Genomic DNA, 68,212 nt, shown 5'->3' on the forward strand with positions numbered 1-68,212 from the left:
TCTCAAAGCATAAACTGTTTTTTTTAGAATTTATAACATGTAAAACAAAATTAATTATGCTAATTAAACAACTATAATTACATGGTCATTACACTAATTAATTATAATCTAACATAATCATCTAATTAGGCATCTCAAAACCTAATTATGCTAATATGCGTAAACTAACTTAACGCTAAAACACAAGATTGTGACAAAATAACCTAGATAAATATTTTAAAGATTCAATTAAGGGTTCCTACACTCGTAGATCTGATATATAAATATGGCAAAACCCAAAAAACTAAGAGGTTTCGCAAACTCCGCAATAAATTGTCTATTTAGCAATTCACCAAATGCTTAGTGTGTGCACGCACTACCAAGAGAAAACAACAAACTAAGTTTTGTTGAGTTGCTCTCCCGCCGACGAAGAGTGTTGCAACACTTCACGCAAACTGAGGTGGTGTCAAAAAATATTCCCACACAAATCATTACGTAATGAAGATTGGGTAGGGCAATTTTCTCTAAAATTGACCCAAACAACTCAATAATGGCAACTAAGGCTGGTCGGCTGTGGTTGAGGGTCCTCCACAGCCTGCACGCACTCCAAGAACATGTTGTTGCACAATTTTCAAGGAGCTCAATTCCCAAGATAGAGTTCATTTTTTTCTTGTAAAAGTCGATCCAAAAAGAAAGAATAGATGAAGATGGAGTTGATGATATCAATGATGATGTTGGTGAAGAAGATGCCGTCAATATGCTGGAAATGTGCACAAAACCCAAAAAACTCCATTTTAGAGAACCTAGCTAGGAGAAAAATGCTAAAAAAGAAGAGAAATATATGAAGAAGGAGGATATGAGGGAGAAGAGACTTACCTAAGGCGTTGATAGAGACTGTGGGTGGTGCCAATCCTAAAAAAAAGCATGCAAAAATCCCAATGTTGGTCGGCTAGGGTGAAGGAAGAAGAGAGATGAGTTTTCTCTCAAAACAACGGAAGGAAAAGGGGTATCGACCTTTGGGAATTGAAAAGAAGAGAGAAAAGGGGGGTCACGTGCCCTAGTGCTATCTCTAAGACTCTCATGTGCCCCTTCCAAACCGGATCCATTTCGGGTCTGGTTTGGATCTAAATCGCTCCAAAATCTCTAAATTGATTCTATAACGATAAAATTTCAAAAAATAAAATTTTACAATATGGTATACATATATTTATCACTTCAAACTCAGAAATAAAACTAAAAATATATTTTTCTTTAACTATTAAAAATCCCTAAGAACCCTAATTTGGGTTGACCCATTTGGGTTCAAACCCATGTGGACTATGGGTCCATATTAAAAATCCATTTCTTTTACTAAACCAAACTCTAAATTTTTCTAGAACCAAACAATTTATTCTAACTCTAAATAATTTATTATTTTAGAAATTATATAATCAATAATTATATTATATTTAAAATATCTTACTTAAATTATTTTTGACAAAAATACCCTTTTGATAAAAATTCATCTATAAGCTACTTAATTATATCTAGTTAAGTTCAAAACACTTTAAAAATACCTTATTAGTCTTAGACACACTTAAATATTTATATTTAAGTATAATTAAGTATTTTTAATAGTTAATTGCCTAAAATAATTCTACAAATACCAATTATATCCTTATTGGCCAGAAATGAGTAGTTAAGCATGTAATACATCGATAAATAAAATTCAAAAGTCAAACACATTTCTAACTTGATGATAAAGATATTAACTTTATTTATTTATAATTCACAAAATTTATAAGTTTTACATATACCTTTTTTGCAAACAAAATGTACTAGATTATATACTCTTATAGTTTCCTTGTTCATATTGTCATTTTTTTATATTGACATAAAGAAATCACCCCCAACATCAAAGATCTAGCCACACTGGCTCTGCCTGCCATACTTACGGTCATTGTCTTGGTTGTATAAAACTCTGTGAGCTTATCCCTTGCCCCCAAGGAGCCACCACGGATCATATTGCCATTTGACTTATTCTTTTGTGTTTGTATGGCTAACTAGTAGAGTTCTTTAGTGCATGTCACCAGGGTTTGTAGTAAGGCATGGACTTTTATATTTATCATGTAATTTTCAAATGTTCATGCTAACTTCTTATTATTAATATATCTACCAAACTTTTCCCATTTTTCAAATACCTCCCAAACTTTTACCCATGTTTAAACAAATAATCCAATGAGCTAACTAACATTAAACTTATGTTGAAATGACTAATCTAAAGTCTTTCTTTCCCACTCACGTAAAAAATCACTTAACCAATAAGAACCTTGTTGAACCTACTCAAATATGGCCTAGAAGATTTCTTTATTGCTGGATATCTTTCTTGTTGGAAGTGTTATGCAAACTACAATGAAAATGAAGCAAACCACAAGATAAAGAAAAGAAAAGAAAAAAACATGAGAAGACACAAGATTTACGAGGTTCAACACTCAAGCCTACGTCCACAAGGAAGGAGGAGCAAGACATCTACTAGCAAATATAAGAAAATAAAAAGGCGAAATAAAGGGCTCTCAAAATCCTAATCCTCAATACACATAGAACTCTCATATCTCAACTCTCAAAAGAAAATAACTACAAATATAATGAAGGGCATAAAACTCTAGCTAATATAAAAGAGAAACATTACAAAATTTGATAGGTCCATACCATTCTTAGACTTCTGGTCTTAGGCTTTATGACCAGATCCATTCGCTACCACCACAAACCCCCCATTAAAAATTCCATTGTACGATCACTAAAATATTTTTAGATCAGGTCATGAAACAAAATGAATCAAGAATTCAAGACACCTATAAGAGGAAGTTATCTAAAAATAATAAAAAAGGTTTATGAATGTAAAATAGGCACCTTGAAGAGCACGGGCATTCAAATCTAGGCAAATGATCCTAGCAGAACTCTCAAAAAGGAACAATACACAAAGATGATTTCTTTACAATGATAGTTTATGGTGTTGAAGGAATGTCTGGATTTTTAGTCTAAAAATGCATGAAAATGAGAAAAAATGAAATGATATGAATCTTGCAACTAATCAAAACTGACCAAAGGTGAAGAAGTCAAAGATGTTGCCTAGCAAGTAGACCATGCTTGATCACATCTATAGGTCAAATTTGTGAAACAAAAAATGATAGTATTGTCCTTACAAAATGACATGTTTCTCAAAATACCTAGCAATTTGACAAAACCCTTTGTATATCCAAAATTGTTGCTTTTTTGACATTTTTAGGATATTTTTTCCCTTCACACATGTGAACCTACTGAGGTTGTTACGATATATAGCTACACTGTAGGAAGTTCACAACCATTTAATAAAAAAGAGATTTTGCGAACATTCACAAATACAAATTGTGATCCTCACTTAAGTAAATACTCATCGAGAAACTCCATAAATGTGTGACATTCACAAATACCAAATGTGTGTGAATCTCATTTTATAACAGATACCATATGTGACCATATTCACAAATATGGTTTCAGTTTTGCATATTCTGATGTGTGAATATCATCCAATTGATAATGTTAACTCTTTAATTGCGAATGCGGTACATATTTGTGAATGTGGGGACCTTCGTGCTTTATTTTCACATTAATCTAAAAAATCTTGAAGATAAATATCCGCAAATATGTAACCATATTTGCAAATATGGCTTCAGGTTTGCATATTTTGATATGTGAATGTCATCTAATTGATAAGGTTAACTCTTCAATTGTGAATGTGGTTACATATTTGCTTATGTGGTGACCTTTGCACTTTATTTTCATGTAGATCTTAAAAATATCAAAGATGGATACTCACAAATATATGACCACATCCGTAAATATGGTTTTAGGTTCATACATTCTAATGTGTGAATGCCATCCAATTGATAATGTTAACTCCTTAATTGTGAATGTGGTCACATATTTGCGGATGTGGAGACCTTTGTGCTTTATTTTTATGCGAATCTCAAAAATTTCAAAGATGGATATCCGTAAATATGTGACCACATTCACAAATATGGTTTCAGGTTCACACATTCTAATGTGTGAATGTCATCTAATTGATAAGGTTAACTCTTTAGTTGTGAATGTAGTCACATATATACGGATGATGGGAACATTTGTGCATTATTTTCATGTGGATTTCGCAACTCTAATAGATGAATATCTGTAAATATGTGACCACATTCACAAATATAGTTTCAAGTTTGCATATTCTGATGCGTAAATGTCATCCAATTGATAAGATTAACTTCTCAATTGCTAATGTCGTCACATATTTATGGATATGAAGACCTTTCAGTTTTTTCATGCAGATCTCGCAACTCTAGTATATGGATATCCATAAATATGTGATCACATTCACAAATATGTTTTTAAGTCCACACATTTTGTTGTCCAATTATGGTGAGGTTCATACCTCTGATATATATTTATATTCATTCAATCAAAATGAACTTGCTCATATATATATTCATTCATTAAAAAATAAACATGCTCATACATGCATTCATTCCATTGATTCAAAATAAACCTGCTCATACATATATTCATTCATTCATTTATTAAAAAATAAACTTGATATATATATTCATTTCATTCATTAAAACATGAACTTATTCATACATGTATTCATTTCATTCATTAAAAAATGAATATGCTCATACAATCATTTATTCATTAAAAAATAAATTTGCTCATACATATATTCATTCCATTCATGAAAATTAAACTTGTATAACTTTGTAATTAAAGTAAAATTAACATAAAGGTAACAATAAACAATAAAAATGCATAACTTTATACAACAACAACAACAACAACTGCGCCTTCATCCCAAAACAATTGGGGTCGGCGATATGAACCAACAAAGAAAATCATTCTGGGTCTTCCACATGAATCCTTCTCCTCCATTCATTTCTATCCAATGCCATGTCCTCGGTGAGGTTCAAAGCATTCATATCCTTTCCTATCACCTCCATCCATGTCTTCCTAGGCCTACCCCGACCTCTTTTAACTAATATATTTTCTCATTTCTCCATCCTTCTAACTGAAGCATCATTAGGCCTTCGTCGAATATGTCCAAACCACCGTAAATGATTCTCTCTCATCTTATTTTCAATGGGTGCAACGCCTACCTTCTTACGTATCTCCTTGTTCCGAATCTTATCTTTTATTGTATTCCCACACATCCATCATAGCATACGCATCTCAGCTACACTCATTTTTTGAATATGATGTCTCTTGGCAGCCAAACATTTTGTACCATATAGTAAAGCAGGCCTAATAGTCGTCCTATAAAACTTTCCCTTTAACCGCAATGGCATTCTACGATCGCACAACACTCCAGTTGCACTCTTCCATTTCATCCACTCAACCTTTATTCTATGATTTACATCTCCATCAATTTCTCCATACTTTTGAATGATAGATCCCAAATATTTGAAAGAATCATCCACCGGTATTTCTTGCTCACCAAGCTTCACTACACTCCCATCTCTATTTCGTTGCTTACTAAATCGACATTCCATGTATTCTGTCTTACTCTTACTCAACTTAAAACCTCTTGCTTCCAATGTCTGTCTCCATAATTCTAACTTAGCATTAACCCCAGCTCTAGACTCATCAATCAAAACAATATCATCAACAAACAACATACACCACGACACATTTTCTTGAATTGATCTCGTAAGCTCATCCATCACTATAGCAAATAGGAAAGGGCTTAAAGCAGATCCTTGATGTAACCCAACCGTTATAGGAAAATTGGTTGTCACCCCTCCACAAGTGCGGACATTGGTTACTACTCCTTCATACATATCTTTAATTATACTAATATACTTGAGAGAAACACCTTTCTTCATCATTGTCTACCAGAGAACGTCCCTAGGTACTCTATCGTAAGCCTTCTCCAAATCAATAAAAACCATATGCAAATCTTTGTTCCTCTCTCTATTTCTCTCAATAAGTTGTCTAAGAAGATGTATAGCTTCCATAGTAGATCTTTCAGGCATAAAACCAAATTGATTATCCGATATCATGACAACCTTCCTCAACCTAGACTCAATCACCCTCTCCCAAAGTTTCATAGTATGACTCATGAGTTTTATACCACGATAGTTTGTGCAATCTTGTATATCACCCTTATTCTTATATAGAGGCACCAAAGTACTCTTCCTCCACTCATTAGGCATCTTATTTGTCCGCCAAATCTTGTTAAAAAGATTTGTCAACCATTCTAAACCTTTCTCTCCCAAGCATTTCCAAGCCTCGATAGGTATACCATCTGGGCCAACTACCCTTCTTGATTTCATTTTCTTCAAAGCCTCTGCAATTTCTTTCTTTTGAATCTTGCGCATGAAGTCACAATTCATCTCATGAAAAGGAATGGAAAAGTCTCCAAGATCCTGAGCATGACTTTCATTAAATAGCTTATCAAAATAATCTTTCCATCTCTCCTTAATCTCCTCATCTTTGACTAAAACCCTTTGTGTTTCATCTTTGATACATCTAACCATACCCAGATCCCTCAATTTTCTATCTCTCATTTTTGCAATCCTATAAATATCCTTCTCACCCTCTTTGGTATCCAACTTGTCATAAACCTCCTTATATACCTTATCCCTCGCGTTCCGAACTACTTTTTTAGCTTCCTTCTTTGCTATCATATACTTCTCCAAAATCTCATTATCACGACTTTTACTTAGATTTCTATAACACTCTCTTTTAACCTTAATAGCTAATTTGACATCCTCGTTCCACCACGATGTATCCTTACCTAGCGGTGTGCCGCCTTTAGACTCACCCAATACCTCCTTAGCCACCTTTCTCATGCCACCCGCTATCTTATTCCACATAGATTTTGAATCCTCCTCGAGACACCAATCAACTTCCTTAACTACCCGCTCTACAAACATTCCTTGTTTAGCTCCTTTCAGTGCCCACCACTTAATTCTAAGATCTATCCTATGTCTATCCCTTTTGCGGCATTGTCTAATTCTAAGATCTAAAATTAAAACTCTATGTTGTGTAGCTACACTTTCTCCCGGTATAACCTTACAATCGATGCAACAACCCCTATCTCTCTTTCTAAGTAGGAAAAAATCTATCTGACTCGTATTAGCCCCACTTTTAAATGTTACTAGGTGAGACTCCCTCTTCCTAAACCAAGTGTTTTCTAAGATCATATCATAGGACAAACCAAAATCTAAAATCCTTTCTCCACTATCGTTTCTTTCTCCTATACCATAGCCTCCATGGATACTCTCAAATCCATCCCTACTAATGCCTACATGCCCATTAAGGTCACCGCCGATGAAAAGCCTTTCTCCATAAGATATCCCTTGTACTACTCCATCTAAATCTTCCCAAAATTGACGCTTAGTGGAATCATCTAAACCTACTTGAGGTGCATAAACACTAATAATATTAATAATATCTGTACCTAATACTAATTTAATAAGTAAAATCCTATCACCCTTCCTACGGACCTCAACTACATTATCTATAAACTCACGACTCATAACAATCCCTACTCTATTCCTATTCCTATTTATTCCTGTATACCAAATCTTATATCCCCAAGGTTCTATCACTTTTGCTTTCTCACCTACCCATTTGGTCTCTTGTAGACATAAAATATCAATCTTTCTCCTACACATAACATCTACTAACTCAACCAACTTACCAGTTAAAGACCCTATGTTCCAAGTGGCTAACCTAATTTTATGGTCTTGGACTAACTTCTTTACCCCCACCCGTCCAACAAAGTGAGGGAACCCTTGCCTATTTGACACCACACCTGGGCGCCGGTGTGACGCGTCGCTTCCGGGCGACGACCTAGCAACCCTTGCCCATTTATCACTGCCTCTGGGCCTATAGAGTACAGCGCGTCACTCAGTAGGGAACGCCCCAACGAAATTCTCATATTGGTTCATATTCATAGGGTATGACTAAGTTTTTATGCTGGCTGTCACAGGCCTACCGCAACCCTCCTCCTTTATCCGGGCTTGGGACCGGCAGTGTATAACTAAACAGTTATACACAGGCGGAGTTAAATGCATAACTTTATAATCAAAGTAATTTACAAAGTATGTATTAAAAATATCATATTACAACGTTATGAACAACTTAGAAAATCCCACATTTTTTTCATGTCAACTTTTTTATCAAGGTCCTCTGGTGTCTCCTCCTCTGGATCCTTTTGTTTGTCCTCTTAATCTTTGCTTCCCTTGTGGGAGACATTTTGTGTTGCAGTCCCTTTTGCTTCATTGTCTCCTTTGTTGCATTCTTTTGGGTTGCTTCATTTTCGTTCTTCTTTCTCAATTTCTTGTAGTAATTGACCATTATTTTCCTGCACTTTATTGCATCAACCTAAAAAATGGTTATTATCAAACAACTAATTAGCTTACAATGCAATAACAGTTCAAAATAAGACATATAAACAGTACTTCCATGAAATGAAGGTTCATGTTTCTGCCCATGTATAACATGTACATTAGGAAAAATATACCATAATCTTTATTGTAACAATCATATAAAAGTCAACATGTTCAAGTAGGCATGGGCATCGGGCTGGCCCAGGCCCATTTAGAGCTTGGCCCATCAGGCTTTTAGTGTGTCCTGGCCTGGAGATTGCCCAACTCGTTTATTAACGAGCAGGGTTTTGGCCTGGTTCTTAACGGGCTCGAATTTAAAGAGCAGCCCATGCCCCGACCCATTGGCCAAATGAGGTGGGTCTGGCCCGACCCAGCCAAAATCTATTTGTAAATTATAATAATTAACAAGTTCTCAACTTCCCATGCACCCAATTAATTATCTTTCTAGTTTTCATAAAATTAATCTAACTAATTAGGTAAATGGTAACAGTTACCAAGTTACAATGCAATAGTTAATTTTTTGTTTTTATATTATTAAAAATAATAATAAATAACTCAGGCCCATCGTGTTCGCCCAGTAGCCCATGAACCCAGGCCTGGCCCATGTATATAGGAATGCACAACAAACCAAGCTAGCTCAGACTCAACTCATCTCGTAAATGAGCCAAAGCTTGAACTAAGCTCTCAGGCTCGACCGAGCTTGATCGGCCTATCAAGCTCGATAAGGCTTGGTTTATATTTTATTTTATTATATATATATATATTAAATATTTAAAAATTAAAATACGCTACGTCCCTCTCTCTTGAGCCCCATCCTTCTCCCTCGGGCCCCATCCCTCTACCTCAAGCCCCATCCCTACCAGATTTCCCTTGAGCCCCATCCCTGCCATATTTCCCTTGAGTCCCATCCCTCTTAACCTTGAGAGCCTCATCCCTTTTTCCCTCGAGCCCCTCCCTTTCTCCTCTCTCCAGTCGAGTCCTCTCCCTCTCTCCCATCTCCCTCTCTCTGAAAAACCAAGGGCATAGAAAACCCCAATGCATCAGGGGACTCCCTTTGTGAGGAGAGAATGAAAGGGAGCTTTGGGATCTCAACCAACCGATCAGGGCACCTGTCTGGTTTCCTAACGGTCCCCACCTCTTTGCAGCCGCAATTGACTCTAACGAGTCGAATGATGAAGATCTAATTTGAGGAAATCAAGATATATCTTACGAATGTGGGTCATACTATCAATTGGGTATCTTTCATTTTCATGTGTTGTTGTTCAGGGTTGGATGAAAGTGGGTTGCTTTTGAATTTTTGATGGATATGTGTATGTTTTTAAATGGGTTTCGTGGATTTGATTTGAGGATTTATCCTTGAAGAAAGAACCATAGAATTTGTGAGGTTGTATCATGATGTGGATGAGATGAATTTGAAGTGTCAGCGACATCTGAATGTTCAACTAGGTGAAATTGGAGATGTTTCTGCTATTATTTTGTGCAACACTTCTCAAAGGTTTAGTGAGAATTGGGAGGACACAAGATCGAAGGCTAAGCCTGGGAGCTTGAAAGAGTTGATAAGGCAACCACCTTTTGGTAGAGCAGGGATTTCTTTTTGTAAGGTGCCCAAATCGAGCTTGACATGAGCCAAGCCTGAACACTAATGGTTCAGGCTCAGGGCGAGCTCGAGCCGAGCCGAGCCTGATCACCATGTTAAGTGAGCGATCTAAGCTTGAACATGCCAAGCTCGGCTTGAGCTTGGCTCGTGTGCATCCCCACATGTATATAATGGGTCGGGTTTTGGCCCGGTACCTAATGGGTCCGAGCCTAAAACCTTGGCTCAAACCTAGCCCATGGCGGGCTAGGTCAGCTTTGCCCATCAGGTTGCCCGACCCGTTGCCCACCCTTATGTACAAGTATGTATCGAGTTTAGACACGTGTAAAGTAATTACTAATTCTTTTGTTGGAGAATATCATCTATATGGCAGGTCATCCAGTCTGAGTACGTGTCATAGCCAAAGTATTTTGCAAACAATTTAGCCTACAACCCAACATTAATCCTACCTAATATGAGAGCAAAATAAAGATATAAAAGCAAACACCAATAAATATTAAATAAAAGATAGAAACAAACATAAATCATCCATAACACCAACAAATATATATATAATCATCTACAACACCAACAAATATATATATCTATGACAAAAACCTTAAATGAAAAATCTGATGCCAAATATTAAATAAAATATAGGAAAACAAATATAAATTTATGATCAATTTTAAATGCAATGCATAGGATAAACATGCATACCTAAAAGTAAAAAAAAAATAGAAAGAGTGAATGCCAAAATAACTCATTCATGCCAATTTTTAGTTACAATAACATATTCATGTCAAAAATTTCAAAAATAATTGTTTCAACTATTGAAGATATGTATACGAAATATCTTGTCGTCGATGATGTCCCAAACTCTAAAAAAGTGATTGATGAAGTACTGTTGAAAATAGTTGTTGAAAAACAATCATTGAAAATAGTCATCAAAAAAATTTGTCATGGAAAACACAGTAGGGCAAAAGGGGTTGAGAACCACAAACAAAGCCCTGGAATGAGAAAAAAAACCTTAAGATGTGAATCATCACTTTTTAAATGTTGTAACATCACATTTAATGCTAGTTCAGTAATTTATAAAATAATAGGCAGATTTACATTTAAGTCTTCAAAAAATTTTCCAATCTCTTGTCTAATGTCCGAATGTTCGAAAAGTCCACAAATGAGGCACAAGATCTGCATATACATGTATTTGTGAATGTAAGAAGACATTTTTGGATCTCCTCGAAGAGTAATTACATAAATGAGGTTTGTAGGTTATATTCGTGAAGTTTAACTGTAATTGCGAAGGTCGTATTGTATTTGCGAACTTTACGATAGTCAGAAACATTCACAATAGGTATTTGTGAATGTTCACAAACATTTGCAAACCTCCTAGAGAAGTATTTAGTTAAAGGATGTTTGCAGGTTATATTCGTGAAGGTCATACTATATTTGTAGAGGTCTCATCATACTGCGATTCAAAGACATTCACAAGAGGTATTTATGAATGTCACACATATTTGTGGAGCTCCTCAAGGACTATTTACTTAATTGAGGTTCACAGGTTATATTAATGAAGTTTGTATTATATTTGTAAATGTTGTACTGTATTTGCGGATGTTCGCAAAATCTCCTTTTTGTTGAAGGGTTGCAAACTTTCTATAGCATAGCTATATATCAGACAAACCTCATCAGATTCACATGTGCGAAGGACAAAAATATCCTAAAAAAGACAGAAAACAATGATTTTTGATATGCAGGAGATTTTGTCAAATTTCTAGGTATTTTAGAAAATGTGCCATTTTGCAGGGACAATATCATCATTTTCTATTTGTGAAAAATACCTCAAAAACTACCATTCGTTTGCAGTAAGCACCTACTCTCTCTCTCTCTCTCTCTCTCTATATATATATATATATATATGGAAAATAGAAACCTACAAAATACAAAACGTACTAAATAAAACATGCTATTGGATTTTCATGAATGTCAGGTGTTTTTTTTTTAAATTTCGATCGTACAAATGCGATCTATATGCTTGTTTCTATAAGAATCACTTCTTGAAACATTTGATTCCGAAGCATTTCTAGTATATCAACTGTGTTGAATACATCTACGGGGTTAGAATTTCGAAAAAAACACTAGAAATCCACTATCATGTTTCATTAGTAAGTTTTGTATTTTGTAGGTATATATAAATATATATATATATATATATATAAATGAAAACCTACCCACTAAAAAACATGCCAAACCTACCCAATGAAAAAATTTTGATATTTTTTTCAAACTTCTGACCATCCAGATGTGTTCAACATGCTTGATTTAATAAAAATCAACACTTTGATCATGAATTTTTGATAGAAAAAATGGTACTCGAAGCCTAAAAAATTTATAAAAATTGTAAGCCGTTGAAGTTTGAAACCTATAAAAACCTATTTATGCATCAAAATCAAATGCTCCAAGAACTAATTCTTATAAAAACAAGCATGTAGATCACATTTGTATGGTAAGAATAAAAAAAATACCAAAAATCCAATAAAACATGTGGCGGATAGGTTTGACATGTTTTCTAATGGGTATATATATATATTGAAGGAGGATCGTCCAACCAAAGGAAGGTGACTCTCCTCCACTACTTGAGCATCTCATCGATCAAACCTCATATATTTATAATTTATAATTTATAATTTATAATTTATAATTTATAATTTATAATTTATAATTTATAATTTATAATTTATAATTTATAATTTATAATTTAGAATTTATAATTTATAATTTATAATTTATAATTTATAATTTATAATTTATAATTTATAATTTATAATTTATAATTTATAATTTATAATTTATAATTTATGTAGTAAAAAAATAAACTTTACACGAAGACTTTACGACATATAGACATGTTTTTCGAAACATAAAAAATCGACAGCTCATGATGCATTTAAAACTTTACAATACAAAGTATTGTGGGTTATTGATTTTTAACGCTCTAAAAATGCATCTAAAGATAAAAAGTTCATAATCCAAAGTATCTACGATAAAAATCCAATAAGTAAAGTTTGATCAATGAAAAACTCGATTGTTAGATAAGGAACGTCGGTCTTTCGTGTCTCTCTCTCTCTCTCTCTCTCTCTCTCTCTCTCTCTCTCTATATATATATATATATATATATATATATATATATATATATATATATATATATATATAACATCTTTGGTTGTTATTGTCCCTATTTGGCTGGTAGTTGACCTTCAAAGCGTTATTGTCCCTATTTGGCTGGTAGTTGACCTTCAAAGCGGTGACCATCGATGGAAATCTGATTTTGAAGAACAAAACGTTACCCATGCTCGTGCAATCATAAAATTCTTCCTTGCTAGAAAGGCCAGCTTAACCATGTATGGGCTGGGAAGCCTAATGGGCCACCTCGGGATCTTGGCTAGAAAGCTGAATCCTGTAGACCATAGATACCAAAAAAATAGAGACACGGAATCAATGAGTGAAGCATAAGGAAACGAGTTTCTCATAGTTAGAAGCGGGTTTTTCAAAGTTTCCTCCTTTCATTGATGCAAGGAGTTTCTCGCTTTGTAAACACACGAGGAAGCGAGCTTCCCCATTAACAAAAACTTGAAGTGACTAAGGTGCAGGCGGTCTCAACTCCCAATTGGGTCTCTCTCAACTCCCAATTGGGTCTCTCTCTCAACTGCTAACGTCTCCGAATTCTTAGCTTCCTCTGTTTCTTCCAACTTCAAAAAGAAGAATCAGAAATCTTATGCGCATCCCATCGAGGCGTTTCTATGGTTCCCCATCTGAAATTGGACCTATCTAGTGCAAGAACGCGATGAAGAACAGGAGCAAGTACAAACTAGAAACCCCATTTCCGACCCTCCTGTTCTTCAGATCCCCCATCTCACCCCTGAACTTCTGAGCCCCATGGAGAAGCCAGGGAAGCAGCTTTCCGTCCCAGAGTGGGAATCCCTAATCGAGGATTTCCAATCCGGGAACGCGAGACAGACTAAGTGGTTCACGCTCTACCCGTCCCCCTCCCTCCTGGAACTCGCCCTCAACACCATCCTGAGAAAGGAATTCCCCCTCAAACCCCAATTGATCATCTTCATCGAGGAGTTCTCCGACGTCCTGATCCAGCGTTCCGACGCCGAGCCCGCCCTCGGCAGCGTGGTGCAGGCGCTCCGGGCCATCGTTCAGGCGCCCGTCGATGGCGTCTCTGTAACGTACGCGTTGAAGGAGCAGATGATGGTGTCGATGACTTCGGTGGTGATCGTCGCCGACGGCCTCCGCGCAGCCCCCTACCATCTCGAGAGCTTGGTGGCGCTGCTTCTGACCATCATCAACAGGCCCAACCATGGCCCCGACCGCCACGCTCGGGCCGTCGCCTGTGAGTGTCTCCGCGAGCTCGAGCGAGCCTACCCTTGTCTGCTCTTCGAGATTCTGGGTCATCTCTGGACGCTCTGCCAGAGCGAGAGGACGCACGCCGCTCAGAACTACATCCTTCTCCTGACCACCATTGTAAACAACCTTGTTTCCTCGATGGGTCGCGCGAAATCTGGTGTACCTGCCACTTCCTCCGCTTCGATCCTTTCGACTTCGATCCCTTTGATCCCTTTTAATGTTCCCAATTCTGTGGTGAATTCGTCGTCCGGAGAGGAATTAAAAAATGGGGTCAGTTCGGTTGCAGGGAGGGAGCTTAATTCGTTGAATATGAAGGAGCTACGGAGAGTGGTCGCGTTCCTTCTCGAGCGGCCGCTACTTCTCACGCCCTGCGGGTTGCTGGAGTTCATGTCGATGCTTATGGGTGTTGCAATGACGTTAGGGCTGCAGGTTTCGCTCTTGAAGGTGCAATTCTCTGGCTTGCTCTACTCCTATAATCCTATACTCTGCCACATTGTTTTGATGCTGTACTCGCACTTCTCCGATGCTTTCGACGGCGAAGAGGGTGGAATTGCACGTCGGTTGGCGTTGATCTCTAAGGAGGTTTCTCTGCAACTCGTGTTTCGGTTGCTGGCAATGCATTGGTTGTTGGGTTTTGAAGAATTGTGTCTGAAGAATGAAGGAAAGCACACTATCGTTCCCATGGCTTCTCAATTCTACCCGCATGTATTCGATCCCCTTGCACTAAAAGCACTCAAATTGGATTTGCTGGTGCACTGTATCATCCATCTTGACCGTTCTCTGGTCGTGTTGCTTCCTCCTCATGTCAGCAAGCGGTCCGAAGAGCCCAGTGTGGAGAAGAGAGGTTTTGAGGGGGATTTGGAAAATGGGTTCTCGATAACAAAGCTTTTCGAAGATGGGCTTGATTGTGTTTCGGCATTCAAATGGCTGCCGCCGAATAGCACGGAGACCATGGTAGCCTTTCGAATGCTGCATAAGTTTTCAATAAGTGCTGCACATCATGGAGTACCTGATGCATTGGTCATAAAGGTTTTCACGGAGTCCGCAAGCTTCAGCATGCTGCAGGTATGCTTTCTCATACTGTTGTAATGCAATATTGGAGGAGCATTTCAATTTTTCTTCTGAAAAATTGCATCTCGAGGATCTTTTATTATAATTGCTCTTTATAGTCTAGATTCCTTGGTGTAACTTCTCTGGACTTTATTTCATTTTGTACAGAGTATGCTAGTTAAGACATTGCTTGAGTTTCGGAGATTGGTTCCTGTTATTGTCGTCTTTGTTGATCGATTATTGAGTTGTAGCTCGCATCAGTGGTTGGGAGAACGCATGCTACAAACGTTTGACATGCGGTTGCTTGGCAAGCTTGCCCCAGATCAATGGCTGGCATCATACTTCCCAATCTTTGACAGAATTGCAGAGAATGAAGCAATACCTCCTCGTTCTTTACTGGAGTTGCTTGCAACGTTCACAGTTACTCTTGTGGAAAATTATGGTCCAGAAAATGGAGTGATGGCCTGGTCACAAGGAAGTAAAGTGCTAAGCATATGCAGGACGTTGCTTATGCATCATCACAGTTCTAGGATCTTCATTGGGCTATCACGCCTTCTTTCCTTCTTTTGTCAGTTCTTTCCAGACTTGGAGGTTCGTGATAATGCAAGGTATGTCTAAAGGTTTACACTCTGCTGTTTTATGTATGTTGTTCGTTTTGGCTGCGTTATTTGTTGAACTTTTGAAATCAAATCGTATTGAGCACCATGGGCTTTCTGATCTGAAGTTGAATGATGCTTTCAGGATTTACCTGAGGATGCTTGTATGCATTCCTGGGAAGAAACTGAGGCACATTCTCAACCTTGGTGATCAGCTTCCAGGTGATGCATCATCTACCCACCTTTCCTCCTTCCTCCAGTCACAATCTCCTAGAGCTTTCCGTGATATTAAGAGAACACATGATATTTCTTCTTATATTCTTTTTGATCGGGTTGTACCACTCGTTGTCAAGCAATCATGGTCCTTGACTATACCTGGTCAGGCAATAGAAGATAGTAGTCATAGTGATCTTTTAGGCATCAGGGACAGCCCATCCACCATCAACATAGATCTTGGGGGTGGGGTTGCTTCGGATGGTTTAAGTGTCATAGAATCTGAGATGAAGCATCTGCTTCAGAGGCCATTGCGGGTTATGGATTCAAAGGTTGCAGAAGTGTTAGGAACACTCAGAAGGCATTTTGCAATTATTCCCGACTTCTGCCACATGCCGGGAGTCAAAATCAAAGTCCCTTGCATACTGAGATTTAAATCTGCACCCTTACACCATCTTTTGGGCCTTGATTCACAAGTTGCACATTCAGATGGAACTGAGAGACAACTGGCACTATATGCAATAACTATTACCTTTTCATCTCAATTGCAGTATGGTCAAATTCCACCATTCCGAATTCCTTTCCTTCTTGCTGAATCATCAACCGATGGCGATGATTTCTCAACAAATCACCATGAGCAAACTTCTATTGTTGTTTATTCTGAAGGTGGACAGAAACCTGAGCAGAAAGAATGTTTAGATCTCTCGCTTGACAATGTGAAGCAACGGGATGCGTTTAGAGCATTGGTGTTAATTGAATTGGAGCCTCGTGAGCCAGTACCGGGAGCAATCAATGTTACAATTGAGGCAAATATAGATAATGGTCAAACCATCTGCGGGAAGCTCCATAATGTCACAGTGGGTATTGAAGACATGTTTGTCAAGGCCCCTGTTCCTTCAGAGATTCCAAAGGAGGCACTTCCTGAGTATTACTCAGATCTTTTCCATTCACTGTGGGAGGCATGTGGAAAAGCCAGTAACTTTGGCAGAGAAACCTTTCCGCTGAAAGGTGGAAAAGGTGTGGCAGCTATTAACGGAACAAGATCTGTAAAGTTGTTAGAAGCCCCATCTGGTGTAATCATAGGGGCAGTGAAGCATTTTTTGGCGTGCTTCGTCGTAAGTGTCATAGGTGAGCCTCTTGTAAAGGTGGTAAGGGATAGTGGAATAATTAAGGATGTTCTCTGGAAGGAAGAGTCTTCAAAGCCTTCAAGTGAGGTTGGGAGTTTGGTTCCATATGACAGTGGGCCTCTTCAGCTGAAATATATTCCTGATGAAAAAGACATGGAAACCCATTTACATCCCAGTAAGAGAAACATGGGATACATACTTGTTCTGATATTTCTTCCCCCTCGGTTCCATCTCCTTCTCCAAATGGAGGTATGTGAATTTTCAACACTAGTACGAGTCAGGACAGATCATTGGCCATGCCTGGCGTATATTGATGAATACTTGGAAGCTTTAGTTTTGTCATGAAAGACCCTGTTTCTAAATCTTTCATGGCTTATTGATTGTTGCAGCAATGGCAGGAAGCAAATTGGCCATAATTATGCCTCTATTTAAGAGAATAATTTGTAACACAAATACCTTGCAAAGAGCAATTCATCTATACTGCAACCAATGTTTGTACATTAAACTAATGAATGCATTTCTGCTAAGTATTTTTTTTGTAATTTATCTACATTCTCCTCTGTGTGCATGTGCATGTCACTCCTTTTGTTTGTGTGTATGTTGGTGGTTTCATGAATTAATTGTCACGATCATGGTTATTTTTATAAATGTACATAAGAATCAACTACGAGACTTTGGGTATTGTTGCATCTTAGTTCGCAAGGAGAAAATTTTTCTGTATATTTTATAGTTTATCATTATTTCTTTTCACTGTTTTTTTCCAAAATTTCAAATTATTTTAATTGATAGTTTCATGATAAAAAAGCAAAAAATATAAATATTTTGAATTCCTCATGACAAAGTGATAGTCATTTTATTGTCATTTTCTCACTATGTTCACAACTTCACTTTTGAGCTCAACATTCTCACTCTGTAGCTCTAACATTCTCTGTAGCCCAACATTTTCCTCCTTATGTCCAACATTTTCCATCTCCTACACCGAGAAAGTGGTCACCAGAGACAAAAGAAAGAAAAAGGAAAAGGCACAAAGGACATAATAAAAGAAAAGCAAACTCACCAAAGATGCAAAACACTCTTGAAGACTCTGCAGCTAAGCTCAAAGCATCATAATCTCATCATTTGAAATGAGCAAAAAAAAATAATGAGAAGAGCATAGATAGCTCAAAAAGGGCAAATGAAAATACAAAAGCAGGAAAAATAAGAAAGTACCTTAGGAGGTGACTCGAAGCCAAAAGCATCCAAAAAAAGATAATCCTCCAGAATAAGAGGAATACCCTCCAAGTCAAACAAAAGCTCCTCCACCAACTAGAAGGACTAGAGGACTCAAGTAGACCCTTGGAAACCAAGCTAAGTAGGTAGAAGTGGCACTCATACCATGGGGTCTTCGGATAGGGGTCCACTCGAGTAATAGTGTCATCTGGGCAGAAAAGTACTCAGTTCCTATCATCCGGTAATCCATCAGCAAAGGCTTGTGCTCAAACGGGGCTGGCACGTCCTAAACTCTCTGCAGCTGTCAACTAAATCGGTCCAAACAATACCAGTCTAACCACCGGTCACAAAAAAGAGGACAGGGGCATCACGGTAACATTTGTCTGTCTCCGGCCACGTCCTCCTCTCGAGTATAGGGGCACCAACGCACCTGCAAGGATAGAAAGAAGATATTGAAAATGTTTTAATAAAAGGAAAAAGAAAGTAAGAGTGGCTCAACACATACCAGATAAGGATAGAATCAATCTAGCGCCTATATGTCTCCCGAGAAGCCATCAAAGGAATCATTGGCCAATATCGAATGTATGGATATAGGTGACGGGACCCCAACTCTAGGACACCACTCAAAGGAAAATATAAAGGAACCTAGATCTGCCCAACAAAAAAAATCAAAATAAAGAAGAATGCAAAAGAAAGATATTGCATAAAAAGATTGTTAAAAGAAGCATACCTCGAGAATCAGGGCATAACCCGCAAGTCGATTGTAGGTCTCTCAGAGCACATACTAAGTCAAAGAATGGCCAAGATGTGCTGTGACTACAGAAAACTAACCATACTCTCTGACGCGCTCAAGAAAATGGCAGAACCGTTCGTCTGCACCGGTCACGTCGGCATTGGAGAAGAGAACCCCGCCCAACAAGAAGAGGATATAAGCTAAGGCCCTATGATGAGGATCTCAAAGGGTACCATCAGGATTTGCAGGTTCTACATACGTATCATGAAACCATCCAAGATGGATCTTTCTGCCAGAACCAGAAAGGTGCCTCCCAAACAGCCTAGGCTCCTCCTTATCAGCGTTAGAAGCCTCGTCTGCGTCAACGGCAATGTCAGGATCTGACGAGTCATCATCTTCTGAACTCTCCTCTGCAGTAGAAGCCATGTCATAATCATCGCGAGGCTCGATAACCCACGAAGCTTCCACCTGAGAACTAGACTCGCCTTGGGCTTCCTCTCCGAAAAAAAAAAAAAGAAAGAGAGAGAAAAGGATGAATGTAGAAGAATTTGAAAAATATCATTTATTGAGAAATATAAATGAACTCTATATAAACTCTGAAAAAAGAACAAGAAGAAAAGAAAGAAAAAGCTAATTCTCCTCCCATGGCACTTTCGACATGAACAAGGGGCAGATATTTGACCACCATGCATCATAGGCTACTGTGGTAAACTGGCAGATTTGACGAACAAGAAGTATCATCTCATCCCATGAACCACGAATGAATCCAAAGTGAAAATCTCATTGATCACCAAAAGAAAATTCAAGGAATGATTGCTCAGTGACAACATTGTATGGGATCTCTTGTCGTGCAGAGAACTGGCGTACACAACGAACTGGAGAGTAAATCTCTTTAAAAAAGGGACCTAGAAGCACTAAGGGATACCGAGTAATCCTTGAAATAGCGATGATGACCCAAAATGTCCCATGTCACTGAATCAAGGGACATGTGCTCGAGTGGACCTCGATAAAAGCAAAGGGAGTTAGAACCTTCATAATCTCGAATCAAGTGATATTGTGTCTCATATTGATTCCAAGTGAAGGATAGCATAAGGCCACTCAAATTGAAAGTGCTCAAAGAACCATATTTGAAGAAGAATTTTACAGCTAAGAAACTTTGGGGTACCAAGAACAAAAAATTTACTCATTCCCTTGTAAGTTGCAGCTAGAACAATCATGCCAAGAGACAAGAGTCGCCCGTTAATGTACCAGCTCTTCAACATGTGCATATATCTGAAGTCCATGAGGTGATTACCGTTTGAGAAAAGCAGAAGCTCCACTGTACAAAAGTAAAAGGCCCCCAACAAATGCTTTCTCATGCGCGCATGAGGTTGGAAGGCTGATTTGAGATCTTCAAGCATAATGTGGATACCGGTTTTGTGCATCCCAAGAAGCATAGACCAGGTTTCAATGTGAATGACCAAACAAGACAAGAGCTTTGTTGGATTCATGGTACCACAACTTACCATAAATCTGTCTAACAGATGCGCATAAGGAGTATACACCAATCCCAGAAGACAAATTGTTTCATCAAGGGTAATGGTCATCTCTCCAAAAGGAAGCCAAAAAGTGTTAGTGCGAGGGTTCTAGCGTTTCATGAGAGCAGAAAGAAGGGCACCATTGCTTGGCATCTTTTGTAGTTGGCAGATATGATAAATTCCAAAATCCTTTAAGAACTATCGGTGAACTGTGCGAAATTCGGTGTACCATTCATTGAACCAGCAAGGAGTTGTGATCTCCCCATCGTATCTACGGTCAGTCTATAGAAGAAAAGTATAAAAGAGCTAGAAGATGACCAATAAAAGAAAAGGACCAGTCGCCCCTCACGAATGTGGTGGTAAGCGTGAACCTGATGAGGATTGACTGACAAAACATCGTTCTTCTTAAGTGTAACAATGACCGCAGTTGAGTCCATGGCAAAATTCAGAAATCCTGGTACACTATTTAGACAGAAACTGGTCTCATTAAGCCAATATGTAAGGTATCTATTCTTACTGAAAGTCAAATGTGTCGGTGGGCCCCGCATTAAGTGAAAGTCGGCTTCCCACGGGATGACGTTCATAGATTGTTGTCCAACATGGGACGACACTCCTGGATTGTTGTTCGGTTTTGAGGGACGGTGTTTCACGATCGTCGTTCCGCTTTAGGAATGACAAACCTCATGACTGGTCGACCTCATCCCGATTACCCCAACTCCTGCAAGGCGACATTTTCTATGTCATCCTAGGGGCATTGCTTTCCTTTTTCTTCAAAACGCTAGCCCGACCTCGTTCGGCAAGACCCAAACGGTCTCTAAAACCTAGTGGTTTTTCAAACAGGCCCGACCTCATTTAGTGATACCAATCACAGTCTCGACAACTCAGTTTTTTTCTAAAAAAAATGTTGGCCCAACCTCGTTCGGTGAGACCGGTCTCGACAACCCAGTTTTTCTCTAAAAAAAATGTTGACCTGACCTCATTCGGCGAGACCAATCACGGTCTCTACAACTCAGTTTTTCTCTAAAAAATTTTGGCCCGACCTCGTTCGGCGGGACCAGTGTGATTACGACATCTCAGTAATGCTTCAAAATTTTGGCGTGTCTATTTATTTGTCATAAACCGAATCACATCAATTAATGACAAAGAAGGGCATCTGTAGACACCAAAATTTTATGATGCTCAAACGCTAATACTTTTCAAGATAAGTGATTACAGTTACAAGAATTGAAAACCTTCGCACGGGATGACAGAATGGACCGTCGTCCATTACTGGACAACCTAAAGGTAATACCATTTGTTGCTGGACGGTGGAACACAGGGTGCCATGCGCTAAAGGGACGACACATTCATTTTGCCGTCTGCTGTATCAAACACATGTGGATAAGTCAAATGGCTTATCCTTATCTCCTTCTAACTGTCATGCGCGTCTTTCAGGGCAGGAGGACTCTTCTGGGATGAGTTGTCGTACTCTCTTGGATAAGTCTTCTGAGTCCTATAAATAGGGGCTGACCCTAGGAGCCAAGCATCTGGAATTGCCCTGTCTGAGCTGTGATCCTAGAGAGAATGAACTCTAGCCTATTCATACCATCCTCTTGTGAATCAACCTATTTGCGCTAAAGTACTGCCAAAGTTGCAACCTTTTCCATCCCAACGCAGAAGTGTCACAAGGATTGCAGGAGAATGTAAAAGCTTAACAGGTTCCGAGCCCGAAAAAGGTGATTTTCGGATCATCCATTCTTTTATCTCGATTTTCATTGTTTTAAAGAACGGATACTAATACACTTTGATCTGTTTTGCATATTTGAGCCTTTCGACGGTGCAAATTGAGCTACGAAGATAAAAAAAAACTTGTCTCGGCTTTACCTTTTCCTCGGGTAAAGGATGGTATAGACTCATATACAACGTCCTCCACAATTTTAAAAGGATTTTGCTTAATTCGGGTAAATTTTGTTCTTCCCCATTAAAAAAAACTTTATAAATATGTTGTGACACGACAAATTTCTCATCATACCTACGTCGACATGGGGCAACACGGGAGCGGGTACTGGACGCAGTATTGGTACACCGCGGTTCGCGGGTCGGGTCTGATCCCCGACCATTTTTTTTATTTTGCCTTGGTCAAACCAAGGTCAAAGCCCCCCCCCCTCTCCCTCTCTCTCCTCTCCCGAAATCCTCGGCTCTCTGTCCAGAGGGAAAAGGGAGCGAGCGAGAGCCAAAGAGAGAGGGGGGGAGCGTACCTCCTTTTTTTTTTCTTCTTGGTGCACAAGGGATCGAGAGAGAGTGTACCAATATTCATGCCTCCTCCTCCTCTTTTTCTTCTTCTTGCTGCAACTCTCTCTCTCTCAGAGAGAGAGAGAGAGAGAGAACAAAAAGGGAAAGGGCAACACCTGGCTTCGTTGGTCAACGAAGCTGAAGGTTTGGACTCGTCCAAACCTGATCGGTTCAGACCCGAACTCTCTGGACCCTGGGTCTAGACTACAAGTTTATTGTTTATATATATGGACGAGGTTTGAACTTGTAGTCTGGACCCAGGGTCCAAATCGTTTGGATATGGACCAGGTTTGAACTTGTTTATTATATATATATATATAGATAGATATAGTCATGTCCTCTTACCCGTACCTCGGTGACATAGCATTGTTCCTGTAAATTAGAATGGCAAGAACTGCATGACTGCATATATTTAAGTGTCAAGCAAAAACTATGGTTTATTGTGCACCAACTTAATGCTGTCATGTAGCTCTTTCTTTCCGTTTGCAATTGATGGTTTCTCTCTAGCATCTACTGCACACCCCTAAATGTGGTCCCAACAGCTCGTTTACATAATCCCCCACAAATTCTTAATTCATGAGTATGTCATGCTGAAGGAGAGGTGAAGGGAGGAGGCCTCAATCATCTGCAAAGTATCTTTAAATAAGCAGCTTGCCTCGTTGACCTGTGGAAAGCTAGGGAGCCGACAATCATTCACAAAGTAACTATCTTCCATTAAGCAGCTGACCTCATCTTCCCATCAAAAGCTTGTTCAACAACTAAAGGTGGATATATCCTTAGATTTCCAATGTTAACTTTCCCTTTTCCTTTGATAGTCACCTTTTGTCTCCTGTTCGTTCTGCGGATTCAATTCATGATGTCATGTTCCTTCCTAAGGCCATTCATGAAGATGTCATGTTCCTTCAGAAGGCCTCTGAGGTTCTTCTTGTGTTTAGGATCATGGCCATAATATGTAAGTTGATCCCCATCTGAACTATTTCTTTCACTTTTTCTACAGAAAACTTCCTCATTCCTATGATTAGCTTACTGTGGATAATGTTGCTCTGTGACATCAAAACAATATCCCACATTTTCCATTGCAAAATGCAATGGGAAATCCAAAGATTTTATTTACTCCCTCATGCAACAGAGGAAATGAAGGCAACACAATAGAAGAAGTTGGCAACTAGTTCTTTCATCACTTCCAGGCGACATTTCTATTGTCAGAAATTTAGAGGGGATCAATCCATCATCTGTATGCATAGTCTTCAGCTTGCTTGCATAACTCTGGACCTGCTCCAGCTGTGCAGAGCATGGAAGGATCATTAGGATACTAATTGGATTTTCTTCTCAAGGGGATCCCCTTTGCATGAGTGCATCCATGGCATCAATGTCAACTTCAGGTCATCTGGCATCTCATTGAACTCTAGAAATTTATGGTGAGGCGTGTCATTGATCTTGCCAATGAGTTCTTGGAAGACATCTTGCTGACCTTCAATTGCTTGAATCTAGACTAGCTTGTATGCAAGCATGGGATATTGATGATTGACTTAAAGCTGAAGGTGAGACTGCAGCAGTTTATCTGCCTATCTTGCTGCTTCATAGGACTGAAATTCCCGTTTGGTTCCTTTTCGCTGTCGGTGCAAGTCCTACATTGACGTAGTCTGTGGTAACTTTCTGTTAGAATAGTGTTAGAATATTCACGTATCAATCAGATCTATCAATATTTCAAATCGAAATTTTCGCTAGATCTAATATCAATCAAATCAATCTAAAAAAAAAGTCAAATTTGATATCTTCTTTCATATTCTTCCTTTCTCAAATCCCCCCCCCCCCCCAAAAAAAAAGGAAAAAGGTATTTATGTTAGATCACGTTAGATCTGATTTTATTCTCTTGAAAACTTTTCTTTTCTCTCTTCCTAATCAGATCTCGTTTCTTGTTTCTAAAATCTTTTCTTTTATTGCATCTTGTTCTCGAGTTTTTAGATCACGTCTCTCCCTTATATCTCACGCCAGACCAGATCTGACGTGATTCTGGTTTTCATCATCACGTCAGATTAGATCTGACATGTATCTTTACATATATATACTTTATTTTTATATATATGCCATCGGTTCTTGGCCGCTTCTGCACATCAATATTACCAGAGATTATTCTCTGATTTCTTTTTAATTTATCATCTCCAAAAAACAAAAAAAAAAGGAGACCGAAAAAAATCCTTCATGCAGAGCGCAAACTATATGTTTTGTGAGTCAATTATTTATTTCTTTTGTCACTCTTTTTTTTTGCTTTCTTTTATTCTTTCGATGATTGCAATCAATGCTTCCTTTCTCAGTCACCTAGTCATTGATAAACTTGATTCTTCCAATTTCATTACCTAAAAGAAACAAATCATCCCTTTCCTCAACAGTCATGATTTGATGGGTCAATTTCAGTACCCTTGGAGTTCGTTCTCAAAACAATCTTAGAGCAGGATAAAAGCGCAAGGAAAGCCTCCAAAGACATGGTCAGAAATTCAGATTTTATTTTGTGGCACAAGAATGATCAGTCAGCGGTAGCTTTCATCACGACCACCCTTTCTAGTGAAGTTTTTCACATTCCATTTGGAGTTTCAGCAAAAGAGTTATAAGATATTTTACATAAATGATATGAAGAGATTTCTACTTTCAGGATTTATCAGTTGAAGGAAAAATTCACAGATTTAAAAAATAGAGATTCACACATTGCTGAATATCTCAACAAGATCAAGGTTTTGGTGGATCAGCTTGTAGCCATAGGCTCTCTGTTGTCACATTAGAATATATGCTCAAAAACTGTTAGAGGCCTTGGGTAGGAATATAATATGTTTATCACGATTATACATAATGTATATCGGGTCTGAATATAGATCCAAAACCCGTGAATATTCTAACACTTTCTCCATCAGGCCTTCAGGTTTCTTGTTGATCTTGGTAATTAACATTTTTTTGCCAGTTTTGTCCACCTGGCTCACATTATGATGGAATTATAAGTAGGTGGTTGATTGCTTATTTAGATTTATGCTCTCCTTTGGGCTTATGTTCGATTTGTAAATTATGAGTCCAGATACTGCTCATAGATATTCTTGTGTTTGTCATGCACGGAGACCCAAATAATTCCTTGAAGATCAACCGTGGTAAGTTCTGGTTGTTAAAATGTATCATTCAATCTTTGTAATCTTATATATATTTTATATATATAAAGGATGATACATATACATATATGGTATATATGCATATGTATCTTCCTAATTATATATATAAAATATATATTTCTCTATTATTAGGCATAAGGGTAGTTTAGTCATTTCCCCTTTTTACGTATATTCCATTTGGAATATGTTTATAATTTTATTTTTATTTTTATTTTTTATTTTATTCATTCTTGTGGTTTGCGCCACCTAGGGAGGCTCCCCAAAGAGTCGTTGGGGAGCCCCCAACGGTCACAAATGTGACCGTTGGGGGCTCCCAATGACTCCTTTGGGCGCCCCCTATGTGGCTCCGCTCTTGTGTTATAAATAGGGGTCTCCCCCTTGTAATTCAAGAACTCCTTTGGAGGAGCCTTTGCTCCATGTAATGGGTGTTACACCCTTCCTCTTTTCAATAATATCAACTTATGCCTTATAGGCATTTTTTGTCTCTTTGTGGGTTTATGTGCTAGCACATTATGTGCTTGTGTTTTACCCTTTAGTGGGTATATTCGCACTTCATGTGCATGTGTATTGGTTCATTATTGAACCTAATATATTCAAAGTTGTTTCCTTACATGGTATCAGAGCAAGGTTTGGATCGAGTTGCTCTTTGTTGCATTGGGAAGCGTGCTATTCAAGAAATTTTAAAGAAGAATGGTGAAGTTCTCGTTTCTCTCTTTTACTTCTTAAAATTATTTGATATGCATTATATTTCTTTAAGTATTATGCATTATGAAGAATTATATGTTTTTTCATATGTGTTTCTCTCTTTTGCTTCTTAAAAATGTTTGGTATGCATTATATTTCTTTAAGTGTTGAGCATTATAAAGAATTAGATATGCTTTTGCATTTGTGTTCTCCATGTCATTATGAGTTTGGATTCTTAACAATTCCATTTGAACTTTTTATATTATTATCTTTCGTATGTCTTTTCTTGAAAAATAAGTTTTTTTAAAGAAAGTTATGTTAGAAGTAAAATATTTGTGAGAGATGTAGCATTGCTCACATACTCTCATCATAATTATTTCATATTAAAGGTATGTGTTTACTCTCTAAAATGTCCTATATGAGGTTTTTTCATAATAACATGTGTCTTTGAAAAATGATGTTTTATTTTCCTACCTAATGAGTTCTTTTTCATACGAGCAATGTTTGATTAAGAAGGCATTTTTATAATATCGGTTGAATTAAGTTTTTAAAAATGATCTCATAAAATATGGTTATCCTCTTTTCATTCTTCAATTCAATTTGAAGAATATGTTTTATTATAAGATTTATGGTCTTCATTAATGTTGCATACTTATTACATATGTTTTAAACATTTCATGTTGTGTTTATTTAAAACATATTCATGCCATTGGTTATAATCTATTAAGTCATATAATATTATGAATTTTTGTTTATAGATTTATGCCATAACACAATCCTAGCATTCTCTTTGGGGATTTTCTCCACTTTAATAAAGTTTTCCCTCTTCCTTTCGTATGTATCCTCATTTGAGAATTTTGTTTGTTGGATCTCTCTTTGAGAGACCTTTTTATCCTTGTGAATCTTCTTATGAGTATATACTCTTTGAGAAGATTTCATGATTGTTATAAGCTTCTTTTTAATATTGGTTTTTTATGAGATTTTTTTAATATTACCATCTTTGTGAAAGCTTGAGAGTCTCAAGCATTTGCTCCTTTTTATACATGCATTATTGCATGTTTGCTATTATTATGCTTTTTGCGTATTTTGTTCAAATGTTGTGAGAGTGTCTTCGTACACTTCTTTTATAAAGTATTCATGCTTGTATGTGTATTGTTTATTCATAGACATTTTCACATGATACTCTCTTTTCAATAAAGAGATAATATATATTGCCTTTCTTAGGGCTTGTTTTGTCCCTTAGTGGACTTGTGAGATTGTTCCTTTTATCATTATAAGTGCTTCCGCAATTTCTTGTTACATGTTGTCCTAAATTTGCTCATTTAAGATTATTGTCATTCTACATCTTGATATGCATATAATTGCAATTTATAGAGGCTTGATTTGATTCTTGGATTATTCCAAATCCGTCCTCACAATATGACATTGCTTAAATATTTCATATTGTGTTTATTGAGTCTTTTGATAATGATCATGATTGAACATAATTTCGTATTTATGCAAAATTATTATAAAGCATATTGTTGTGATTAATTATGTTGGACCTTTGAATCAACCCTTTTTGTAAAATCACATATTTGGAAAATGATTTCCCTAAGTGTTCATTGCCTTTTTATGACATTTATTTTTATCCATCACAAGTTATATGATGCATCAATCCTTTTTATGACCTTATTGTTATATTAGAGATAATTGTTGAGGTGAGTTAAGGGCATCTTGTGTTATGTCATTTTAGATTGTCCAATTACCATATTAAAGATGGTTGTTGAGGTGAGTTATGGGCACCTTGGGACTCTAGAATGATTTGTTATATGATCTCTAATTATGAGTGTGTCACTCATTTTCTTTTGGCCATTGATCTTATGGATGCTCTTATTTATATATAAATGTGATGGATATATGGTGTCTTGAAACCCTAAATGTTTTAAGGTGTATTTAATTCAAGGGTGTTGGGGATTATTGCCCAACCTTTTATTGCTTATGAATCTTATGAGTGCATTTGCACATTTGTGATTTCGTGTTTTGTGCTTTTGTGCACAAGTGTTCCAAATGTTCTTGGTATATGTATGTTCTTACATTTATATCGTTCCATTGATTATAGTATCTTGTTAAAGATACTTTTACATGCTTTTGTGCACAAGTGTTCCAAGTGTTCTTGTTGTGCGTATGTGCACATATTTATTTTCAAAAAATATTGTCCAAGGTTTTATTTATATGTTTGTCATTACAAAGTTTTATTGCCTCAAAAGTTTTCTCCTCTTATACCGCTTATCTAAGTGTCATCATATGTAGACAAAACATATTATTACACCATTGTGTGTTGGTAGCCCTTTGTTGGCTTTGCTCTCTTGGTTTAGTAGCTGAACACACTTGTCTTGAGTGTTATTATATGTAGACAAGGCACGTTGATTCACACCATGGTGTGTGATTTTAGTCCATGTTGGCATTTGTGTCCTTGTTCTAGTCGCTGAGATGTATGCTTATGGTTGACTTCTTTCACTCATTTCAAGTGTCATTTTATGTAGACAAGAGATGTATTGTGTTTTAGCCCATGGTTGACTTGATACTCTTGTTCTAGTAACTGAACATACTTGGTTTTGAGTGTATTTTTACGTAGACAAGAGATGTTTTTGGTCCATGTTAACATGTATTCTCTTGGTCTTATCGTTGATGCACTCATTTCAAGTATTATTACATGTAGACAAGAGGTTCTTTTACACACCGTTGTGTGTGTCCTTGGCCTTTAATGGCATTATATTTATGTTCTTGATCTAGTAGCTTACACACTTGATTTGTGGGTTTTGGAGGACTAATAAGGTAGTTGCTTGTAATGGATGAATTATTGTTGAAATTTATGAAATTTCATTCATATTTTGTCTTTTTAAGATACAAGTGAATCATATCATTAATATGCATATTTTAAAATCAAATTGATTTTTTAGTCACCTTTTATATTTGATATGCAAAATGAGTTTTTGTAATCATTTGAGTGAGATGTTCCTAAATGTGTAAGGTTCTCTACTCAAATAACTCTCATTATTTTGCCTCTTAAGTGGACTTAAAACCTTTTTGAACTCTTGTGTTTTATACACTCTTTTGAGCATTTCCCTCTTGAAATCGCTTTCAAAGGACTTGCTAAAAATAAAAAATACTTGTCTTTCTATCTTATCAGTTCATATTACTTGACTAAAGTATGATTGGAGCATGATCATTAATGACTCTTTTAGGTGTTGATTCATTTCATGATATTTTATGCATATGCTCATTATGGCCTTTTGGCCCTCATTCAATAAATTATGTGCAACTTGTGCCTCTTTGTAGGCTTCTTGTGGTGTCCCTTGTGGACCATTATGTTATTCCTCGTTATGAGGTTGTGTTTGTCCAATGTTGGACTTTATGAATGCATTATGCATTCTTGTAATTTGTTTCCGCTCCCTCTTCAACATGGTATATGATTATGAAAAATTGGTTTTCTAAAATCATTTTGCATACATAAGTAATTATCTTGTTCCATCAAATCCTGTCATGAATTATGCATAAAATATCTTTTTGCACCATTACTTTTGGATGAATTATATGATATGATTTTTTTGGTTAATTCATCTTATTTGAAATATTTCACTTGATTAAAGTGCAAAGATATTTTTTACTTGGACTTCTTCTTGATTTGTTCCACAGGATCTTGAAGATGAGAGAAAAGGAAGTACCTTGGATAGATCATGAAAGGTGCTCATCGTTAAAGACTTTGGAGGAAGACATTTACAAATTTCAATGGCATTCGGACTGAAGACTCTTGAAGCCTTGAGATTCTTCCTCTTGCATTCTTCAATCTTTTTGTTCTCCCACACAAAATTTGAGGGGGGGGGGGGGTGTTAAAATGTATCATTCAATCTTTGTAATCTTATATATATTATATATATAAAGGATGATACATATACATATATGGTATATATGCATATGTATCTTCCTAATTATATATATAAAACATATATTTCTCTATTATTAGGCATAAGGGTAGTTTAGTCATTTCTCCTTTTTACGCATATTCCATTTGGAATATGTTTGTAATTTTATTTTTATTTTTTATTTTATTCATTCTTGTGGTTTGCGCCACCTAGGGAGGCTCCCCAAAGAGTCGTTGGGGAGCCCCCAACGACTCCTTTGGGAGCCCCCTATGTGGCTCCTCTCTTGTGTTATAAATAAGGGTTTCCCCCTTGTAATTCAATAACTTCTTTGGAGGAGCCTTTGCTCCATGTAATGAGTGTTACACCCTTCCTATGTGTTAGCACATTATGTGCTTGTGTTTTCCCCTTTAGTGGATATATTCGCACTTCATGTGCATGTGTATTGGTTCATTATTGAACCTAATATATTCAAAGCCGTTTCCTTACACTGGTACCCTCTCTTCTTTACTACAAGAGCGGGTGTGTTAGAGATGCCTTTACCGTTGCCAACAATCTCTGCAGTGGCTTTCATGGTAGCATTGAAGACCTGAACCTGTGTGTGGATAATCTTTTCTTACAAACTGAGTTTTGGCTTGTTGAAATAATGTTCATGTGGTCTTGTTGTAGGAGGCGCCCTGGTGCAATGTTCTGCCACAAGAACGAATGCTTATCCCAAAGAACGATTGCAGATTGCAGGACTTTCTGCTCAGATGACTGCCAGTGGCAATGATGGTTGGGAACCGATCTTCATGATGTTCAGGCATTTCAAGCAATCAATGTCACCAAGGAGCAGCTGGATTTGCTTTACGAAAGAGGAAGTCAATGAAGCGAAATGAGCTCTGGCACTGGGCTTAGGTTGTTTTACGAGGCTGGTCAGACTGGCATTGTTGGTTTGGCTGTTGTATCTGAAAACATTCTCCATGGCTACTTCTTGGTGGTGCTGCTCTTTCTGAGTTTGTGCATGCTCACGACTGAAACCATGGCCGATGCGAGCATATTGTTGATATGCAATTTTGCGTAGCCTCTTGCAGAATGAATCATGTGCTGAGATTTAATATGATCTGTTCCTTTGTTTCTGAATCAGAAAAGAAGATATCAATAGTCAGGAAATTGCGGCAATCGCTTGAGCAATGATAAGAAGCTGGAAGAAAGAGGAGCAAGATTTCTGCACTTAGTACCCAACTTTTGATTGGTAGGATTTGCGGTGTTGTGTAAGAGTTCAATAGTTCAAAGATGTAAGACGCCTAGCATTGAGTTATATGAAAAAAAAGTGTGAGTTAAAGTCAAAAGGCAAAGTGATTGTAGTCGACAAAGCATAAATTAGAGATAAACAGTGGAAATTTCTAGAGCTCTTGTAAATTTGATAAAGATGATATTGAGTTTTGATAAGAATAATCTTTTACAAATTCTTATGTAGTGAATCTTTGAGTATGTAAGTAGTGACGCAGTTAGCTTTTGTTACCATCAACCAATAAATGAAACAAAATTTGCTTAGAGTTATTCTGCTTCTGTTCTCTTGTGGATTCGATGAAACATTTGTTGATATGAAAGATGTTTTGTAAATTCAAGATAACATTTGCAAAAGCGAAGGTGCTTCTCTTCTTCCACGCTTCTTGCTGTGTTGCATTTTTTTGATACGGAGACTGTGAGTTCATCTCATGTCATTTGATGACCTGCCAAATTGGATCAGTAGGGTCTTTCCTCAAGTTGCAGATGACCAAAATGTGAAAGGAGAAAATGGAGTGCCTAGTTCTCACCGTTCTTTGATTATGTATAACCCTACTTTCAAATATAAATTCATAGTTTTTTGGGAGTCCATGCCATCTCAAATCTAGTGTGGGTTGAAAATAAGTGCGGTACTTGCGTATATACCTAGACGAAGTGGTTTGATTGGTCCATTTTCAATATTGCAAGAAGACTAAGTCGGTAGAGCTTTAACTTTGACTCTAGGACAGATGAGATATACCATTATATAATATGAACTTTCATCATACAGTTCAGCAACCATCCAAGTAATCTTCATCCTCATTATGAACAGCACTCAACTCCCCGGTGGGGAAGATCAGCAGCATCTGTTCTCAACTTGATTTTTTCATGTCACACAAACAAGCCAAGATTTTTTCATAAAGAGTTCTTGTATTAATTTCCTATGAGATTTTCTCACATTTTTCAAATGTAGCTTAAGGGATTTTCATATGAAAAGAGAAAGGTGGTGCTAAAAATTGGGTCCCATTGCCAGTACAACACTTTTTCACCAAGATGCTTGGATCTTTCACCCATGACAGGACAGGGAAGTGAGTTCAGTACGTTCTCATGAAAACAAAGGGGAACCACAAAATAACTGACCTAGTTATAAAGAAAAACTTGGCTGCAACTTTTCCAAAATCAATCAAAGATAAGGAAAATGAATATTATTAATTGATGATGTTACTAGATGGAGCTCCCTTGATGTTGCTGTCTGTCTGCATAAATGGAAACCTACGCCCTTTTTTTTCTTTTTCTTTATTTGAGGAGAGAATCCTACGTCCTCTAAAAACCTAAATATTAAATCATCATAGTAAATATTTACGCAGCAGCTTATATAAATATAAAAGCAAGGATAGCGCACCTCTCGAGTATTTAGACTTGTTCAACCAATCAAGGGAAGACTTGCGGCAGTTGGGTGGGGCCTTGACTGCTAGACGTGCAGTCAAGGTAATTCACATGGGTGGTATAGCATCTGCTCAAGCTGACGCTTAGGATAAGCTCTGAGAGGCAGGGGTCCTAGCTTTGGAGTTTATGACAGGATGAGTTAGCTCGACCAAGTCTTCATGACGGGTTTGATTTCTTTGGGTTATAAATAAATACAAAATTCAAAAGAAGGGTCAAGTTGTATTAAATTTATCACTAGAGTATTTTTTCATAAATATTAAGTCAAGTTGTACTTAAATATATCACTAAAGTAAATTTCTGTAAATATTAGACCAAGTTGTACTTAAATCCTTGGGGGCAAGGGAGTTTTACGCTAGTAAGTACTTCTGGCAAAGTCCACAGCTAGGTCTCTGATCATGGGGGTGGTTTAATTATGTAAATATAAAAAAAAAAGTCATACTTAAATATATTTTATTAAAGTAAAAAAATAAAAATACTAGAATTCACAAATTTTGGAAGGGTCCACTGCCTCGACCCTATTTTTTCCCGTGGACGTGATAAAAAAAATAGAAAATTCACAAAAATTAACATCCACAAGGTGGGCTTGTACCACACCACGTGAGCTGCAAAAGGATACCCCAAATTAGGGGTGTCAACGGGTCGGGTTTGGTTTGGACTTAAGTCGAACCAAACTTGGACCAGATTTTTGGGTATGGTATCGGGTTCGGACCCAGGTTTAATCAGATTCACTATAAGAAAACCATACCCAGGATAAGAACTACATGAACCAAACTAAAAATCGAACCATACCCGGACCCTGGAAACCATATATATATATATATATTTATCATTTTTACATTGAAAAATTGCGGGTCTTAATCAGAACTCGGGTCGGGTTTGGGTCTGGTATAAAATTTCATACTTGGGTCCATGTATTAATTAGACCTTCGGTCCGGACCTGGGTCTTCTTATTTATCACCATACCCAGACCCAATAAAAACTACATGAACCAGACCCGGATCATACCCAATAAAATAATATTGTTTATCATTTTTATATCAAAAAATTGTGGGTCGTAATCAAAACTCGAGTCGGGCCCCGGGTCTTGTATACAACTTCATAAACTATACCCAGGTCCATGTATTAATCGGACCTTCGAGAACAGAGCTGGGTCTTTTTATTTATCACCAAACCCGACCCGTTGACACCCATGAGTCTGAAGGGTGAGAGAAGCATCGTCGCACCAACGGGGGCTCCGGTTGTCTGGCAGGAGCAGTTAGTACACGTCACAAGAGTTCGAATCGTATTGTTGTATAACCGGTAGGGCTCTGCTTAACCCCAACTTTCTCAGTCGTAAAAAAAAAAAAAAAAAAACATCGTCGCACCACCCACTCTCTCTCCTCAAAATGTCTATAAATTATCTCGTGCAAAACTCCAAAAAGTGAAAACGTGAAAGCAAGGGTGTTTAGACTCTAGAGACTCGAGCGAGAGGGAGGAGCCGCCCTCTTTGCCTGCGCACGGAAGCAGCTGACCTTTTCTTACATGGTGGCGACCGACAAATCCTCACCTCACCGCAAAATCTCATCGGGATCATGCCAAACATAGGTAAACTCATGGACAGCATCACCAAGGCCTTCAAATCCCACCATGTCAAAGGTATAAGAAATGATTATACACCCCTTTCTTTCTTCTCCTTCCATCATAAAAAAAAAGAGCAGAGACGCTAAACCAGTTGAGTTGCAGGCGAAGCGGAGGAAGAAGATTTGGAGGCCATAGCGGTTCAGGAGCATAGGGTCTTCTCCCTCGCCGCGTTGAGGTCGGCGACGCGCGACTTCCACCTCGAGAACCGTCTCGGTGAAGGCGGCTTTGGACCTGTTTACAAGGTACTGAATCAATCACCCTCCCCGACATCTTAATTGGTTCCTTTATCCTTCCTTCGGACGGGTTAATTCTCACATAGTTATTCAACAACCAGAGCTACGATTCCATGTTGTTGACATCTGATGTTCTTGTACATATCTTTCTTACTCAAGTACCCCTTACAATGATACAAAAAAATCAAGAATGAGAAGACATATATACATGCGCTAACACCGGGAACTAAGAACAGCTTTCCTCCAACCTTTGGATTTTTTTTTTATGAATGCCCAGAAGGGGAACAACCCCGTCTTCATAGGGCGGCAGGAGGAAGGGAAAAAGGGGGGTCTTTTTCTTTTTTGCTTTGTTGGTGGTTTTGGTGGGTGTGGTTTTGATAGTTTGTGGGGATGATGACCAGGGGAAGTTGAAGGATGGGAGGGATATCGCGGTGAAGAAGCTGTCGCACGCGTCGAGGCAGGGGAAGAAGGAGTTCAAGAACGAGGCGACCCTCCTCTCCCGCGTGCAGCATCGGAACGTCGTCAACCTGCTGGGCTACTGCTCCGAGGGCGTCGAGCAGATCCTCGTCTACGAGTACGTTGCCAACGAGAGCCTTGACAAGCTCCTCTTTGGTACCTACGCCCTCCTCTTCATAGTCCCCCATTTTTTTTTACTTCTTTCTGCAATCTAGTTGCTTGCTTTTCTTCTACAGAAAAATCATGTTGGTTGGCTGCTAAATTATGTTGGAAAATCGTGTATGGTGTAAAGGGAGGTAAGACACCTCAAAGTGTCCACCAACAAGTCCAAAATGCACAAACACAAATGTCACCAAGGGCACAATCACAAATGCTATAAAGCGCACAATCACAAATGCCCCCAAAGGCACATACAAAGAATATAAAAAATAGTATTTTTATTGAAACACAATATGCAAGAAGCATACATTTACAAAAGGGAAGGACCCTATTTATATACATAAGAGGGAGAAAAAAGAGGGCTAAAGAAGCCAAAAGAATGAGATAGAGGGACCTCTCAACAGTTAGATTTTTAGCTTTTTAAAAAAACAAGAGAAAGATAAAAAAGAAAAAATATATATATATATATATATATATATATATATATATATATATATATATATATATATATATATATATATGCATTTTAACACTCCTCCTCAAACTTATACTATAATGACCAAAAGTTTGCCTAAGAGGAAGTGAACCCTAGGACCGGAGAGAAGTTTGGTGAAAAAATTTACCAACTGGTACTTTGATGTGACATAAGGCAGATCAATGATCCTTTAAAGATATTTCTTTCGGACATAGTGACAATCCATCTTGATATGCTTTGTTCTTTCATGAAAAGTGTAGTTGTTAAGAAAGTAGATAATACTCTTATTGTCGCAACATATATTTAAAGCTCCTTGAATTTGGATTTTCGTATCAGTCAACAATCTTCTCAGCCAAACTACCTCTATTGTGGTTATGGTCATGACTCGATACTTAGCTTCAGTTGAGGAAAGAGTGACTTTATGTTGCTTTTTGCACCTCTATAAGATTAATGATTTACTTAAGAAAATACAGAAACCCGTGGTCCAATGCATATTGTTAAGATCACCTCCCAATCTGCATCAATATATGCAAGTAAATCTAAGCAGAAACCTAAGACATGAACGAGCCTCTAGAAATAGTATTCTTAAGATGTCTAATAATATGCAAAACAACTCTCATGTGGACAGTACGGGAGCCTGCTGAAATTGACTTGTTGTATTTACAACATGTGTTATATCAGATCTAGTAATTGTTAAGTAAGAAAGAGCTCTGATAAGCTATCAATAAGGGGTTGGATCATGCAGAGGCTCCCCATTATCAATTTTCATTTTGACATTTATTAATTCATGAGTGTCAACCTTCTTGTCATCCGTGATGCTAATATCAGAAGTGAACTTAGACTGAGATAATAAATATCCTTTAGGTGAGTAAGCAACCTTTATACCTAAAAAATATCATAAAAAACCTAAATCAGTCATTTCAAAATTAGTTTTAAGAATCTTTTTAATATTTTGAACTCCTTGTTTGTCGCCTTTAGTTATTATCATGTTGTCAATATAGAGGAGTAAAATGACAATACTTAACAAACAAAGCAGTGTCAGTCATATATGATCTAAAGCCAATATCAAGCATAACTTTGCTAAATCTATCATATCAAGCTTTGGGTGCTCCCTTTAAACGATATAATGCCTTTTGTAGGTGAAGGGCCTTCCCTTGAGGAATGCTCATACTTGGAGGTGCCTCCATGTATAATTCTTTTATAGGATTTTCATTTAGAAAAATATTTTTTACATTCATTTGATGTATAAATCAATTTTTAATTAAAGTAACTGCAATGAGAGTTCTAACCATGGTCATGCAAGCAATAGGAGCAAGGGTTTCTTCATAATCTATGGCATATTCTTGTGAATGTCATTTCGCCACTTTGTATCTTTCAAGGATCTCATCAGTCTTAGTTTTTATCTTATATACCCACCTACAACCTATGTTTTTTTTTTTCATGCGGAAGATTTTGGATACTCTCTCTCTTTGGGTCGCCGGAGGCAGACGAAGCTCGTCAGTGCCTTCCCCCAACCTTCAAACCCGATTAACTACTCTCTCTCTCTCTCTCTCTCTCTCTCTCTCTCTCTCTCTCTCTCTCTCGCGCGCGCGCGCGCAGGAAGCTTGTCGGAACCTGAGTCGCTGGAGGTAGACGAAACTCCCACCTCACATCTATCTCCCTCTCTCTCTCAGCAGCAGGGAGGGGTTTTTCACGCTTTGGGAGATCCGACACGGGCGACGGAGGAAGCCCCCCTCAATGAGCGACGATTCAAGGTATTTTTTATGTACTTCCGCCAAATTCTCCTTTTGTTGGTGTTTGCATGTCGTTTCTTTAAAAAAAAAAACTTGCTTTTTATACATTTTTAGGCCGTATTTTTTTTTATCCTGTGCATAACTATTTAGTTATACACTGTCTGTCCCAAGCCCGGATAATGGAGGAGGGTTGTGGTAGGCCAGTGATAGCTAGCGTAAAAACGTAGTCACATCCTATGAATATGAACCAATATGCGAATTTCATTGGGGCGTTCCCTACTAAGCGACGCTCTGTACTCTATAGGCCCGGAGGCAGTGATAAGTGGGCAAGGGTAGCTAGGACATTGTCCAGAAGCGACGCGTCAAACCGGCACCCGAGGGTGGGGTCAAATAGGCAAGGGTTCCCGCACTTTGTTGGACGGGTGAGGGTAAAAAAGGTAGTTTAAGACCATACAATTAGGTTAGCCACTTGGAACATAGGGTCTTTAAGTGATAAGTTGGTAGAGTTAGTAGATGTTATGTGTAGGAGAAAGATTAATATTTTATGTTTACAAGAGACCAAATGGGTAGGTGAGAAAGCAAAAGTGATACAACCTTGGGGATATAAGATTTGGTATACAGGAATACATAGTAATAGGAATGGAGTTGGGATTGTTATTAGGCGTGAGTTTATAGATAATGTAGTTGAGGTCCGTAGGAAGGGGGATAGGATTATACTTATTAGATTAGTAGTAGGTACATATATTATTAATTTTATTAGTGTTTATGCACCTCAAGTTGGTTTAGACGATTCCATTAAGCGGCAATTTTGAGAAGATTTAGACGGAGTAGTACAAGGGATATCTCATGGAGAAAAGATTTTCATCGGCGGAGATCTTAATGGACATGTAGGCATTAGTAGGGATGGATTTGAGAGTATCTATGGAGGCTATGGTATAGGAGAAAGAAACAAAAGTAGAGAAAGAATTTTAGATTTTGGTTTGTCCTATGATTTGATCTTAGCCAACACGTGGTTTAGGAAAAGGGAGTCTCACCTAGTAACATTTAAAAGTGTGGTTAATAAGAGTCAGATAGATTTTTTCCTACTCAGAAAGAGAGATAGGGGTTGTTGCATCGATTGTAATGTTATACCGGGAGAAAGTGTAGCTACACAGCATAGAGTCTTAATTTTAGATCTTAAAATTAAAAAATGCCACAAAAGGGATAGACATAGGATAGATCCTAGAATTAAGTGGTGGGCACTAAAAGGAGCTAAACAAGGAATGTTTGTAGAACAAGTAGCTAAGGAAGCTAATTGGTGTCTTGAGGAGGATGCAAAATCAATGTGAAATAAGATAGCGGGTTGCATGCGAAAGGTGGCGAAGGAGGTTTTGAGTGAGTCTAAAGGCGGTGCACCGCTAGGTAAGGATACATCATGGTGGAACGAAGATGTCAAATTCGCTATTAAGGTTAAAAGAGAGTGTTATAGAAATCTAGGAGTCGGGATAATGAGAATTTGGAGGAGTATATGGTAGCAAAGAAGGAAGCTAAACAAGTAGTTTGACACTCGAGGGATAAGGTATATAAGGAGGTCTATGACAAGTTGAATACCAAGGAGGGCGAAAAGGATATTTATAGGCTTGCAAAGATGAGAGATATGAAATCGAGGGATCTGGGTATGGCTAGATGTATCAAAGATGAAGCACAAAGGGTTTTAGTTAAAGATGAGGAGATTAAGGAGAGATGGAAAGATTATTTTGATAAGCTATTTAATGGAAGTCATGCCCAGGATCTTGGAGACTTTTCCATTCCTTTTCATGAGATGAATCGTGACTTCGTGTGCAAGATTCAAAAGAAAGAAATTGCAGAGGCTTTGAAGAATATGAAATCCAGAAAGGCAGTTGGCCCGGATGGGATACCTATCGAGGTTTGAAAATGCTTAGGTGAGAAAGGTTTAGTATGGTTGGCAAATCTTTTTAACAAGATTTGGCGGACAAATAAGATGTCTAATGAGTGGAGGAAGAGTATTTTGGTGCCTCTCTATAAGAATAAGGGTGATATATAAGATTGCACAAACTATCGTGGTATAAAACTCATGAGTCATGCTATAAAACTTTGGGAGAGGGTGATTGAGTATAGGTTGAGGAAGGTTGCCATGATATCGGAGAATCAATTTGGTTTTATGCCTGAAAGATCAACTATGGAAGCTATGTAATGAAAAGAGGCGGAAGCACCAATAGAGCAAATGTCACTCTTAAAGAGTGACCACTAAAGCCAAGAACACAAACACCAAATGTGCACACACAAAAACTCTCAAATATGGAAATGACTTAAAGTCATAAGTTGGATATTATTGAAGAAGAGAAGAGAGAGGGGTATAAACCCATACATTTAAGAGGGGAAGACCTCCTCTATTTATAGAGGAGGGAAGCACTAAAGGAACCACAAGGGGGGGGCTCCCTTGTAGTCGTTGGGAGCCCCAACGGTCAGAAATCTGACCGTTGGAGCCCCAACGACTACAAGTGTGGGGCCCCCTTGTGGTCTTTACAAAAAAGGAAAAATAAAGAGAAAAAAAAAAGAAAAGGAAAAAGGGAAAAAGAGAAAAAATAAAAAGAGAAAAATACATAAGTGGTTTTACAAGAATACCCCTATCGGGTATTTATCTAAATGAGAAAAAATATATATATACATATATGTATATACATATACTTATATATATATATAAGTATATATATATATTTTAACATGCCCCCTCAAACTTTACGGGGAGAAGACCGAAAGTTTGCTAAGGAGGAACATAAATCGTGGAGTTGGAAGCGCTTTAGTGAAGAAGTCAGCCAGCTGATATTCTGAAGTAACATATGGTAACGAAATAGTCCCTCTGAGATATTCGTCTCGAACATAATGGCAATCCATCTCGATATGCTTTGTTCGTTCATGAAAGGTGTGATTGCTGGCAATGTATATCGCACTTTTGTTGTCACAGCAGAGCTTGGTAGGAGTGGAAATGAGAACGCCCATGTCGGCAAGGAGACTTCTGAGCCATACGATTTCCATAGTTGTCATCGCCATAGCCCGATACTCAGCTTCAGTAGATGATAAGGAGACTTTCTACTGCTTCTCACATCTCCACGAGATGAGAGATTCTCCTAAAAAGATACAAAGACCCGTAATTGAGATACGATCATTGGGATTGCCTCCCCAGTCAGCATCAGTAAAAGCAGTCAATTCAAGAGATGAGGAAGAGGATAAGAAGAGTCCCTTTGAGATGGTATTTTTGATATATCGCACAATTCTCATTACGGCCGCCATATGAACTGTGGTAGGTGCGTGCTGGAACTGGCTTGCTGCATGAACCGCATGAGCTATGTCAGGACGGGTGATGGATAGATAAGTGAGGGATCCAATTAATTGACGGTAGGGAGTTGGATCTTCAAGAAGAACACCATCTTCAAGTCTAAGTTTTGCATTGATAACTTCAGGAGTCTCAACTTTCTTTTCGTCAGATATTCTTGATTTGGTACAAATTTCAGCAGCTAACTTCATCTGAGATAAGATGTATCCACGTTCGGAATAAGCCACTTCAATACCTAAGAAATATCGTAAATAACCAAGGTCAGACATATCAAAGGTATCTTTTAGCATAGACTTAACATCATTTACTCCCTTTTTGTCATTCCCAGTGATGATCATATCATCAACATACAACAGAAGCATAATAATGGAGTCACCTGTTCTCTTCACAAAAAGCGCAGTGTCAGTATAACAAGAAGAAAAGCCTAAATTTATTAATACGTTACTAAACCTATCATACCAAGCTTTAGGTGCTTGCTTAAGACCATATAAAGCCTTTTTTAATTTCAAAATTTTTCCATTTAAATCCATACCTGGAGGTGGTTCCATATACACTTCATTTAAATTACCATTCAAAAAGGCATTTTTAACATCAAGTTGAAAAATTGACCATTTTTTAACTGCGGCTATAACAATAAGAGCTCGAACACTAATCATTCGAGCAACGGGGGCAAAGGTTTCATCATAATCTACCCCATACTCTTGGGCATATCCTTTGGCTACCAACCTAGCCTTATATCTTTTCAATGAACCATCACTCTTAGTTTTCACTTTAAAAACCCATCTACATCCAATGGGTTTCTTGCCATTGGGAGGATCAATGATTTCCCAAGTTTGTGCCTTTTTAAGGGCATTAAGTTCAAGTTGCATAGCATCATTCCAATGAGCATATTGCTTAGCATCATTGTAATGAGATGGTTCATGAAAAGAGTGAAGAGCAAGAAGACATGCTCGAAAATTAGGCGAAAAAGAATCATAAGAAACAAACCTATTTGGTATTTTAGAAATTCGATTTGACCTTCTTTGAGAAGTCTCTTCGATGGACTCATTTTGGGAAAATCTTTCAAGGGCACAAGGAGGATTCCTTTCATTCCTTCTAGAGTAGACTTGTATTTGTCTTGAACCATTTTCTTCTAAGTTTTGATCATCGCTTGGATGTTCAACAAGATCTTCACTAAGGAATTCATTAGGATCAATATGATCATCTTTAGGCAATAAGTCAAATAAGAATGAATAATCAATATTTTCATTTGGTTGGGGCGAAAAACCACTTTCCTCTTCAAGGAATGTGACATCTTTAGAAATATAAAGCTTGTTTTTAAGTATGTCAAAACATCGATATCCTTTTTGTTTTTCGCCATATCCCCCAAAAATGCATTCAATAGCCCTAGGGGAGAGTTTATCATTTTTGTGGGTTAAAACAAAGCATTTGCATCCAAAAATTCTTAGTCTTTTATAATCGGGAGACATATTGTAAAGTTTTTCAAAAGGAGAAAGATTTTTCAAGGAGGACGAAGGAGTTCTATTGATAAGATACGAAGAGGTTAGAACCGCCTCGGCCCAGAAAGATTTTGGAATGTTTCTTGAGATTAATAACGTTCTTGTAGTCTCTATTATGTGCCTATGCTTTCTTTCCGCAAGGCCATTTTGTTGTGGAGTGTTGGGGCAAGAACGTTGGTGAAGAATTCCATTTTCTTTCAAATAGGTTTGAAAATCATTGGACATATATTCGCCTCCCGAATCGGATCTAAGAATAGATAGATTTCCCAAAAATTGGTTTTTGACCATTGCATGAAATTCTTTAAAGAAGGAAAAAACTTCGGATTTACGACTTAGGAAGTAAATCCATGTGAATCGAGTAAAATCATCAATAAATACCACGTAATACGAAAAACCACCTTTAGACAAAATAGGTGTAGGTCCCCACAGATCGGAATGAATAAGTTCAAATGGCCGAGTGGTAAAGTAACTTCTTTGTGGAAATGGAATAGCTTTAGATTTCCCAAAAATGCAATCTTTACAAGTCATGTGATTGTCTTTACAAGTATTGTTCAAAAACGGAAAAAGAGACATTTTTACAAAATTTGGATGGCCAAGTCTCTCATGCCATATTCCAATACTTTTGTCCTTTACAAGATTACATGATGGCTTAGATGGAAGAGTCAAAAAATCCATAAAATAGAGGTCACCCCTTCTATGGCCTTGCCCAATCAGCTTCCCTGACTGGAGATCCTGCACGGTGCAATCCTTGGGTGAGAAAGAGACTTGGCATCCATGATCGGTAATTTGAGATACGGAAAAAAGGTTTAAATTTATTTTAGGAACGATTCTTACTTTAGAAACAAAAAAGTTTTTAAAATTAAGAGATCCAATACTTTCAATTTTTAATGATGTACCATCGGCCGTTGAAACACAAGAAGATATAGGTTCGGAAAAAATGTTTGAAAGAGAATTTTTATGAGATGTCATATGAAAAGAAGCACCGGAATCTAGTATCCACATACCTGGAGGAGATGAAGAGTAGGCAATGGCGGCCCCGGATGTTGAAGGAGAAGCCTTGAGTAGATGTTGGAGAGCTTCAGAGATGTGATTTAGAGTTTCTTTGATATCTCCTTCTTTTGTGCAATCTTCCTTCTTTGGAGAATCTTCTCCAACGGCGACAACTTTTCTTTTAAGCTTTGGGCAAACCGGTCTTATGTGCCCCGGTTCATTACAATAATGGCATATAATCCCCTTTCTAGGTTCATAGTTATTTTTGTTAAAGTGAGGAGGTCTATATGCTTTAACATTAGATCCGGGCCTAGTAACGGCCAAAACATCATCACTCTTAATGCTCAAACCAAGCCGAGTTTCTTCTTGACATATCTCGGCAAGGGCGTCTTCAATAGGTAGGGCTTTGCTTCTATGGAGAAGAGATGCCCTTACTTGTTCAAATTCCGGGCGAAGACCATGAAGGAATTGAAAAAAGTGCTCCTTTTCAATTTGTTCCCTTCTTAGCTCAATATCTTGAGGAGCAACCCACTTAGGCTCAAGAAGAGCAAGCTCATCCCAAAGGGGGGTTAGAGAGCTAAAATAGTCCCGGACACTCATGTCCATTTGTTTGGTAGAACGGATTTTCTCTTGACAAAAAAATTGTCGAGCAAGATCCTTTTGGGTATACATACCCTTAAGGAAAAACCAAGCCTCATTGGCCCTTCTAAATTTGGCAATATTAGCACAATTTTTAAGATCTACATTGTTCATGAACCATGCCAAAATTTTGGCATGGTTACTTTCCCAATCCTCAATTTTGGATTGATGTTCATTAATGGCTTTGATGCGCTCATCGCCATCTAAAGCCTTCTCAATCTCGTTTTCAATTTTGGTGAGAACAAGAGAGGGTTCGGGAGTAGTTCCCATAACAAAACCCCAAAGTTTCTTACCTCTTAGGTGATTTTCCATCGCGGAGGCCCACATGAGGTAGTTGGACCCATTTAGCTTAAAAGAGAGCTCCACTTTAGAGTCACGTTCCATCGGCACCAACTATTCTTCTCTTCTTCAAAAAACTTTGAGAGGCACGCGTTCCAAGATGACAAAAGAGAAGCCCAATCACCAATCGAGCTTTGATACCATGTAATGAAAAGAGGCGGAAGCACCAATAGAGCAAATGTCACTATTAAAGAGTGACCACTAAAGCCAAGAACACAAACACCAAATGTGCACACACAAAAACTCTCAAATATGGAAACGACTTAAAGTCATAAGTTGGATATTATTGAAGAAGAGAAGAGAGAGGGGTATAAACCCATACATTTAAGAGGGGAAGACCTCCTCTATTTATAGAGGAGGGAAGCACTAAAGGAACCACAAGGGGGGGCTCCCTTGTAGTCGTTGGGAGCCCCAACAGTCAGAAATCTGACCGTTGGAGCCCCAACGACTACAAGTGTGGGGCCCCCTTGTGGTCTTTACAAAAAAGAAAAATAAAGAGAAAAAAAAAGAAAAGGAAAAAGGGAAAAAGAGAAAAATACATAAGTGGTTTTACAAGAATACCCCTATCGGGTATTTATCTAAATGAGAAAATATATATATATACATATATGTATATACATATACTTATATATATACGGATGTATATATATAAGTATATATATATATTTTAACAAGCTATACCTCTTCTTAGACAACTTATTGAGAGATATAGAGAGGCAAACAAAGATTTGCATATGTTTTTTATTGATTTAGAGAAGGCATACAATAGAGTACCTAGGGATGTTCTCTGGTGGACAATGATGAAGAAATGTATTTCTCTCAAGTACATTAGTATAATTAAAGATATGTACGGAGTAGTAACCAATGTTCGCACTTATGGAGGGGTGACAAACAATTTTCCTGTAACGGTTGGGTTACATCAAGGATCTGCATTAAGCCTTTTCCTTTTTGCTATAGTGATAGATGAACTTACGAGATCAATTCAAGAGAATGTGCCGTGGTGTATGCTGTTTCCTGATGATATTGTTTTGATTGATGAGTCTAGAGCTGAGGTTAATGCTAAGTTAGAATTATGGAGACAAACTTTGGAAGCAAGAGGTTTTAAGTTGAGTAAGAGTAAGACAAAATATATGGAATGTCAGTTTAGTAAGCAACAAAGTAGTGATGAGAGTGTAGTGAAGCTTGGTGAGCAAGAAATAGCGGTGGACTGTTTCAAATATTTGTGATCTATTATTCAAAAGAATGGAGAAATTGATGAAGATGTAAATCATAGGATTAAGGTTGGGTGGATGAAATGGAAAAGTGCAACTAGAGTGTTGTGCAATCATAGAATGCCATTGCGGTTGAAGGGGAAGTTTTATAGGACGACAATTAGACCCACTTTACTATATGGTACGGAATGTTGGGCTGCCAAGAGACATCATGTCCAAAAAATGAGTGTAACTGAGATGTGTATGCTTCAATGGATGTGTGAAAATACACTAAAAGATAAGATTCAGAACGAGGAAATACGTAAGAAGGTAGGCGTTGCATCCATTGAAAATAAGATGAGTGAGAATAGTTTACGATGGTTTGGGCATATTCGGCGAAGGCCTAATGATGCTCCGGTTAGAAGGATGGAGAAATGGAAAAATATATTAGCTAAAAGAGGTCGGGGTAGGCATAAGAAGACTTGGATGGAGATGATAAGAAAGGATATGAATGCTCTAAACCTCACCGAGGACATGACATTGGATAAAAATGATTGGAGGAGAAGGATTCATGTGGAGGACCCAGAATGATTTTCCTTTTGGTTTATATCGCCGACCCCAATTGTTTGGGATGAAGGCGTTGTTGTTGTTGTTGTAGAAGGTTTTGGATAGATCAAGTATGGGTCTTTTCCAATGCCTCTAGTTCTACCCTGATAGCTTTAACTCACTTAGAGTGTTCTTTGGCCTGAGCATATGATAAGGGTTCTACATGAGAATGAATTAGGGCTATGCATGCTTGGTATTTTGAGGAAGAGTCATAAGATATAAATTTCAATGGGGGTTTTGATACTCTAGATGATCTCCTAGTTTGTAGTTCATCTTCACTAAAGCTAAAAAAAAATTCAAGTGCACATGGAGGATTTTTTTATTTCCCTATCTCGAATATTGTATACATGTTTGATCATCATGAGATCATTCATCAAGAGCTTCAACATCTTTTGATTGATTAACATTCTCAAAATCATACTCACAATCACAATAATCAATATCTTGTTTTGAAACAAGATCAAACAAAAACGAATACTCAGTTACTTCCTTAGCTTGATCCTTATCAAAGAAAAATTTCTTTTTCAAAAAAGTTATATTTCTTGAAATGTATAGTTTTTTATTCTTAGAATCATAGCATCTATATCTCTTTTGGTTATCGGTATAACCAAAGAAGGCATAAGGGATAGCTTTAGGAGAAAATTTGTCATTTTTATTGCTTAAGATGAAACATTTGCTACGAAATACTCATACAACAACAACAACTACGCCTTCATCCCAAAACAATTGGGGTCAACGATATGAACCAAAAAAGAAATTCATTTTGGGTCTTCCACATGAATCATTTTCCTCCAATCATTTCTATCCAATGCCATGTCCTCGGTGAGGTTCAAAGCATTCATATCCTTTCCTATCATCTCCATCCAAGTCTTCCTAGGCCTACCTCGACCTCTTTTAACTAATATATTTTCCCATTTCTCCAACCTTCTAACTGGAGCATCATTAGGCCTTCGCCGAATATGTCCAAACCACCGTAAATGATTCTCTCACATCTTATTTTCAATGGGTGCAACACCTACCTTCTTACGTATCTCCTCGTTCCGAATCTTATCTTTTATTGTATTTCCACACATCCATCTAAGCATCCGCATCTCAGCTACACTCATTTTTTGAATATGATGTCTCTTGGCAGCCCAACATTCCGTACCATATAGTAAAGCGGATCTAATAGTCGTCCTATAAAACTTTCCCTTCAACCGCAATGGCATTCTACGATCGCACAACACTCCAGTTGCACTTTTCCATTTCATCCACCCAACCTTTATCCTATGATTTACATCTCCATCAATTTCTCCATACTTTTGAATGATGGATCCCAAATATTTGAAATAATCATTCACCGGTATTTCTTGCTCACCAAGCTTCACTACACTCCCATCACTACTTCGTTGCTTACTAAACCGACATTCCATATATTCAGTCTTACTCTTACTCAACTTAAAACCTCTAGCTTCCAATGTCTGTCTCCATAATTCTAACTTAGCATTAACCCCAGCTCTAGACTCATCAATCAAAACAATATCATCAGCAAACAACATACACCACGGTACATTTTCTTGAATTGATCTCGTAAGCTCATCCATCACTATCGCAAATAGGAAAGGGCTTAAAGAAGATCCTTGATGTAACCCAACCGTTATCGGAAAATTGGTTGTCACCCCTCCACAAGTGCGGACATTGGTTACTACTCCTTCATACAAGTGCGGACATTGGTTGCTACCAAATACTCATAATCTAGAATAATCATAAGTGAGTTTAAAAGTTTTTCAACAGGTGAAATATTTTATAAAGAAGAGGATGACATTTTGTTTATAAGATAAACATCAATCAAGATGTCTTCTGCTCAGAAAACCTTAGGCACATGGCTAGCAATCAACAAAGTTTTTGAAGTTTCAACAATATGCCTATGTTTTCTTTTAGGTAAGCCGTTTTGTTGTGGTGTGTGTTGACAAGATCTTTGGTGTGTGATACCATGTAAATTGAAAAGTTTTTTAATTTATTGGAGCCCTAAGTCAGAATGAAAAATAGAGATTTTATTTTCAAACTTATTTTGAACCAACTTATAAAAGTTTTGAAAATGAGAAAAAAACTTCAGATTTATGCTTAAGGTAGTAAATCAAAGTATGTCTAGTAAAATCATCCAAAAATGTAACATAACATGCATATCCACCTTTTGACAAAATTGGTGCTAGCCCTAAACATCTGAATGAACTAACTCAATTGGTCTAGAAGAAATAAAAGTTGTTTTATTAAATGATAATCTCCTCATTTTTCTAAGAACGCAATCTTCACAAGTAAAATCATTAATATTACAAAAAATTTTCAAACTTGAAAAATATTAGATTTTTGATAGATTTGGATATCCTAATCTTCTATGCCACAAATTTAAATTCAATTTTTGGATTTGACAACAAAAAATATCTTTGGGTATCTCCAAAAAATTCATACAGTAGAGACCTCTATGGCCTTGCTCAATCAACTTTTCTGACTGGCAATCCTGCACCAGACATTCATTTGAAGAGAAAAAGATATTACAACCATAATCGTATATTTGAGAGACGGATAAAATATTTAAATTTAATTTAGAAATGTATCTAATTTGTGGGATAAAAATTTGAGTTTGAAGATCCTTTTCAAAATTTCTTATTGCTTTTATTTCAAGGGATGTACCATCGGCCATGAAAACATTTGACACACTTGAGTTGTTATGACATTCAAATAAGATATCATGATTTGGGGTCATGTGAAAAGATGCACCAGAATCAAGAAAGCAAGGAATTTTACCGAGGTTGGAGTAAGATGAGACCATGACTCCAGTTGAAGAAGACGATCCTCTAAGCAGAGGTTGAAGAGCTTCAACTAATTGAGATAAAATTTTGGCTATTTTAATTGATGTGTCTTGAGAGTTGCCAACCATAGTCTTCTCCTTATTCTCTTGAGGTGTTTCAAGCATACCCGCCTTTTTTTTCATATACTTGTCCTTCCTTCTTTTTAGCTTAGGTCACATAGGTTTAATATGCCTCGGTTCATGACACAAATGACAAATAACCTTTCTTTTGTCACATTCATTTCCTTGTCTATAAAGTGAGGTGGTCTATAAGTACCTGAGTAGGATCCCGACCTAGAGACGACCGAAACAAAATCATCTTCATTCTTGGAGATACATTTTTTTAGACGATTTTCTTCCATATTTAATTCTTCAATGTTATCTACAATAGAGCAAACCTTTCCCCTATGAAGGAGAGCTAATTTGGTTGATTCAAATTCGGGTCTCAAGTTATTAATAAAATTCATAGAAATGCTCTACATCTATTTGATTTTTGGTGAATCTCAATATCTTTGGGAGAATGCCACTTAGGTTCTAGAAGAGCCAACTCTTCCCATAGTTCGGACACGTCATTGTAATGTTCCCTAATGCTTTTGTCCCCTTGTGTCATGGTATGAACTTTATCTTGTAAGTTGCATGTGCAATATCTTTAAGGGAATAAATATTTTTAAGGTATTCCCAAGTTTTATTAGCGTGCTTGAATTTTGCAAAGGTTAGAACAATTTTTAATGTCCACACTATTGATAAGCCAAGACATAATCCATAGTCACCGATATTGCCGATATTTTGAAAATATCATGATATTATCGACAATTTCAAGGTTGTCGATAATATCGGGAATATATCACGATATTTTTAAAATATCGGTAAATAGAAAATATCGTGATATTTTCTCAATTTAAAAAAAATTAAGTTTGCATTTTTTATTTTTTTGTTTCTTTTATATTTTAAAACCTTTAAAACATGTTTTTTTATATTTTTGAAAGAAAAATAATACAAAAATTATTATTTTCTTGGGGGTTTTTGTTGTTATTTATATTTTTTTCAATTTTTTAAACTCTCACGATTTTCCTGAGATATTCTCGAGATTTATCAACTTTTGAAAATCTTTATGAGAAATGCCCTCGCCAAGAAATTACCTTTAATGTTACATGTGACTATACATAATCTTGGCATGTCCCATTCTCCACTCTTTTCACTTTTTCTCGTAATTAGTTATAGCCATAGTCTTCTCTCTATCGAAAAGAAGTACTTCTTTCTCATTTTCCACTTTAGTAAGGATTAGTTTTGGCTTCAGATCAAATCCATCCGCTAATTCCCATATGTGATGGGGAAGTCCACATAACATAGTATCATTAAGTTTGATGGGCATTAGGGTGACATTATCTTTGTCATCTATTTTTACAAGGGATAAGAATGATAAAAAGAAGAGAGAGAGAGAGAGAGAGAGAGAGAGAGAGAGAGAGAGAGAGAGAGAGAGAGAGAGAGAGAGAGAGAGAGAGAGCACTCCACCACAAATTTGAAGAAGACGCACCACCAAGCAAACCCCAAAAGGATCACACGAACATTTGAGATAATATTTTCAAATGCACAACCACGATCACAAATACTTGGATTTAATCACCAACAAGCTTTATTACGAAGCTCTTATACCATGTAAAGAGAGGTAAGACACCTTCAAGCATGAACAAAGTGTTCACCAACAAGTCCAAAATGCACAAGTACAAATGCCACTAAGGGCACACAAAAAAAAATCTAAAAAGTAATATTTTTATTGAAACACAATATGCAAGAAGCATGCATTTACAAAAGGGGAAGACCCTATTTATATACACAATAAGGAGAGAAGAGAGGGCTAAAGAAGTCAAAAGAGTGAGAGAGGGACCTCCCAACAACTAGATTTCTAACCGTTGGATCTAGTCCAACGGCTAGAAATCTAGCCGTTGGGGCCTTAGTCAACTTAGGTTGACTAAGTCCAAACAAAAGGAAAAAAGAATGAAAAAAATATAAAATATATATTTATATGTATGTACATATATATATATATGTATGTATATATAGTTTTATATATATACATTTTAACATATGGATGGTGATTATCCATGTTGAGAGAAAATAAATAGGTGTGAGGATTTTTTTTGAAAATTAGAAAAGTTGAAAGAGTTCTTTTTCTTATTTTATTATTTTAAGGGCCTTCTATGTAATTATCCACTTTTTGCCCCTAATCTCTATTTAAGAGAGATTAGGGTTAACGTAATGAATGTCTCTTTCTTTTCTCCTCTTCAACATGGTATCAGAACCTTCAACGTCTGGGAGGTTGTGACACCCACCAGATCTGATTCCTCTCCTTCTTCTTTAATCGTTCTTCCATAGTTCCTTCTCCAAATATCTTGTTCCATCTAATTGACCTCTTCAGCTGATTGTGATAATTTTTTTTACCACACGATCAGGGGATCTGATCTAATCTGCCCTGATATGCAGATCTGATCAGACTCCCTCGATCTTTCTTGTTGTTGCGTTGTGGACATGCATGTCTGATGTGTTGGCAAGTTGGGTGCATTTGACGTGGAGATGTCAAGTTGAGTGAATGATATATTTACCTATTTTCTGGTTGTGGGATTCTTCAGATCTGAAATACATTAATTAGATGCATTGTAGATAGTTGGGATGTGGCTATATTTGATATTTTATTCAATCAACTGTTGCTATTATTATCAGATCAGTCATCTGGGTGTGTTGTGCAATCAGACATGAAATTTTATGTAGTTGGTTTCATTTCATTCAACCAGTTGCTGGTGTCGTTCTTAGATTTGTCATCTAAGTGTGTCGTGTAATCAGATCTGCAGCATTGTACTATTGGGTTGAAGGCAACTTTATCAATTATTTGATCTGATCTGTTCTGATCAGATCAGGTTTATCTATGTTGTCTGATCAGATCTCTATTGGTTGATTGGTGGAGTTGCTACCTGAAATATATATATATATATATATATATATATATATATATATATATATATATATATATATATATATATATATATATATCAAGCAGATTCTTGTCTAAGTGAAGTTGGACAGAAAATTGATGTTGCTCCAGAATATAAGGCATTCTCTAATCCGTTCTCGTATGGTTCATCTGTCAAATTGGATGATACTAATTATGAGAGATGGTCAAGGACATTTATGATGTCGGTGTCTGGACATCGATGAAAACATATTTTGTTGGAAAAGGAACCGGCGGAGAAGACTGAAAAATATGCTACATGGCAAGAGGATAACAGTACGTCTTGGATTATGAATAGTGTTCAGCCCCACATTGCTAACCAACTAATATATTATACTACTGTGGGACACTTTACGTGATACGTATGCCCAAGACAAAATGTGAGTAGAATCTTACAAATTGAGCAAGATATATTTAAATTGCAACAGGGGGATCAAAGTCTTGCCCAGTATTATGCATCTGTTCGTTCTGCTTATGAACGACTCAATTCTGTACGCCCTCCCTGTTGTTCATCTCATAAAGTTCATCAAGAGCCGACTATGGTTGCTCGTTTCTTGTCGGGTCTATCACCTGATTATTCTATTGCTAAAGTACAAATGCTGACTGGGTTAGACATCTCTTGAATCAACTTGCTGTCACTCTTCCTCAATCTCAGAATGACACACAATCCTCAGCTCTTGTTGCTAGTGGGTGTGGCCATGGATTATCCAATGCTGTTCGAGGACGTGGTCGTGGACGAGGTGGTGGAGGACGTGGTAGACTTCAGTGCACATATTGTGGTAAACAGGGCCATTTGGAGGATAGATGTTGGGACAAACATGGTCGTCCCACAGCTTCTCAATTACCATCTACTAAAGCTAATGCTAAGGCAGTTTCTCAAGTTGCTACTTCTAACTCAGATTCGGTTCCTTCCTCCTCCACCAACACGATTACTCTCAGTCTCAGTCGTGCTGAATATGATCAACTTCTTGCTCAACGATCTGTAAATGCATCGACTTCTACTATAATGTCTGACGTGACATGTTCAGCAGGTACTATAATGTCTGACAAATGTAAGTTATGGCTTATCAATTCAAGGGCATCCAAACATTTTTGTGGTCAGTCTAATCTCTTTTCTGCATTACGTCCTATGTCTTCGCCTCACATGGTTACACTTGCGGATGGATGAATGTCTCCTATTGAAGGACAATGAGATGTGCCTCTCACACCCACCTTATAAATTCAGGATGTTCTTCATGCTCCACAATTTCCAAAGAATCTTTTGTCAGTGAGCCGTCTTACTAAAGAGCTTCAGTGTCATATAATATTTGACCCTGGTTCTTGTGTGTTTCAGGATTTACTAACGGGGAGGATGATTGATGGAGGCCATGAGGAAGGTAGACTTTACTACCTCTCACAACCAGTTGGAGTAGCACACTCTGGTGCTGAGTCGAGTTCTGATCCTTTTCGGTGGCATCTCAGGTTGGGTCATCCTTCATTATCGAAGCTTCGTAGAGTCATTTCACAGATCTATCCAGGGGCGTCCTTTCAGTGTGAAGTGTGTCAATTGGGGAAACATCACCGAACCTCTTTTCCTTTGAGTTAGAGTGAGTCTAGTCAAAGTCCTTTTGATCTTATTCATGTCGATGTGTGGGGACCTTGTCGTGTTTTCAGTCGGTCCCAATGCAAGTACTACCTTGTTATTGCTGTCACATGGGTGCGGGTACGGGTATGAGTGCGACAAGGGTGCGAAGCAATTTCAAAAATTTTGGACACGGGGACACAACTATATATATATATATATATATATATAACAATAATAAGACTCGGTCAAAGTTGTGCCCATTAGGGGACACAACTATATATATAACAATAATAAGACTCGACCATATATATATACAACAACTACGCCTTCATCCCAAAACAATTGGGATCGGCGATATGAACCAAAAAAGAAAATCATTCTGGGTCTTCCACATGAATCCTTCTCCTCCAATCATTTCTATCCAATGCCATGTCCTCGGTGAGGTTCAAAGCATTCATATCCTTTCCTATCATCTCCATCCAAGTCTTCCTAGGCCTACCCCGACCTCTTTTAACTAATATATTTTTCCATTTCTCCATCTTTCTAACTAGAGCATCATTAGGCCTTCACCGAATATGTCCAAACCACCGTAAACGATTCTCTCTCATCTTATTTTCAATGGGTGCAATGCCTACCTTCTTACGTATCTCCTCGTTCCGAATCTTATCTTTTATTGTATTTTCACACATCCATCGACCATATATATATATTTTTAAAAAAATATATAAAAAGATTGATTTTTTAGTTTTTATACGTCTTTTGCCCTAAAAATGGATAAAAATAGACTCGGTCAAAGTTGACCGAGTCCAAAATGTGGACGGACTCGGCCCTAGTGCATTGACCGAGTCCGACACTTTGCTGACCGTGTCCACCCCGTGTCCGAAGTTGCACCCGTGTCAGGTACGGGCGACACGGGTGCATAGACCTTTTAGCCGAGTCCGTGTGACTTAGTGTTATTGTTGATGATTATTCCAAATTGCCTTGGGTCTTTTTAATAAAAGAGAGATCTGAAGTTTCATGTATTGTCAAATCTTTCATTCTTGAAATAAAAACTCAGTTCAGTTCCTTGGTTAAAATTGTTCGCGCTGACAATGCTCTTGAATTCAAAACTACCCCCTTAATGCAATTCTATCGGGATAATGGTATTCAACCTCAGTTTACATGTGCCTATACCTCTCAGCAAAATGGGGTTGCTGAGAGAAAGCATAGGCATCTACTTGAACATGTCATCATCTTTTGGAAGCAGATAAGGTCATGCTGAACATGAGTGTTTTTGCTCATGCCGACATCGTGGCCATCTGATTTGCATTTTAAAAAGCTAAAAAGTCAACAAAACCATGTGGCATTCATCCAAAATGCAAACAGACAGCCACGATGTCGGCATGATAAAAAACACTCATGTTCAACATGACCTGATCTGCTTCATCTTTTTGGGGGGATGCGATTCTTACAGCCTATTACCTTATTAATCTAATGCCTTCCTCTACTCTTAGAGATCGAATACCTATTCAGCTACTTTATCCTAATCGTCCCTTGTTTAGAGTTACTCCCAAAGTTTTTAGATGTGTATGCTTTGTTCATAAACTTGAACCTAATCAAAATAAGCTATTTGCACAAGCCACCAAATGTGTTTTATTGGTTATCCAAAAAACCAAAAGGGCTACCGATGTTATGATCCCATTACCAGAAAAGAGTATGTTAGTGTGGACGTTACCTTCTTTGAGTCTATTCCTTACTTTTCCAGTAGTGGGTCTCGTCTACAAAATATTGTAACTGATTCCTTTCCATTTTCCATTCCTCCTATTCCTCTGGAATCAGTCCCTGAGTCACAACCTACACCTAATTCATCTCGATTCCACGAACCTCCATTAGTGTACTCTCGACATCATGCTTCTTCTCATGGCTCTTCATCTTTTCTTCCTCTTGAGGTAAGTATTTCTGATACTTCTGATCATCCTACTAGTAGTTTTGATAATGCTGCAGATAATTCAGAGGTCACAGATGATATGCCAATTGCATTGTGAAAAGGAAAACGACAATGTACCTTACATCCTATTTCCAAGGTTGTCTCAACTGATCGACTTGGTCGTAGCTTGCAAAGCTTCATTTCTGCATTATCTGCTACCTCCGCTCCCCTCAATCATTAGCAGACTCTATTGTATTCTAAATTGAGACAAGCTATGCAGGAGGAAATGGATGCTCTGATTCTGCATGGCACTTGGGAGCTTGTAGATCCTCCTTCAGATGTGGACATTGTGGGATGTAAATGGGTGTACACTATTAAATACCAATCGGATGGCACAGTGGAGCGATACAAAGCGCAACTGGTTGCTAAGGGTTATACAGAGACATATGGAGTGGACTTCTTTGAGACATTCTCTCCTGTCGCTAGACTGGGCACTATTAGGTTAGTTATTACTGTAGCAATTCATTATGGGTGAAGCATGACAACTTGATGTTAAAAATGCATTTTTGTACGGGGACTTGTCTGAACTTGTGTACATGCAACAACCTCCTAGTTTTGAGCAACTTGGGAAGTGTCATAAGGTGTGCAAGTTGAAGAAGGCGATCTATAGCTTAAAACAGAGTCCACGTGCATGGTTTCAAAAATTGTTTAAAGTGATGTCTGCTTTTGGTTTCCAGAGGGATCACCTGTGGATCACTCACTATTTATAAAGAAAGGTGAGAAAGGAGTGGTTGTTATGGTTGTGTATGTTGATGATATTATTTTGACAGGTGATAATGAGCAGGAAATTCATAATACTAAGGCGTACTTATAGAAACAATTTGCTACCAAAGATCTTGGTCCTCTTAGGTATTTCTTAGAAATTGAAGTGGCAAGAAATAAAGAAGGCATTGTGTTATCTCAAAGTAAATATGTTCTTGCAGGAGACTGGGATGCTTGGGGCAAAACCAGCTACTATTCCCATGAATCCAAGAGTTCACCTTTGTGATGAACAGTCTAAACATGTGGACAACAAATCATATCGATCTTTGGTTGGAAAGCTTCTTTATGTTACTGTGACCAGACCTGATATATCTCTTGCAGTAAGCTGAGTCAATTTATGGGTAAATTGAGAAAAAACACTGGGATGCTGCTATGATGGTTCTCATATACTTAAAGTCATCTCCAGGAAAGGGTTTATTGTTTACAAGGAGTGCCTCTTTTGATGTTTTGGCTTTTACAGATGCTGACAAGAAGTCTTTCACAGGATTTTGTGTCTTTGTTGGGGGAAACTTAATTTCGTTGAGAAGTAAGAAGCAAGCGGTAGTAGCAAGGTCTAGCGCTGAATAAGAATACAGGGCTATGGCTCAAACTGCCACAGAAATGATTTGGATGAAATCTGCGTTGACCTGCCTGGATGTACAAGTTTCTCTACCTATGAAGATGATGTGTGACAATAAGGCTGCCACATATATTGCTAATAACTCTGTATTCCATGAGGACTAAGCACATTGAGGTTGACTACATGGTGCAGACTGGAAACATTTCCACTATTCATGTATCCTCGGAAGATCAAGTTGCTGATGTGTTTACCAAACCTCTTCCCATCTCAGAATTTTATAAGCGTTGTAACAAGCTGAGCATGATTGATATCTATGCTCCTGCTTGAGGGGGAGTGTTGAGAGAAAATAAATAGGTGTGAGGAGGTTTTCTGGAAATTAGAAAAGTTGGAAGAGTTCTTTTTCTTATTTTATTATTTTAAGGGCCTTCTATGTAATTATCTACTTATTGCCCCTAATCTCTATTTAAGAGAGATTAGGGTTAACGTAATGAATGTCTCTTTTCTTTTCTCCTCTTCAACAATCCAAAACAAAGAAAGCGTGTATGTATTGTTGGGGACACCATAATAATAACCTATTAAGAAATAAAGAAACTAGGTCTTTGAAATTACATTTGGTAACAACTGTTTAAACGAAATTTATAATTTACATATGATATACCATGCTGGGGTTGTGTATGTTCAAACCTAATTTTGCAAATTGATTAACACATATGCTTTCACACATAGTCAAATAGTAAACACATTTTTGTACTGAGTAAAATTTACAAGTTTGCAATGGGATCCTGAAATTGTATACTTGTCCATACTTGCTTTAGGTGGTTAAATATCACTCAAAGTGGTCAGTTATATGGATTTTAGATTGTTAAGATTCAAACAGAAAACCAAATTTTATTTGTTAATCATTAAAATCTGGATAATGATAGAACCACTTGGTTACTCACTGGTTGTCCCAAACAATTTAATGTCAATTTGATTTAACCAAGTCTTGATATCTATTAAATTTTGGCAGTCTGATTATGCCACAAGGTATGGCAATGAAAATGGAAGAATTTGTTTCTGGTGCTAAAAAACAGAAAGTAAAGCCTTGGCAGTTTTATAACAGATAAAAAATTGTACCAATCCAATAGTAGAGTGGATAGTCATGGCATATTTCACCTTATGGCCTTGCCGATGTATCTTGAAGAAGAGAAGATGCAAGGTTGGTCAACTTAATTACTGTGGTTGAACTGTTGATGTGTCAGAGGCTTACAAGCGAACTTAATGGGATTAACTTGGTTTGCCTCTTGGTTGGAGAAAGTTCTAAAAAACCTTTACTTTCTAATGTAGCGCTCTTCCTCAGATGAATGGTGTTATTGGGGTGGGTGGGTGTTGTTATGGGCGATAGAAACAGAAGACTAGCCTCCTGGTTGTTACCCTTATGCTCTTATATGGATCCTGTTTAAGGCCATCTTTGTCTTTGGCAAACCGAGAGAACATATCATTAAATGTGTGCATTGTCAGATCCACAGAGGCGTGGTGAGATGGACTGGGCCAAACGTTTTGACATAGTTCATGGAGTGGCACGGGGACTGCTCTACCTCCATCAAGATGCACATTGTCGTATAATCCATCGTGACATTAAAGCTGGCAACATCCTTCTTGACGAAAGATGGAAACCGAAGATATCAGACTTTGGCATGGCAAGGCTTTTCCCTGAAGAAGGCAAGACTCATGTCAACACACGTGTGGCTGGTACGAAGTATGTTCTTCCTTCTTGCATGTTCTCGAGTCTTGCCAATAAAGGAGAAAGATCTGAACCAAATAAATCGTTTTCCTTTCTTTCAGAATGAATCTATGTGTGTGTGCCAATAGTTGGTAATTCATTTTTACTTTTCCTGTTTGAAACAAATTGCAGTGGATACATGGCACCAGAGTATGTAATGTATGGTGATTTGTCCGAGAGGGCCGACGTTTTCAGCTTTGGGGTTGTCGTCTTGGAGGTCATAACTGGGAAAAGGAATTCAAAATTTGAACCCCTGCCTGAGGCAGAGAGCTTGCTAGAATGGGTAAGTTGGGTGAAAACAATTTGAGGACTCTTATACAAGCCTCTCTAATGGGGTTTACTGTTAAACCCATGATCCAAAGCACGTTTTGAGAGGCCTAATACTAATCACACTGGTTTGTTTGGTTTGGGATGTTAAACATTGTCTCAAAAGAGAATGGTTGGGCATCACATTATGGACAAACCGGACTATGGAGATTGGATGTAATCTGTGGATTAGAGCTGGGGAAAAAAATATTGTGATTGAAGTCCTTACTCGAGTTCATACCACCTCTTAATTACAGAAATACATGCACTTGGAATGTCTTCTAAGTTAAAGCATACTTGAAATTTATGATATTTAATTGTTTGTGTATGGATTTAGGTTTGGAAGCTGTACAAGAAAGGCCAAAGTTTGGAGGTGATGGATCCGACCTTGGCCTTATCAGCATCACCCGAACAAGTTAAATTATGCATACATATTGGGCTTCTATGTACCCAGGCTGATCCGAAAATGCGGCCGCCAATGAACCGGGTGGTGAACCTCCTCTCCAGAAAGCCCGGAAATCTTGAAGAGCCGACAAGACCAGGATATCTTGGCCAGAGATACAGGAAGCACTCAAAGCCTGGCTCGACATCTTATGGGATCTCCGGCACTAGTCGATCTGGTGGATCCTCCTCGCAGACTAGTGGCAGCAGTAGCATCCCCACTGCTCCAACCAGTGGTACCAGCAATTCGACGGGTCCTTCTACATCTGGGATGGGCCATGTTTCCCACTCTGGGCACTCCTCGAGATCAGGTTGGTCTAGTGGCAGCAGTAGTGTTGCCAGTGCTGCAACCAGTCGTACCAGCAATCCGACAGGTCCATCTACGTCTAGGATGGGCCATGTTTCCCACTCTGGGCACTCCAGATCAGATTGAGCTCATGCTGCTGTTGCTGCAATTTTGTTCATTCTTTATTCGTGTGTATACTAATGTTCAATTTGTTATCAGTTGGTAATAATAATGGGTTGGGTGTAGGTTGATTCATTGCCGTCTCTGCAATGTAAAACTAAAATTTGTACAACAAAGAAAGCGCAGAGCTTAGTAGGTGAGAATTGCCTGTTGTATGGTTGAAGAGGAAATTCTGAACTCCAAGAATCGTGATTTGACTTTTTGGCTGATGCTTGTCTCGTGGAAACTCGATAGCTTCTAACTAATGGATCTCTTTGCATTTTGTCAACTATCGATTGTTGATTTAGGGATCCTTCAATGATGGACGAACCATGAGTTTTAGAGTTGAAATGGGCATGGCAATTACCGTTTCGAGGGTCGCATAGTGGTAGGTGAACGGCTGAGCATCTTGGACTTGTCAAAATTTGACTCGTTTAGCTGGCTTGGGCTCGCTAAGCTGAACCTGGAATAGCCATGCTTGAGCTGCTTTATATATATATATATATATATATATATATATATATATATATATATATATATATATATATATATATATATATATATATAGAGAGAGAGAGAGAGAGAGAGAGAGAGAGAGAGAGAGAGGACTGCCTAACCAAAGGAAGGTCCGAACTGTTGAAACTATTTTTAGAAATCATATTTAAAAGTATTTTTAAAAAAAATCTGGCCGAATGTTATATTCATAATAAAAAATCAAAGAACCAACTCTTGTTTTCTATTTTTTGATTGGATTTTTATGATCTAGAGAACTTCAAAAATTTCAAATCATCAATTTGTAGTATATTATAAAATCCTATGTACACATTGAAGGAATTTGCTATAAGGGCTGGTTGTTAGGTTTTTAACTATAGAGATCACATGTATGTATGTAGTTGGATTTGTCCAGACACTTTTAAAATTGATTTTTTAAAGTGGTTTTAGTTGGACAGTCCCATGTATGTTGGGTCCAGCTTTGATACCGTATGTTGGGTGGTAAGCGCTCCTCTGATATCACTTGTTGGGTGGTGGGCTCCCGGCCAAGTGGAAAACCTGTGGAATTGGGGTTGGGGTTTTCTGCCTTCCCCCAACCCTTACACAAAAAGGGAGTGCGGATCAGGTGGCTGTCCAAGCTTTCTTGGGATTTCTTCATCTCCAAGATAGGCAACAGCCATACTCCCAGTGAAATGTAAAATGGGTTCCACAAGCCCTTCCAATTCTGTGCACTTTCTAAATGAATAGCATCTGTTGTAAAATGAACAGTTATGAACCGTTCAGAGCTTGAAGGTTAGGTGGGTTTATTGGGCGCTGTTCATCTAGGTGATGAATGACATCCAAGGAGCCTCAGATATTTGAATATAACATTTCTTGAAACCTGATCTGACTTGCAAAAGGATCAAATGTCATTTCTGTGGGCAAACCACCACCAATTTGATGGCTTAAATCAATTCTAGTGATATAGAATCCAACGACAACAAAATAATATCAAGATATATGCATACAAGTACAAATAGAGAAATAGAAAAAAGGAAAAAGAGCATAACTCACATCACAAGGATTTTATGTGATTCTCATAATGAGCTGATTATATATCCACGGGCAATGTTGACAAGCAAGAATTCACCATCAACAAGAAGATTAGAAGGGATTGTAAGATTAGAAATCAACCTCCTCCTGTCACCAATTTAGTGAGACACCAACTCTCTCATCCAAAACCCATAAAATAAAGAGAGCACCGAAAACACCTTTAGACTTTAGGGTTTGGATGTGGAAAGATTTACAACAGAAAACCCTCTTTTTTTTTTAATAATGGAAGAAAACCACCCTTGAACATTGAATAACTCACCTTTTCTCTATAAGAACCCAAAACAATGAGAAAGATGACCTATCAAATCCCAAAAGAGAAAAGATCACGAGTGATTTGTATCACCTAACCCAACAGTCATTAACCCACTCTTTGACTCGTCTGTTCTCGGCTTCCTGTTTGATTCTGGACAACTTTTTTTCCTCTTTTCATGTATGCAAATTCATGTTCATTTTTCAATTCTTGTAAAATGTACTGAACTTTGCTTGACACTAAACTAAAATATCTTTTGTACATCGCACTTTTGGATAACATTTGAAAACATGAACCGCCAGAAAGAAAAGTGTAGATAAATTTCAGATAAGCAGATGCTGACATGACAAATGCAAGCTGTCGTGAGCGTTTGGATGTTTTGAGTTCAATTTTTCTTCAATAATTTTGAGATGGGACCGTGGACATTTAATTTTTTTTTTTAAATGGATAGAACTTTAGTTTTGTAGAGATCCAGACCAATGGGGTTGTTACAGGCCTATTTCCTTCAATGGGCCAGCGCGGCGCGACGGTCCCTCCTCACCGCCACAAGCCTACTTGTCAGCTTGTTTGCCGGTCACGGAAGCTTGTAATCAGAGTGCAAGAGAAAATATAGGGAGAGAAATTGCAATCACAAGAAGTAATCACAACGAGAGTGAACAAAAGAAAGCTCAACACATTTACTTCATTCACAATTTTACCAGCAGACCATTACACTTGAAGTATACGGGCTGTCCCTTCGAGGTATTGATTCACCTGAACCGGGCAGCTTACATCAGACTCAACAAAAGCAAAACAGACTTTAAGCGTAACTGTATAATGTAAGTCGCAAGGAAACATGCTCCCCCCTTCAAATCATGCGATGTCCTCGGTGCCATCTATTTCGTGGTAAGCCCTGACTTCAGTCGGGTAGCGGCTGTTCATTCGGAATGCAGGCTCCCACGTTGGTTCTGTTGTTTCCTCCCACTGTACCAAGTATTTCTTCGCTTCACCCAAGTAGTTGACCTTATGACGAAAGATCTGACTGAGATGCTTTTCGGCCCGTTGTGCTGTCGGGGCCCTCTGCATGATAGGAACACACTGTGGCACACTGTGTTCTGGGTCTCCATCATCTGGATGGAACTGTTTGAGGTTGAACACGTGGAACACCGGGTGCACCTTGAAGTCTGGTGGCAACTCTAGCTTGTATGCCAGCTTGCCCACCTTCTTTGTGATAGTGAAGGGTCCTTTATACTTTCTGAGCAGTCTGCGGTGCCACTCGCAGAAGATGTCTGTGTGATCAGGATATAGCTTCACCAACACTTGATCCCCAACTTGAAACCCTGCAGGCCGACGATGCTTGTCCGCCCACTTCTTCATTCTCTTTAGCGCATTGTGTAAGAATGCATTCGCCAACTCATTCTGCTCATGCTAGTCGTGAACAAACTGATAGGTGAAAGATAGCATTCCCTTTTCTTGTGTGGCAAGAGTGTGCGGGGTCAGTGGCTGATGCCCCGTGGCTATCTCAAACGGGTTGTGACCTGAAGACTCACTCTTCTACAGATTATAACAAAATTGTGCCACGTCAAGGAGCTTCACCCAATTTTTCTGATTGGTACTAATAAAGTGCCTAAAGTACTGCTCAAGTAGCCCGTTGATATAATCTGTTTGCTCATCTGTCTGCGGATGAAAGCTTGTTGAGATCAGCAAATTAGAGCCAAGTAGCCGAAATACTTCACGCTCAAACTTGCCCGTGAAGCGAGCATCACGATCGCTCACAATGCACTTTGGTATGCCCTAGTGCTTCACCATATGTTTTACAAACAATTCTGCAGTGTTCTTTGTAGGGCACTCCTTCAAAGCTGGGATGAAGGTGACATACTTTGAAAAATGATCCACCACAACTAGGATGAAACTAAGGCCCTCTACCTTTGGCAGACTAACAATAAAGTCCATAGAAATGCTATCCCAAGGATGTTCTAAAATTGGTAGAGGCTCAAGGAGACTCGCAGCCTTCTGATTTGTCCCCTTATCTTGTTGACAGATGAGGCATGTTCACACATACCCCTCCACGTCGTCCCTCATCTGCGACCAATAGTAACTGCGCTCAAGGAGTGCTAAGGTTCACTCCTGATCAGGATGGTCGGCCCATAGTATATCATGGCACTCTTTAAGCAATTCTCAATGGAGGCTTCCCCACCGCGGCATGAAGATGTGTTCTCCTTTTGTCACGAGGAGGTCATCCTGTAACCAAAATCGCTGAGTCTTCTCTGCTTGCGCCAGAGAAACAATGTGTTGTGTTGTCGGATCCTGCTGCATACCTTCGCGGATGCGGCTCAACAATGCACCCTCCAAATGTACTTCAGAAGGCTCCGCACGGCAGCTGCCAATTCAGCCTTGCGGCTCAAGGCATCCGCCACAACATTGGTCTTTTCAACCTTGTACTCTAATGCAAAGTTGAACTCAACCAAAAACATGCACCACCGAGCTTGTTTAGGCGTCAACTTATTTTGTGTCTGAAAATAGCTCGTGGCCACATTGTCCGTCTTGACGACGAACTCGACACCCAGAAGATAGTGTCGTTAAGTTTTGAGGCAATACACGATGGTTGTCATCTCACGTTCATGCACCATGTAACACCTCTCTGCATCCTTTAGCTTACGACTCTCATATGCAATCGGATGACCATCTTGCATAATAACTCCGACAATGGCAAAGTCTGAGGCATCCGTGTGGACTTTGAAGGGTCTCGAATGATCAAGCAGTCGCAACACTGGCTCCCTCACTAAGGCTTTCTTCAAGCTGTCGAAAGCATCTTGGCACGCTTCTGTCCAGAGCCATACCCGATTCTTCTTTAGTAAATCGGTGAGGGGCGCAACAATGAGGGAATAGCCTTCGATGAAACACTGATAGTAGTTTGTCAAACCAAGAAATGACCATAATTCTAGCACTTTGTAAGGCATAACTCATTCATGGATGACTCTTATCTTTTTCCCATCCATGCGCAGCACACCACACCCCACAACGTGGCCAAGGAAGTTGATCTCCTCTTGTTCAAAGAGACACTTCTCTCGCTTAATATAAAGGACATTCTCCTTCAGTACCTGAAACATTGTTCGCAAGTGTCCAACATGTTCCTCCATGTTGTTGATGTAGATCACAATGTCATCCAAGTAGACTACCATGAACCTGTCTAAGTACAGGTAGAAAATCTGATTCATTAGGGTCGTGAACGTAGCTGAAGCATTTGTCAACCTGAATGGCAATACTAAGAACTCGTAAGCACCATAGCGGGTGACACAAGCTGTCTTCAACTCATTGCCATGTGCAATCCTCACATGTCAATAACTCAATCTCAAGTCTAGCTTTGAAAAGACTCAAGCACTACCCAACTGATCGAACAAGTCTGCTATTAAGGGCAATGAGTACTTGTTCTTTATCGTGACCTTATTCAAAGCACGATAATCTACATATAACCGTTTGGAGCCATCATGTTTCATCTGAAAAAGAACTAGGGCATCAAATGGGGCTTTCGATGAACGAACAATGCCTACGTCCAACATCTCGTCTAGCTGCCTGCGCAACTCCTTTAGCTCAGCTGGCCCCATACAGTATGTAACCATTGCGGGAGGCTTCGCTCCTGGGGTCAACTCAATCTTGTGGTCGACCTCACGTCTTGGCGGAAGACGCTTTGACAATTCTGGAGGCATGACCCCCTGAAACTCCTCCAATAGTGGGGTTAGGGTCAGCGACACTGCTTCTTCTACCTTCCCTTCTTCTATGCACACTACAACTAAGAATGTCTGCTCCCCATGCTTGACACCCTTGTTCAGCTGCATTACCGATAACACTGAAGACTTGCCTTTCTGCGTAAGGCACTGCACTATGTGAGACAGGTTTGACCCCATGATCGTCAACGTGTTAAACTTTGGCAACATCAGAACATTCTGGCTTCGCAGAAACTCCATACCCAAAATCACCTTGAAATCGTCTAGGGGAACCACAAAGAAGTTGGCTTTACCGACCCAACTCTCCACTTGAATAGCCACATCTCTTGCTTCACCAAGGATGGATTTAGCCTCAGAGTTTACCGTTTTGATGGTCCTCTGCTTTGGCCCAAGCTTCAAGCCCAACCACTCTGCCTCTTCCCGCGAGACAAAGTTGTGTGTGGCCCCAAAGTCTATCATTGCTGAAGTAGACTTTTCATTCATAATGACTTCCAAGTACATAAGTTCCTTACTGACCTGCATGTTCTTAGTCACGCAACTTCTAGCTGCGTTAATCGATCGCATGGCCTCCATCCTTGGTTGTATCATCTTAGTGTCACTGCATTCAGTATCACTACATTCTTCCTGTGCAGCATTGACTTTCCCATCGTCCTTCACGAGGAGCTTTGGGCATTGTTTGACGTTATGTCTATCGCCACAAAACTAGCATGTCACAACCGCACCCTTGTTGCTCTTTTTATACTTTGTGAAGTTTTGTTTCTTTTAGGATTGATGGTGTGTCGATGCCTCACTTTTTATTATCGCGTCACTCGTCCTTCTTGCCTCCGTGGTCAAGCTTCTTCCTGACTTTGGTTGATGGAGTGAAGGGCTTGCGTTGAGTGTCAACTAAGCGCTCGGCCGCCACATATGCATCTTTCAAAATACGGGGGTTGTTCCTTTTCACTTCAGACTATGCCCATGGCTGAAGTCCCACAATGAACCAGTTGAGCTTGTCGTCTTCTGGCATGTTAAGTATCTCCAACATAAGCTTCTGAAACATTCTGACATAATCTTGCAAAGAACCAGAGTGTTTGAGCTCACGAACCATCCTACGTCTGCCTCTGCGCGTTTCTTGGTATGAAATAGTTGCGCAACTCTATTTTGAAGTTGTTAAAGGTGTCTATCACGCATTAACCCCTCTCCATATTGCTGTGTTTTCACATCCACCAAGTGATAGCATCTCCATCTCCATCAAGTAAGGTTGTGCGACCTTAATCCTCAAATCCTCAATGATCACATTCTGGATATCCAAGTAGTATTCTACTTGGAACAAGAAGTTCTCAATGGCCTTGCTATCACGAAAACCATTGAATTTTGCGGGTCTTGGCACATCAAATCATTGATAGCCTCTCACCATTTTCACCATTTAGGGTCACCGTCCGCTGCAACGTACGGTTCTTCAACTGAAGTTCTCCTACTTCAATCTGCAAATCGGTCATTGTAGTTGTCAACGAAGTGACCTACCTCATTAGTAAGTTTATTTGCTCTTGCAGGCTCGCCACTACATCATTCAGTCCACTGAATGATTCACATGTGCGTGAAATTTCTTCCTCATGCGAAGTCACATCTTTCACCAGCTTGTTAACAGTTGCCACCAACTTTTCTTAGCCCCGAGGTGAACCCATCTCCTCAGCTTCGGCAATTGCCTTGCCTTTGGTATTGCACAAGTTTTGATAAGGCGCCACGATGTCTTGCTCACAAATCGCAGCCTGTCGGCGTGTCTGTCGACACCGATTTCGAAGTCCCTTCCTTAGCACGAGAACGAGCTCTGGTACCACTTGTCACGGGTTTATTTTCGTTAATGGGCCAGCGCGGTGCGACAATCCCTCCTCACCACCACAAGCCTATTTGTCAGCTCATTTGCCAATCGCGGAAGCTTGTAATCAGAGAGCAAGAGAGAATAGAGGGAGAGAAATTGCACTCACAAGAAGTAATCACAATGAGGATGAACAAAAGAAAGCTCAACACATTTACTTCATTCACAATTTTGCCCGCAGACCATTACAGTTCAAAGTATACGGGCTGCCCCTTCGGGGTATTGATTCACCTAAACCGGTAACTTTAGACTCAACAAAAGCAAAACAGACTCTAAGCGCAACTGTACAATATAAGTCGCAAGGGAACAAGGGCAATGATTGACAATATTTGAATCCTATGATAGTTGCATTACTTGATCTCACAAAAAGAGAAACGGATTTGCTTGAGGAAGGCCAT

At 38.3% G+C, this 68,212-nt stretch overlaps 2 protein-coding genes across 2 annotated transcripts; both read left to right on the forward strand.

The window, feature by feature from the left end:
• The first annotated feature begins 13,790 nt into the window (after positions 1 to 13,790).
• Positions 13,791 to 17,877, forward strand: LOC149841491 (uncharacterized). The gene is made up of 3 exons (XM_090004815.1): positions 13,791 to 15,429; positions 15,583 to 16,022; positions 16,156 to 17,877. The coding sequence occupies exons 1-3, from the start codon at positions 13,888 to 13,890 to the stop codon at positions 17,693 to 17,695; spliced, it is 3,522 nt and encodes a 1,173-aa protein (XP_089860941.1). The 5' UTR covers positions 13,791 to 13,887; the 3' UTR covers positions 17,696 to 17,877.
• Positions 17,878 to 34,934: 17,057 nt separating this feature from the next.
• LOC149841492 (cysteine-rich receptor-like protein kinase 43) lies at positions 34,935 to 60,651 on the forward strand. The gene is made up of 6 exons (XM_090004816.1): positions 34,935 to 35,147; positions 35,235 to 35,374; positions 35,767 to 35,977; positions 58,968 to 59,205; positions 59,362 to 59,512; positions 59,873 to 60,651. Exons 1-6 carry the CDS (start codon positions 35,084 to 35,086, stop codon positions 60,407 to 60,409), a joined length of 1,341 nt encoding a protein of 446 aa, XP_089860942.1. The 5' UTR covers positions 34,935 to 35,083; the 3' UTR covers positions 60,410 to 60,651.
• The last annotated feature ends 7,561 nt before the right edge of the window (positions 60,652 to 68,212 follow it).

The sequence above is a fragment of the Nuphar pumila genome, chromosome 4, assembly GCF_984573655.1.
Source record: "Nuphar pumila chromosome 4, dmNupPumi1.hap1.1, whole genome shotgun sequence".
NCBI classification, from domain to species: Eukaryota; Viridiplantae; Streptophyta; class Magnoliopsida; order Nymphaeales; family Nymphaeaceae; genus Nuphar; species Nuphar pumila.

Bases quoted from the DNA above. Each gene is read 5' to 3' on its own strand.
- LOC149841492 (XM_090004816.1), top strand. From the start codon at position 35,084: ATGCCAAACATAGGTAAACTCATGGACAGCATCACCAAGGCCTTCAAA. The intron at 35,148-35,234 runs GTATAAGAAATG...GTTGAGTTGCAG, and splicing joins CAAATCCCACCATGTCAAAG to GCGAAGCGGAGGAAGAAGAT. The intron at 35,978-58,967 runs GTACCTACGCCC...GTGCATTGTCAG, and splicing joins CCTTGACAAGCTCCTCTTTG to ATCCACAGAGGCGTGGTGAG.
- LOC149841491 (XM_090004815.1), top strand. From the start codon at position 13,888: ATGGAGAAGCCAGGGAAGCAGCTTTCCGTCCCAGAGTGGGAATCCCTA. The intron at 15,430-15,582 runs GTATGCTTTCTC...CATTTTGTACAG, and splicing joins CAAGCTTCAGCATGCTGCAG to AGTATGCTAGTTAAGACATT. The intron at 16,023-16,155 runs GTATGTCTAAAG...TGATGCTTTCAG, and splicing joins GAGGTTCGTGATAATGCAAG to GATTTACCTGAGGATGCTTG.